The sequence below is a fragment of the Adiantum capillus-veneris genome, chromosome 10 (genome assembly GCF_014529385.1).
Source record: "Adiantum capillus-veneris isolate H3 chromosome 10, ASM1452938v2, whole genome shotgun sequence".
NCBI lineage: Eukaryota > Viridiplantae > Streptophyta > Polypodiopsida > Polypodiales > Pteridaceae > Adiantum > Adiantum capillus-veneris.
The window spans coordinates 15,332,437-15,404,525 of record NC_140940.1 but is presented as its reverse complement, the minus strand read 5'-3'; the positions used below and the strand labels follow the sequence as shown (position 1 = coordinate 15,404,525).

Below are 72,089 nucleotides of genomic sequence, written 5' to 3'. Positions count from 1 at the left end.
GGTGTATACCCCAAGGATGTTTTAAAGGATGTTCTGTAGGCCCAAAGTGCTGCATCTAGGTGTTTGTCCCATGCCTTAGGATGTAAATGCACTTGCTTAGTGATGATTTTACATATAAGACCATTTATCTTTTCCACAAGACCATTGCACTGAGGGTAGTATGGTGTAGAGTGCCTGCGCTTGATTTTTAACTTGCTCATCAATTGCCCGACTAAATTAGCTCGAAATCCCGGTCCCCTATTCGAGAGAATCTCCAAAGGTGTGCCAAAACGGCAACAAAGGCATTCAAAAATGAAATCACTCACGTCCTTGGCTGTGATGCGCTTTGTGGGACGAGCTTCTGTCCATCTGGTCATGTACTCCACCCCCATAATGATGTATTCCTTCCCTGATTGAGTGCAAGGTAGTGGCCCTATTGCATCTATCCCCCATTTTTCAAATGGCCCATAGGTTTTGATTGGATGCTGATTTTCATGGGTAAGACGCCTTGGTCCAGCTTTTTGGCAAACCTCACATGTGCGGCACCAATGTTGTACATCTCGATGGAGACTTGGCCACGTGAACCTTGCTTGTAAAATCTTTCTGGTAGTAATCTCTTGTGCAATGTGTCCACCACACACACCTTCATGACAACTAAACAAAATATCCTTTATCTCTTGGGATGCAGGAACTCTCCTTAAGACAGCATCTTTCCCTCTACAATACAAGTCCTCATTCACTAAGCTATAGCTGGTAGCCTTTTTTGCCAACCACCTACGTTCACTTTTACTCATACCAGAGGGTGCTTCACAATGCTCAAGAAAGTAAAGTAAATCATGCAGCTCCTCCTTTCCCTGGTATAAAGGACTTTTCACAAGGATAGCACCTACTATGAGAGTTTGTAGTTCTTCACCTGCTAAGGCATCTGCTTCTCGATTTTGATCTCTAGGTACAAAGTGCACTCGAACTTCTTTAAAACCCTTCAACAAGGCCTTTGCTTCCCTCATCTTAACAGACAATTTGTCATTTTTATAGGCCCATACACCAACCATTTGCTTAACAATCAACATGGAGTCACCAAAAACATTTAGCTTTGTGATGCCCTGAGAAAGACAACATTGCAACCCTAAAACAAGGGCATGGTACTCTGCTTCATTGTTAGAATGAACCTCTTTTAGATGAAACCCTTTTGCAAAGATCTTCTCCTTCTCTGGACCTAATATTACTATGCCTGCTGATGCCTTGTCTTTGGTCCTCTTGTAAGCCCCATCAAAATACAGACTGTGTGCTCCCAGTAGAACTTCAGGCTCCGGGATAGGCGGTACCTTACTAGGTGCCTCTTTCTTGGCCTTCTCATAACACCTTTGTGTGAGGACATCTGCCAAACAAGCACGGGTGGAATCCTCTACTTGTAGTGTGTAGTCAAACTCTTGAAGCTGCACCACCCACTTTGCTATTCTTTGAGACAATTCCATGTGTTGTAGGGCATATGGAAAAACCTCCTCAGTTGTGATCACCACAAATTGTCTCGGAAGTAAGTAAGCCCGAAACTTCTCCACTGCAAACTTAAGAGCTAGCACCAATTGCTCAGTTGCGTTGAAACCCTTTTCAGCAGCTGTCATCACTCTACTAGAGAAGTAGACTGGTCTCATGAGAGATGTCTTTGGGTCTTTTTGCATCAAGACAGCTCCTAGAGCTTCTGGACCTACACTAAGATTTACATAGAATAATTCACCCCATGTGGGTTGTAGGACGACAGGCAATGAGCTCAAAATGGTTTTAACTTCTTGAAAACACCTTTCACCCTCCTCACTCCATGTCAATGTAGTGTGTTTAGTGAGCTGCTGCAAAGGATAGATTGCCTGAGAAAGGAGATGTATGAATCGTCCCATGTAGCAAACCTTTTGAATGAAGGAGACCAGTTGCTTCACGTTTGAAGGAGTAGGTAAAGCTAACAATGTCTTTACCTTTTCAGGGTCAGCCTCAATACCATCTTGAGACACAACATGGCCTAGTAGAGTGACCTTGCTCTCACCTATGTGGCACTTGTCTTTATTCAATTGCCCACCCAATTGGGCCAGACGGGTGAAACATTCATCAACCTTGGACAGATGTACTTCCCTAGAGCTGTAAATGCAAAAATCATCAATGAAGACTCGTATGGACTTACCAAAGTAAGGTTGAAACACCAAGTTCATAAACGCCTGGAAAGTAGCTGGGGCATTAGTTAAACCAAAAGGCATAACTCTATAAGCAAAACACCCCCAAGGTGTTATGAAGGTAGTCTTTCTTTGGTCTTCATCTGCAATTCTAATTTGGAAGTAGCCTGAGTACCCATCACACACTGTGTACCTTTCATGACCAGCCACTTCATTTAGTATTTCATCTTGAAAAGGCAAAGGAAAATGGTCCCTTTTTGTGGCTGCGTTTAGAGGCTTGTAATCCACACATACCCTCCACTTCCCATTTTTCTTTGGTGCTACCACAACTGGAGACACCCACTCAGAATCTTCCACTGGGTAGATAAATCCTGCCTTGAGTAATCTTTTTACTTCTTTTAAGAGTGCATCTTGTTGCACTAGCCCTAATCTCCTTAGCCTTTGCACCACTGGTTTGGCACCTTCCTTTAATTGGATATGGTGTTGGGTTACCGTCACTCCTTTAATGTGCTCGTAATCAGTTATAAAGAGGCCAGCATGCTTCTCTAGTACCTGCAAATAGGGTTCTCTCTCTTCTTCTAGTAGGTCCTTAGCTAGCATCTCCTCTAAGCTTGTGGCTTCTTCCTTGTTTAGAGAGTCTTGACCACCTTCTCCTTCTAGGTTTCGCAGTATTATACCCATGACTTCCAAAGAGCTAGCATCCTCCTCAGATGAAGAGCAGCTGCTTGTGCTCCATTCATCCATAGAAGTCTCCATCTCTAGGTCTTGTTGTCTACCCTGCTTCATGTCATACACAATTTTTTGTTGCTTGCCACCTACCTTATGATTTGGTCGCAACTCAAGGGAACCTGTCTCCCAATCTTGCCTAGCTTTCATAGCCATAAGCCAAGGTCTTCCAAGGATTAGCGGATAGCCCTCCCCCTTAGTTGGGATCACATAAGCATCAATTGAGATTGCCACACCAAAAGCTGAAACCTTCACTCCATTAACCTTTCCCACACAAGCCACCCTTACATTATTTGCCATCTTAGCTTGTAAGGAAGTTTGCTCGTTTACTTCCAAACCCAACCTGTGCATTAATTTCTCTGTCATAACACAAATCTCGACTCCACCATCTACGTACACATTGGAGACTCGCTGACTCTTAATCTCTGCATCAATGACTGGCACGATATCCTTCATGCCTCTTGCACTAATAGACCCAACTAACTTTGCCTTAGCCCTCCTGGTGCTGACCATCTTAGACCAGGTTCTACGCATCTTTGGGGAAAGGTGGAGGAGTTGCTGCCATGAAATCTTTGGTCCTTGCTTACTCGCATCTGCTACCAGGTCGTAAGGAATGGATCCTACCCCAAGTGGAAAGTCTTCTACTCCTATGTGCCTCCTTGACCTACTCTTCCTTTTCTTGTCTCCTATCACTTGGGAGGAACCCTCATTCCCTTTATCCGGCTCTGAAGCTTCCATTTCATCAGTTCTTTGTCTCCTAACTCTCTTTATTGGCATGGCAACAGCTTCCTCCATTTTTTCTTTCCCTTTATCCTTACTATTGTCAAGACTTATGACAGAGACAGCCCTGTCCTCCCCTCCCGATGGTAGTGGAGGGATCTCTGTTGGTGCTTGTGGTGGTGGAGGAGGGGGTCTCAATATTTGGATTGGTGGAGCCACGTGTGCATTTTGTCCATTTAGTGGCCTAGCTCGAGGAAGAGTGACTTGCTGGCGAGGAGGCCGTCTTTGATTACCATTTCCTTGATAGCGTCGTGGATGGGGGCAATAATACATGCCGTGACCTACCTCTCCACAGTTGTAGCAAATGTACTCACGTGCTTGCCTTTGTCCTTCTTGTCTATTTCGTTCATTTCCTGGCTGGGGAGCCCTTACACCTTGAACCAGATCGATGGATAGGCTCTCTAGTTGATTGGTGATTTGTTGAAGTAATTCTTGTTGAGAGGACTCTTGGTCTGTTGCTCCTGTCCCTGCTACTACCCTTGCCGTAGGTTGAGCTAGCGGTGGAGGCTCCATTCCCCCTTGTAGTTGAGCTTGGAATTTTAACTTCCTATCCTTCTCCCTTGCATAAGTCATAGCTTTATCAAAGGTATCTGGGAATTTACCTTTTACCTTTTCTCGAAGGATGGGGTAAAGCCCTGCCAGGAAACAGTCCTTCTTTAGGCATTCTGGCGCCCTTTCTCCTTCACCTAGTGATGCACACCATTTCTCCCACAGGTTGGAAAACTTTCCTTCATAGCTTCTATAGTCATTGGGTGATGTTTGGCGTAGCTCTAAGAGCTGTCTCCATATCTCCTCTGGAGGCTCATGGCGGCGAAATTCTTCGATGAAGGCCATCTTTAAGGACTCCCAGTCTCTTCTTTCTTCAGGTGCCAAAGTTTGATACCATAATTTTGCACCTTCCCTCAAGACCAAAGGAAAGGCCCTTAACTTAGTAGCTTCGTCATCCCTTCCCGATACCATAAAGGCCATTTCCAAATTATCCAAAAAGTCTGGAGCAACCTCCCCAAGCTTACCATAAAAATTAGGGAAGGCCATAAGTGAGAGAGTAAACAATTACACAAACAGCTCCAATTTATTTTAAGATAGAGTATGGTAATTACAATTTGGAGCTTTAGCACAACTTAGCTCAAAATAGGATGAAGATCGACACATCAAAGGAATGGTAATAGTCTAGTAAGGGTAGAATGACAAGATGAGGAGAGCGCAAGATTTCCCCAAGTCCATCGGCTCCAAACAATAGGGCTATTCTTTGCTGATAAAAGATTTTTCTATCAATACAAATATTCACACGGATATGACGCACAAAATGGAAAGGAAACATGCGGGGATCATCATTCTCATTATTGGCATCCATACTTACACACAAGAGCCTAGCTTAGTTGCACCACCTTGGGACCAATGAGCCTGATTAGCCACAGAAGGTCAGCACCTCGGATCACTTCGACTCTTCCTGATGCATCTGTGAAGACGTAAGGCGTGATGGCAACACTTTGTACAATGCTGAGCCTTTTAGCAAGCAACAATTGGATGCTATTACCATAATCAGCATGACGAATGAAAGTGACACCATTAATGTGCAGCACATCATCAACTAAGATAGTTTCCTTAGATTGAGATAACTTCTTGAAAATTAGCAGCAAAGGTAGGGCAGGGAGGCTTTTCACTCGGTCTCCAAAGCACTTTGGACAATATCCAAAGTGATCTTCACGCGGACAGGAGGTTGGCTTGGGATTGGTGGTGTCTGGATTCACAAAGTGCACTGGGAGCACTCGCAGACGGGCGGCAATCTTGTAGGCAAGCCTTCGCCTCTTTGCTTCAGGAGGATTTAGGGGTGAGAGTCGTGGTTGCAAGTTGGAGGTTGAAGTTGGTTGCTCACTAGCCTTTTTCTTGCCTGTAGTGGTCATGTAATCCCTTATTAATGAGATTAAGCCAAATGTTACCTTACGCTTGAGCACGCGCTGCGGCCTTGGGCCACTTAGGTGTAGAGGTGATCTTCCTCCTCTTAGTCGGCTCCTCAGGAAAGAGAGGTCTGGTGATGCTTTCTCTTCCCTTAATGTTTGTCACAGTACCTTCATGTATGTTGATGTAGAATATTTCAAGCTCGTGTGCGTTGGAGGTTTCTGGAGCACTCATAGGTTGAGAGGAGAGGTATATCAAGCTCTTCTTCTTACTCTCCTTCGTTGGCGACGATCACGAACAAGGCATGTAGAAGAACTTACTTCTTGAATTTCAATGACACTGCAACCTGGTAACAAGACCTCGATGAAAGCTTTTAAGGCCTCTAAAGCCTCCTCCTCTTTTGTTCTCCAATTTGCAAACTCCTCACGCCATTCGTCCATGTTGTAGATTGCACATCTTCATTGCTTGTGGACTGAAGGTCTGTGTAGGCCTCCTCTGTGGGGGCACCAAAATGATAGCGGGAAAAAGAGCAGTGCAATCAGGTGGCCTCTGTACTCGTGCACACTCCACAAACCACGCCTCATGCAAACAAGCAAAGAACAAAACAAAGGGGGCACCACCCTAAATTAAGAGGTTTAGGGACCTCACACATAGTGCACATAGGCAAGTGAGACTTCTGGCATTATGATGGCATCAAAACATATGGCAAAAAACATAGAAACGAAGCTTAGGGACCTTATGTAGCATATATATACACAAGACATCAGCTTAACAATACAACGGCATCTGATCATACATAACAAGGATATAGAGAAGCAAGCCAAGGATGGCATAATCCCTTGTCAAAAACAATCAACCCAGCAAGTAGGTATGATCCTACTAGCAACACATCAATACCTTAGAGAATGATGGCAAGGATGGTGGCCATGGAGCATGAGAGAAGACTCCTTATTTAGGTTTTAGGGCTAGTAATGTAGCATACTAGAGGGAGAGAGAGAGAGGGAGAGAGAGTAAAGCTCCATCCATAGCTCCTCGTTGTGAGCAATGTCGTCATAGCTTCATTGCTTGGTGAAGGGGGTGAAGTGTTGGTTTTGAGTGAGAGAAGGCCTCCTTATATAGGTTTCTGAGAGGGTTTAGGATTAGGGATAAACATGCTTAAATCCGCTGATTGGGGTTACTTTTTGCTTAGGGTGGTCAACAGATTGAGGTCACCTGATATGTCACCATTAAGATATTCTCTAGAGTGATGTGAGAGGGGAGGGTAAATGCTGATTTTTCTGATTGTGACACATGGGGATAAGGCCTTGACCAGCATTTAAGAGCAGGTAAGGTGGCTGTTGAAACTGGAGGTTCTGCACATGTCAGGGGGGGACCTGCTGGGTCCTCCTGAATATCAAATTCTCAAAAAATCCTCAACCATGGCTTCTTTTGACATGTGTTCTTTGAAAAAATCAGCATGTCTCTTTTCAACTCAAAAGTCTTTATCCCTGTTGACTCACCTTTACCATAAGATTTTCCCCTTTTCTCTTCCTGTAACTGCATTCAATCCTGCTTCTAGTAACAGTGAATTGTTACCTACCAAATACTTATGGTGCAGTAAAAAATATTTACCATGGGTAAAAAAAAGTTACTGTAGGTAAAAAGTGATTTGTATTTACCATGCAGGTGAAAAATATTTACTGTAGGTAAAAAATATTTACTGTCGGTAAAAAAGTGAAAACGGAGTATGCTGTGTTGTGAGGCCACACGAACATCCTCATGTAAATTTCACTAGAAATTCACACCTAGAATGGGCTATTCTGTAAGATATGGGTTGTAGGCATGCATAAGAGCTCGTTCCCACGTATCTTCTGTCCATGGCACTTTTTACTCTTTGGTGCTTGTGAAGTAGATTTTTCTTCTCTTTCGAGATCCCTTGGACTAGAGTATCCTCATCTCCCCAACAACTGACTGTGCCTTTATTGCATCTTCAGAAGGGGTCCTAAAAACCATGCATCATCATCCACTCCTGCCTTGGGTGAGAGGTACCCTTGTTACTTTTCACAAATGTTCCACATGGTCTTTCTGGTGCTTGCATGTGAATGGGATTTGGTAGGTACGCTAGCATGTGAGAGGAATTTCTAGGAGTTAGAATGACTGATACGTCTCTTGACCACGACTGACCCATACTTAGTAGAGAGCGTTTCTCCCATTGCACAAGCCTACCCTTTTGACCAAGATGACTATAGGCGTCTAGTGACCTTCTTAGTAAATAATGGGTACCTATGACGAAGAAGAAGATTTACATGACTACACGGATGGCACATATGGTCTCATGGATGATGACTTTGTTTATCTCGACGACGAGGATAGGGGTTTAGCCTTAGGGTTTTCCCCCAATCTCTACAATATACTATTCCCTTGACTCTCTAGGGGGAGTGCAAATAATTAGGTTAGAGTTGCTTATGTTTTTTTTTGTTGTGCTTAATAAGTGTTGGTACCTTTTCCCACTAATGTGCCTCCTAGAGGTATTCCTTGTGTTTCCTAGTGTGTACAGGAGCATGTTGCTGTTGTTCGGATTTGGACCTTCATGGAATCTTTATCTCGACTCACTCTTCAAATCAAGTGCGACCATCAACACAAACAGGTGTTTCTTGTCTATTAGCATTGTCCCTTATCTTTTTTGCATCTATGTTTGTCTGCTTTAATTGTGATTGGTAGCATAATATTCAGCACATTTGCTTAGTACCAAACATTAAATTCAATGTAATTTTTTGTCATAAGCACTTGTCTAGGTTTAAAAAGAAAGCAATCCGACTAAGCTAGTTTGACCAAGCTAGGTGTTAGAAATCTTCTTTTAATACCATGGGGAATGCCTTCCTAATAACCAATGGTTACTTAGGTTCTTAATCCAATTTAAGCAGCATTGTGTGAAATGTACTAGGGCTTTCTAGGGGGCTTAGTCCCTATTGACCTTTAGCTTAAGTATTATAAAGGGAGTTTACTAGTGTGATGAGCTTGGGGAGGGTAACAGTGTTATATGACTCCCCAAAGTTACAAAATTAAAATGCTAAAAACGAACAAACAAAAAATCAAGTGCCACAATGTAAAATCTTAAGCTGGAAGAGAAATCTCAGCTTGATTTGGTACTTCACTCACATGTATCGCCTATGGTACTAGAGCCCTAGAGGTTCCCAGTGTGGGCGCTTTTCCTTGAAAGGCAAAAAACCCAAGGCATACAAAATAAGCACACACATCAAAATTGAATCACTGTGAAAAGACTTTGGGGGGTCAAAGAAAAAGTAATCAGTCAGGCTACGATCTCATGAGAAATTTCTTTTATCGTAGCTTAACTATAAGGTCTTCTAGGTATAGCCTCTAGTCAGCCCTCGGACATGAAATACTTGGCTCTCGTGATTAAACAACTTAATTGACCAGAGAAAATTAAGAAGTTTACCCATGGTATTAATAGTCGATCTTTAGTGCCTTTCGATAGTTAAATTAGCGACCCCATACTTGTTTAATTTTTTACCTTTACAACTGTTTATACGTTTGATTATATTGCAATTTAATGTTTATTGCTGACAAATGGTTTAGAATCATGCTACCAATCAATTTGTCTGCCTAAAATTGCATATGCTTTTTAATTGTATATGAGAATGCAATTACTGTGCCAATGTTCTTTGATTTTTCAGTGACTGAAGAAGGCTAAGGACATTCATCTCAAATGCTCTTCCACCTCGACGAACAAGCTTCAACTCAATAGCTTCCGAGGACGGAATCTACATCAGGAAGGGGGGCATGTTAAGGGCCTCACGGCTCACGGACACCCTATCACCTACGATAGACGTTGTACTATTTACTTGGTAGAGTCAGGTACCGGGCTTGTCGGTCCAATACGAATGGTTAAGAGTGATCGCCGATGAGAGGCGCACTCTAAAACCAGAACGTATAACGTTTGGGTAAGATTGGCTAAGTGTGGGCGCCCAAATGTGAACGGGCGAACCCATATAAAAGTCAATCTAAACCTAAAAAACCTCATTCTCTCATTTGTGCAATTGAAGAGTGCTCTTGCTCCATCTCCATCTTCTTCTACTTCATCTCCTTGTGTGTGTGTGTGTGTGTGTGTGTGTGTGTGTGTGTGTGTGTGTGTGTGTGTGTGCGAGAGAGAGAGAGAGAGAGAGAGTGTGTATGCGATCGAGCATTGCAGCGGCACGACGGCGGCGAGGAGGTTGATCGCGGCATAGCAGCGTCTCCCTCTTCTTCGCGGCGAGGAATCCTCCACGAAGCAAGCGTAGAGCGGTGAGTGACACACCATCGTCATCTTTGAGCTTACTAGTTTAGGCTTGTTGTGTGCTTGGAGCCATTTGTGGCTCACATGCGGTGTATCGGCAAGCTCCTTGCATTGACACATGCAACATACGCACACAAGTAGGGAAGAAGCTAGTCTTTTACGGAGAAGGAGATGGTGGTCACAGTGGCATTCTCTCTGTTGTAGACAAGGAGTTAGAGCCAAGGGTAGTTTTCAATCATCCCTCTAAGAGATCTCTAGGAGTGAAGATAAAGTGGACAGATCAACATATTACCATCATCAACATTTATGGACCGGGCTCAATCAGCAAAGGAAAGAGCAAAGCTTTGGTAATACCTGAAAGACATTCAGGTGGGCTCTTGGTGGGAGACTTTAACATGGTAGAGAAGAGAAAGGATAGAACATTATCATCAAACATGTTATGGGATCGAAAAGATCCAAATGGCTAGGCTTGTGTGAGAAGTGGGTGTTGGTGGACATGTGGGAGGTGGGCCCATGGAATAGCTCGCCAGGGTACACGTACACCAGCCTGCAATATGCCGGCGTAGCATCTCAATTATTATTGATGATATTGTTCTCATCAAGCTGATTGGTTACCTTTCAAGGCTTGAAATGAATGTGGTGATCTCATAGTGCCTAACGGATCACCTCCCATTAAGCAGGAAATTTAGAAAACCTAAAGGAACATATCTTTGTCCCCAAGGTCTAAGAAGTTACTTACGACATGGGCCCACGTATTTAAAGACCCTCTTTTCAAAAGTCTGGCCTTGAAAGCTATGAGCAAGCTTTGGAAAGATGTGGATGTGGTAAGTCCTAGGGCCTATGATATCTTCACCAAGAATATTCAAAAAGCCATCAAGGCTACAAAGCCGAGAAGGAAGTAATACAGCGAGGAGCGCTTTAAGTGGCTCGCTGAAGAAGTATAGCTATTAAGCTTTAAAAAACAAGAAGGGTCGGCCTCAAAAGCTGAGCACAGAAGGTGGATTGAAGCTAAATGCAACTAGCTTAACAACATCTTGAGGAAGTAAGGAAGGCTAGATTATTATCCACAGAAATCTACCTCCAAGCTGAGGCAGCTAATCAAACTCACTTCTTTAGGGAACTCGAGGCATTGTCCACACTCACTCACCGATGGGGAAGGAAATGATGTTAAGGACCCTGAAAAAATGGCTCAATTGATGCTTGATGACTTACTCAGATTATAAGGTAGCTTGAAGCTCAATCCTAGAGGTGGATGAGGCCAGGGTTGCTATGCTTGGGAGTGTAAAAAAAATAGTTTCCCAATCAGATGCCAACCACCTAGAGAAGGCATTCATTAAGGAGGAATGCTCCCACGTGCTGCATGCTTTAGGTAAAGAGAAGTCTCCTGGTTGGGACGGTTTGACTGTTCAAATAATTCTGGGATGATCTTAAGGTCTCAATCACGAGAATGGCTAACCAAGCTCTGGTTAATGGTGTCATGGACTTAAGCATCAAAAGGGGCCTCCCCCAAGAAAATGTGTTGTTCTTCGCTGAAACATTGGTATCACATCATCATGATGACAGTGGCCTATAAAATTATTTCCAAACCCATGGTCCTTAGGCTTTATCCACTGCTAGATAAGTCCATTACTCCTCACCAACATGGGTTTATCAAGGGAAGGTCAATTTATGATAACATTGTGGTGGCAATGGTTGGTATAGAGTATGCAACAGTCACTAAGCAGGAGTGTATTCTACTGCAACTCAATCTAGATAAACCTTATGATAGGATAACATGGTCTTTCATCAAAGATGTCATGAAATCATTGGGGTTTGGGATGTGGATGTGTTGTTTGGTCAACGCCCTTGGGTCTGGTAGCCAATTCGAGCTCCTGCTCAATGAAAGGATTGTTGGTGCCTTCAAAGACAAAAGATCGATCAAGCAGGGTTTCCCACTAGCCCTCTAATGTTCATCATTGGATCGTATCCATTGGTGACACTAACTGAAGACAACACGGAAGGGGGGAGATTCAAGGGCTAGGTCTACCCAAAAACTACCAACTTCTTGCAAAGTAGATAGAACTTTTTGGCTTGCGAAAAGCAAGGCATAGAGGCAAACTAGTTTGTCGAAAGGTCCCTTCATTTTATAGCCCTACATAGGTGGACTAAGTATTTGTATTTTAAGGGTTTCCTATTCTTCCAAAAGGTAGACACTAGTGCAAGAAAAATACTTTTCTTCAAAATTGCATATATTAAAAATATTTTACATTAAATTTCTCTAAAAGATAGACACTAGAGCAAGAAAAATATATTTCTTCAAAAATTGAATATATCTAAAGTATTTTAAATTAATTTCTCTAAAAAATTTAGTCTTTCTTACGTTCAAATTTCAACTTTAACTAGTATGTGACCCACACGTTGCTGTTGCGGTCAAGGAAACATGGCATGTATTCTCATACGGATATCTTATGTTCCGATTAGAACACTATCAATACTCTCTTTCTACATGTATAATCTATTGTATTCTAAAAGTGATGCATGACACAATCTCTTGATAGATTTTAACAAACATGAATAAATAAGATGCTACAAATTAAGCATTCTTTTAAAACCAAGCTTGGGAGATTCTCATAAACATTATCTTTCATGAGGTGCTAGCCTTTGTTCAACAAATTTAGGAATGCTCTCCTTCTATTGGGGTGGGGAGAGAGAGAGAGAGAGAGAGAGAGAGAGTCCTCCTTTTGGTCTATATGTAAGATGATGCAAAGCATACTTTAAAACCAAGCTTGGGAGCTTCTCATTAACATTATCTTTCATGAGGTGCTAGCCTTTGTTCAACAAACTTAGGATTTCTCTCCTTCTATTGGGGTGGGTAGAGAGAGAGAGAGAGAGAGAGAGAGAGAGAGAGAGAGAGTCCTCCTTTTGGTCTATCTTGATCTAGCAATGCTACCAAACTTGATGATAGAGATTAGATAAGTTAGCATGGTGTGAAGAGATGAATGCTAAGAGAAGTCAATGTGAATAATTTTTTTTTGAAAACAGAGTGGGTTCTAGAATTGGTTTCAATGATAGGAACACAATTGGATTCAATGTCTCTACTCCACTCTCTTACTTGCTTCTATCCTTGCGTCTTTCTTATGAGCAAGACATGGTAGTAGTGCACATCATAACAACCTATATAATAAGAAGGATGTCTTTTCCTTGGTCTACCTAGGGTTGACAAAAGTGCTACCAAATCAAGAAGTACAAACTCGATAAGCTAGCAAGTTGTTAAAGATGAGGACCAAAGACTGCTACATTGTGTAAGAAAAGATTAGGGATCATAGTTTCCAATGTACCAAGAAAGTTTCAAGTTTCAAAGAGATGTTTTGGCTTTTTATTAATGTTAAGAATGTGATTGATCCTTCCATCTATGTTTCTCTCTAGATGACTCGCTTGCATCTCTATCTATGTTTTCTGCACAATCATAGTAATGTTTGAAATCAACGCGTAATCACAATAATGCATAAGTAGCTTAATACAATAAGGTTCACACTATTTGTTCATTTACACTTTCATGTCATTTGCATCTGTAAATGTGATAGAACTAAAAATAGAACAATGTTGCTTAGTTGTTTATTTTTGTAAGAGTTTTGGCCATTATGTTAAACTGAAGCATGCGGTGCAAAATGAAGTCGATGACTTGAAATCATGCATGCCATTGATCTTTCTCTCCCTCTCTCCCCGAATCACAAAAGCATGTTCCTCTTTGTGAGAGCGTATTGTATTCAAGCATCTACATGCTTGAGACTATTCCCTTGTGCACCATCTATATCATACCAACCATTTGGCTCTCCTTAGCTCCTGCTCCCTTACATGTGAGACCAAACATTGAGGCAATGTAGGAGAGCATCTTTTTGTATGCACATTATATCCTTTGAAAATTTAAGATATGAATATCATACCCTACTATAGTGTTCAGCTTTTGATCATGTCAATTTTATTTTCTTACATTTTAGCATGCATCAAGACCTACATTTCTTTCTCTCCTAGAACTTCATGGACTCAATTTGTTAGTTGCCACCATTATATCCATGTAGAGGAGCATCTTATTTATGGAAACTTTAAAGATGCCACCAATAAAGAAGATGCCACCAATAAAGAAGATGCCACCATTGACATCAATAAAGAAGTTACAGAATATTCTAATATCATAGAAAAAACCTCAAATTATTTCAAAGATTTAAAGCATCTAATAAAATTTGAATGATACACATTACTCTTTCTCTCTCTCTCTCTCTCTCTCTCTCTCTCTCTCTCTCTCTCTCTCTCACACACACACACACACACACACACACACACACACACACACACACACACACACAGAGGATTTCCAATCAATGAGCAAAGAAAATCGAGCAAAGACAAATTCCGAGCAAATATGAGCAATAGCATTGACAAATTGATGTGAGAGCAAGGTACATTGAAGAAAATAGTCATGTCATGCTAGATTCTAACAACATCTCAACCCAAAAGTGTTGTACATCTAAAATTTCCACAAAGCATTGGAAGCTTCAAAATCTCAAACCTCCTTACATGTTGAGGCCCTAGCAAAAGGCCAAGTTACAGAAGTACATGTAAATTAGTTAATTATGGATGTTTCAAAAACCCAAAAAAAAAGGTTAGGACTAATAAATTTTCAGCGCGTCTATGAGGCCACTCGGGTATATCAAGGCTTGAAACAACTCTACCTTTGTGAGTGCAATTTGATGCAAAAACTTCAAGAATACCCATCAAATGGTTGTTCCATACCATACATTCTTGAGTTATCACATTCATGAAAAGCCATCTCATACTGTAATGGAAGCTCATGAACTTGCAATACTTTAATTTCGAGCTTGAGTAAGCATAACAATAATGTTGATATGAAATGCGAGGCATCTAATGATATCAACAACAACAACGCTTTGCTCAGTGATTGATATTGTCTCAATGTTCCTCTTTGATAAATACTGGTCAAATCTTGGAACCGACGTTGCTTGTAATGGAGAAGTAGATAGAACAACCTTGATGTAGATATGAGAAACCTCCTGATCAATAGCATTACATCGTATTCCATATTATTTTCTCCATGCTCAAGCTATACATTCTCTCTTGACAAAGTGAGAGGACGTCGCATGTTTAGTTGTGTCCAAAAATGCTCCTCTAGTGTTTGGCCCAATGAAATAGTGCCCCCTAGATAGCTAAGGCGTTCTGTCCTGTCATCTAAAATCCCTTTCCTCATCAACCAAAGCTTGGGTGCTCTTACAATTATTGCCTTGCACTAAATGGGCAACAAAATGCGCATACGGACCAACAAAAAGCATTGCATGTTAGAATCTCATTCAAGTGCAAAGGCTTTACGTGTTGACATGATGGGCATGTTCTTTTTCATGGGACATGCAAGCCAAGTTCTTTTTCCTGCGGACTGGCGACAACAGTCGACGTCGAGGGAGCCTAGATGAGTATCGAGCTTCCTTTAACTCTTTCTGGGCTGGCAAGCTGCAATTTCAATGTACTTGTAGTACATGTAGGCACACTCACACACACACACACATAGAGAGAGAGAGAGAGAGAGAGATGACTTTAGTATCACCTCAACAAAGCACTTGCAAAGACCCTCTTGGGTAGCTAGAGATGGTGGGTTTGCTCGCGTTATGCATGGAGGCCCTGCCATTGGCTTGCCTCTGCAAGAAAATCGGAGCTGCCTTGCATGATAATTGTATCTAGATTGTCCACGTTTCCCCCAGCCACACCTCCTCATCGTGCAGTTCAGCCACGCGCAGCCCCGTACGCCAGCCATCCTCCTGTCGGTGTCATCCCGAATACTGAGTGACTTTGGTTGCAGATACGCGATGAACAGAACTCGTGCCCTCAACACGAGGCAGGCCCTGTACAATATAAAACAGGTCCTTGCACAAGAAGGCATGCAGAAGCTGATATTGAGCGGAAGATATTGCACTAACTAGTTCTATTTCATTGCTGCGTTTTTAGTACTTAGAAGCTACAGTTCCTACTCGCTCCAGGGAGTTTCATAGAGCAAGGAAGGCGCTGCTTTTCCCTTTCTGCTTTCTGCAACAGCCTCCAACGTTTTGGTTGTGGTGGTGAGGGTGCTATGGAGCTAGGCACTGTTGAGGCGCATACAGATCAGAGACTTCAAAGCCCCATTGAAACCTGTCAAAACCAGTCCGCGCCGGCGCGGACTGGTTCCAACAGGTTTCACAAGCTCATCATCATGCAATACAAAGTAGTTTATTTTGTTTTTTTAAAAGGAAAATTACCAAGTATCCCTCTAATTTGTGGAAACTCTCAAAATACCCCTCAAATTTCAAGAAATCCCAAAATTCCTCCAATATTTTGTCATAAATTCCCAAATTGCCCTTCAAAATTTTCAAAACTCCCAAATTACCCCTGGTTGAAAATTTCAATTTCTACAAAGATAATTTTTTTGTATCTTTTCATAAGAAGCATGGTTGTCTATCAATACAAGATGCGTAAACTAGAATTTGAGTTGGTTATGTAGGCTTTGGAGATGAATTGCTTTATTGCTTTTAGACATAATTGCCCTTTTCTGTGAGGTAATTTGTGGCAAAATTACATGCTAAGCACTCAAAAACGGATCTTAGCTACCAAAAAGCAATAAATATTATAAAATCTTGAACAATCCAACCAAAATAGATACAAGGGTTTTTTGGGAATTTTTGAATTTTAGGGGTATTTTGGTAATTTCTCCGTTTTTTTAATCAAATCGGCTCCAGCAAGCGCATTTGGCCTTGGTCAAACTAGTCCAAACCAATCCGTGTTGGCGCAAACCGGTTTCAAGACGGAGCGTGTATCGTTGCCGGCAATGATGGATCCAAGCAATGTTGCGGGGGGCCAGAGGACGATGCTACGAAAGATTTTTGGTGTTGTTTTACAAAATCATATTCTTTGTCAAATTGGATCACATTGATCATATGAAAATTAAAACACCCTCGATCATGTTGAAGAATCTGAAACTATGGGTTGCAGTAGATTCAAAATGCCCTCTTGTGACCTTCGTTCAAAACAATCCAAAACTTCCTTGGTCACTCCTTGTTAGAACTTTGATCCTAAAAGTGAAATCGATGATGCAGTATATTAGCATAAAAGAATATCCAATTCAACCAAACCACAAAGTTGGACCAACACTGCACAATGTTGATCCAGCAGATGTGGATTCTGCAATCCCTGTTATAAAGGTGGTTTTTCAAGGTAGTCTATTTGAGGAAGTATTGTTGGATGGAGGATCTGGAGTCAAAATTTAATTTGACTTAGTATATCACAAAATGAAATTGGGCAAATTAGAACCATCACCATTTCAAGTGAATATGGTAGATCATGGATTCTGAGGACAGTCCATTGAGATTCCAGGTATAAACTTTCTAGTGAACTTTGTTTGTGTGTGTGTGTGTGTGTGTGTGTGTGTGTGTGTGTGTGTGTGTGTGTGTTTCTTTGCTTGGAATAGTCGCTTGCTCAGAAATTGTCGCTCGCCTTCAGGTAAGACTCCACACACACACACACACACACACACACACACACACACAATGTTGAGTTCAAGACTCTATGAATAGATATTTCATTGAAATTATGGTTGTTTTTAAGCGCGCACACACATACATATATAGATATGCATGTGTCTATGTATATAAATAAATAAATAAAATTGGAATGATATAGAAATGATACACATAAGTCTCTCTCTCTCTCTCTCTCTCTCTCTCTCTCTCTCTCTCTCTCACTCACACACACACACACACACACACACACACACACACACACACACACTATGTGCTTGAGTTCAAGACTCTATGAATAGATATTTCATTGAAATTATGGTTGTTTTTAAGATGTAAAGCTCTCTCTATATGTGTGTGTGTGTGTGTGCACGCGCGCGCATATGTACATACATATGTATACATATACCTATTATGTTTAAAAACCTACATAACCAACTCAAATTCTACTTTTAGCTTCTTATATTCAAAGATAATCGGTCTTCTTATGAAAAGCTACAAAGTTTTTTATTGTTAGAGAAACTTAATCTCACAGCCAAGGGTATTTTGGGAATTTTGAACAATTTGAAGGGAATTTTGAAAATTTATGACAAAATATTTGGGGTATTTTTGGTATTTTAAAAATTGAGGGATATTTTGGAATTTTCATAAATTAGAGAGGTATTTTGGTAGTTTTTTCTATATATACACACACACACACACACATATACATATGCATGTCGGTGTGTGTGTGTGTGTGTGTGTGTGTGTATGTGTATGTATTTCATCCATTTTCTATCGATAAAAAGCATTAGCTATCTTTTTAAAATTACACTATAATGCAAAGAAAACCATAATATTTTGGAAATTAGAAGGACTTGAAGGATGCCCTTGGTGAGATATAGTGTATATGAGCTCAACGATAAAATCTCTCTCTCTCTCTCTCTCTCTCTCTCTCTCTCTCTCTCTCTCTCATAGCCAATAACGTGGATAGACCTCTTTATTTGCATGCATGTCCTCAAAGCAAAACATCACCAAGTCGACATGAGGTGAGCTTTTTTCTTTCTCGATCTCTTCAAAAATGACAAACTTTTAGAAATCTCTAAAAAATATCAATATTGGTCTTGAAAAAAATCCCTTGAAAAGATAAAGCCAAATATATATATTCAAAAGTTAAATTCTTTTTAAATAATAAAATCTTCACTAAAATTATCTGTTTTTGTTATGTGCATTTAAACTGAAACATTTATTCTATGTAAAGAGAAAGTAGAAAGTCTATTGACTTTACATTCTGAAAAGAGCCTCTCACTTCTTACAATGTTACCCTTTACTTTTGCATTTTAAATCTAACCTTTCACTTTTGTTTTGAAAGGTTTTCTCGTAAGTGAAGCAGTGAGTAACACATGGAGGGTCTCTCCTTCCTTGAAAAATTCAAGCTGCTTCATATATAGTATAGAAGTATAGAAGGTAAATCCCAAATTTTGTAGGTGGGATTTCACTAAGATTGAGAGACACTCAAAAGTAGTACCCTTCCCTATGGAAGAACATATTTTCATTTTTTTCTTCTAATATATAAATATTTACAAAATTATGAGTCAAAAGTAGTACCCTTCCATAGTACCCTTCCCTATGGAAGAACATATTTTCATTTTTCCTTCTAATATACATATATCTAAAAAATTATGAGTCAATTTTTGGCTTTCTAAAAGAAACCTTAGTGTTGTGCTGGGTTAGGGAGAGTTTCATTTTTTCAATGCACGATGGAGACTTACCTTTCATTTCACACCCTGACATGCCTTTACTTTTCTTGCATTCTATTGTTTTAGAATGCTAAAGTGAAGCTTCACCTTGCATAATTTTAGTAAATTTTACACACACACACACATATGTTTTTTTTGGCATTCTATTGTTTTAGAATGCTAAAGCTAAGCTTCACCTTGCATAATTCTAATAAATAAGATACACACACACATGTATTAATACTGGGTCTATACTACATCTCATTAATTAACTAGTCAGCAAGATTCCATTTGAAACGAATCTGCCATTGCAAGGGAAAAACGTCCTGACTCTACCGCAAGGTTCACACACGTGTGCATATCTTGCATAACCTGCCTTGCATGGCGACCTCTGCAGTCGAACCCCCATTAGCGCCCTCCACAAATCCCTGCTCGCACCTTGTTGAGCCGTAGCTCCTAGGTCGGACAGCCAAATGGGAGCTTCTTTACATGGTTGCGGGTACTTGGTCCGCCTCTTGTGCTCTGTCTGTTTCCCCAACACCGCCGTACCCTCACACGCTCTTTCCTTGCATTGGCAGTGAGAGAGAGAGGGAGAGAGATATCTGCGTTATCTTACCACTGCTCACTACGATCGCCCCCTGCTGCGAATCTACGTCGTGCTCCAGCCTGTTGTCCGACTCTATTTCATTTTTGATATTGTGTTTCGCCACTTGTAACCACGCTCTCTCCTCCATGTGCCCTCCTCCCCCTTTTTTATTCAAAAGCCTTCCTTTCGAGTTTCAAATGGCATCTTCTTATGATTCCCTCACAACTAATGAATCCAAAATCGTTGTGACATACTTAGTTCTTTTTATTTCACCTTTCATTTCAGAACTTCACATGGCTTTCCATTTCTTGCATTCTATAGCTTGATTTGATTCAATGTTGTTAATGTTCAAGAAAGTCTCTTTTATTAAGCGGCTGCTAGTCGATTTTCCTCCTCACAAAGAAGAAGATCGGAAACACTAGTAAATTTTTTGGATTTTGCAAAATTTTTGGACATTTTCTCACATATTTCATCGGTTTTTCTTCCGTTTACCATGGTTTGCAACTAGCTAGTCTCGATTTTCAATCGGCTGAAGACTAAGCTGAGGCAATCCTTTCCCAAACATTGATACCAGTTTAATTCAACCTAACAATTTTATCAGTTTCTTATTGTTTTTGAAAGCCATCGTGACTCTTTCACTTGTTATAACTTAGCAACATGTGCAGTGAAGAATAAAAGAAGGTAGCATGCTTAGTGTATAGCATATCATTAGGATTTCTGTTTACAAGCCTTAGAGTAGGTCAAAACATTCTCCATGACCATTTTGGAAATATATGGATGTTAGAAGAAACCCCTATTTTTACATGCTACTTTCTCATTTTCAATGATACAGCATGCCCACTTTTTTTTATTTAAATGGGTATCTTTTTTTTTTTTAAACTCACAATTTGATTTAGATGGGTATCTTAATGCACTCCACTTCCATTAGTGGATACCCTATTTTATTCCCCTTTCTTGTAGAAGGTAAGTTTTTCACAAGCCCCTCTAATGATAGCAGACTCATGAAACTTTTGGCCTTCATAAGACGTAAAAAATGCCCTAAGAAGAGGAGATGGGCATCAAATCCTACCGTCAAAATTTACTAGACTTCCTTTCATTTAAGTTTTAGAATACCAATGTGAACCTTCCTTATTTTCTAGGCCTCAATATATTTACCTAAGTATACATACCTATTCTTACCAATATCACATGCAATTTTGTGAGAGAATCTTTATCATGACAAGCTAAAAAGTACGAGGAGACAATTTATTTCTTTATCATGACAAGCTAAAAAGTACGAGGAGATAATTCTACAAACACTACAAATTGTTTAGAAAAGGCCCTCAAAAGTAATTTTAGAGATATTTTTTTAATGCACATGATATTTTGTTCAAGTTCTAGAAAAAAAAGGCCTAGATCCTATGTTGGTATAAGACTAGTATCAATGAAATGGACCCATACTAGTCTCCTAAGTGAAAGGACTCTTTAACCAACTAAAATATCAAAGAAAATTTTGATCATCTATGTACCTCACATCAAAAGTATGCCTAAATCTCTTCTTTTTGACATGCTAAAGGCCGTAGTATCCATATGGGTGAAGGTCATTCAATTTTAAGTATTTGACATGTGTCTCTCAAAAGAGCTTCAAAAGTTTTGAACAAAAAGAAGTCGGTCCTTTCAAATGCTATTTCCCAAAGGTATATTCATTTTTACACCATGTTGAAAAAGACTTTAGAGAACAAAGGAGTAAAGATTTGTATTCATAGAAGTTTGATCATGATGTAAAGTACTGTTCAATAATATTTTTTTATATTTTGATTTATATAGAGTCCTTTTGTTTAAAGACTTCATAAAAGATTCATTTTATTAAATTGTTTTATTATTCTCTATGCTTATTAAATATATCTTTTTTTAATAAACATATTAAAATATTCTTTTGTTTTAGTTTTTCAATGTGTCATTTTATTTTATTGTTTTTATTTTATTTTATTATCAAATAATAATGTGCAATATGCACTTTTAACTTTATTGCCATGCTAAAGGCCTTAGTGCTTTATGAGAGAAGGTTGTTCGATTTTCATTGCTTGACAAATGTCTCACTAGGAGGCTTAAAAGTCTTGTGAGTGAAAAGAAATCATGGCCTTTTAAATGCTATTTTCTAAAGTTGCATTCACCTTTTTGGATTAAAAAGTGTATTCATAAGAGTTTTATCCCATGATGTAAAGTTGATAAAGGGTCCTTTCATTTATAGACTTCATAAATATTTATTTAACTAATTTGTTTTATTTTTTTATGTTTATGAAATAAATCTTTTTTAATTAAAAAAACTAAAATATTTTTTTATACTACGAGTTGTTTTAAGATACCCTTTTATTTTAATGCCATTCGGATTGTAGCTTGTAAATTTTGAGCAACGTCTTTTTTTTTTATAGCAAAACTCACAACTGTGAGTGAACTATATTGAGCAGCCTAAAAAATTACAAGGTTTTGTCATGCTCATGTTGAGCCATGACAACCTCCCGGGATCATAATTACATCGGATATCAGGGCAGCCACCCCTACAAACCCGCCTCCACATCCTTGATACACAAGGTCCATACTCTTGTCATTCTGAGATCTTTTATTTACTGATGGCCAAGATTTGCCCCCATCCTAGGCATTCCATCTGCTGACAACAAGGCACAAGTAGTCCTAGACCATCTTCCAAGTGATGCTTACATCCGAGTGCCCGTATTAGCACTTTGCTTTCTTGTATAATTTCTGCGAAGCTTGCCACCTCAAAACCTCCTTCAAACACACGACGGTTTCTTGTCTGCCATATATTATGAAAGAAGAAGTATCTGACGATCTGTGTGCTGACAAGGAGTGCAGGACTACCTGAATTTTTACCTCTAAGGAACAGGTCAGTCTTGAAAAAACTAATTTTCCATGTTCTCTGGACCCACTTGCATACTTTCCCTGTGAGGCCTTTGATAGCTGGGCAGTCCATGAATAGGTGGGCCATATCTTAACTAGCTACACTGCACCCCAAGCATCGATCTGACCCAATCCCTCTCTCTTGAATCTTCACCCCCGTCGGTAGAGCACCCCAAATAAACTTCCATAAGAAAACCTTCATGTACTGCGGAACCTTTGGCTTCCTTATGTTCTCCATTACATGCTCCCACCTTTCCTCCCACCATTGCTTTTTCCATATCTTGTTAAGGGGGCTAGACCAATTGTTCTTTTGCATCATTGTCTGATAGATGATTTTAGTATGGGGTTTCCAAAAGAGACTGCTTTCGGGCCATTTCCAGGCATTCGAGTCCAAATCCGAATCACAGATTCGCATCACTAGATTGTCAAGATTTTTCATCACTTTGTGGAAAGCAAGACCTCCAACCTATTAAGTTGGTACTGGGTAACCATAAGTTCAATGGTTTTCCAGCTCTTGTTGCCATTGTCCTACAAGTGCTCGAGTCGGTTCAGACCCTTATTATTCAGCTTCCTCGCTGTCTCAATCCAATAGGGAGTTTGTGGCGGATCTACAACTTGGGAGAGCCAGGGGGACCAATGTAGGATGGAGTTCTTGAAGTATCGGGCTTCTTCCCCCCACCTTAAGACTCCTGCTGCTCTATTGCATTTTCTTACCAATTCTCCTGAGCTGCCCCCCAGTCTCAAAGTAGACCACGCTGGAGCTAACAGTTTGTCATGAACCTCCACCCCTCTCCACTTTCCACCCTTTGAGCCAAGATTAGTTGCTTCTATCATATATCTGATCATGACAACCCAAACTTGATCCTATTTAGCCAAGGAAACCACAAATTTGGCGCAACAAGCTTCTGATGGGCCACAGGGTTGAGAATTCCGAGGCCTCCTTGATTCCCCGACCGAGCAACTAATTCCCAACGGGCCCATTGCCATGGCCTAGAAGATTTCGTGTTATTTTTCCATAAAAATCTTTTTACTGGTTTTACGAACTCTTTCCAATGACACTTAGCCATCTTGAGAAACGGGCTAGTGAAGGCAATCTAAGGAATCATAAAGGCATTCAACACTTTTATCCGACTTGGGAATGGGAGAAGAGCATACTCCCACCTACTCATTTTTGTTTTGATTTTTTTAAGCACCCACTCGAATCTTTGCTTGTGAGTTACGTCCACCCCCAAGGGGGCTCCTGTTACCATATACTTGTGGTAGTGATGTGTGTGAACACACTAGGACCGCCGAGGCATTTTTTCCCTCTTTAAGAGGTTTTTTCCCCCGTGCATTGTATATATGCCCATCACTCTAGGGCTATCTATCTTTCCATTGCACACTAAGTAATACACTCTCATTTGTGTGCCTTGAGCTTCCTTCGTCTTCTCCGAGCTGTGTGTGTCTCTCTGCAACCCTAATTCCAACAATTGGTATCAGAGCAAGTTGCGTCCTCCCGGGCTTAGTCGCCAGCTGCTCCAGTACACGCCTGCTCACTTTCTCCGATTTCAGTGAGCTTTGGCGAGCGTTTGTAGGTTGACAAATACTTCGGGATAACTCGTAGAGCTTGGTCTGCTCAGATTTTCGATTTTGGCTCATTTCGGCCTCCAATTCCACTACAGGCAGTACTGCACAAGCTATTTCGTCATTTTGTGCATAATTCCTGTCAGTGCCGTTTTCTGCATAATAGGTGCCTTATAGTCTTCTACGGTTTGTGCTATATAGCATGTGTTCCTACCGCTCCGTTTCTCCTATTTTCGGGAAGTTTTCACATCAGGTGCAGCATTTACCATGGCTGACAACAACAACACAGATGTGTTCAAGATGTTTGTTGTTGAGGACATGTTGGATGGGGACAACTATCCTATGTGGGTTTATATGATGCAACATGTTCTTGTGTCAAAGGGCATCTGGAACATTGTGCAGGGCATTGATGTACGTCCTGGTTCTGAGGATGTAGGCGATGTTGAGGATGTTGCAGGTCTTGCTGCAAGGATTGCTGCTGTTAGAGTTGTTTTGCCTACGGCAGAACAAGCTCGTTAGGATGTAAAGGATGCGCAGGCTCATGCATTGATTGCATTGTCTGTGAAGCTCACCATTGTTCCTCACATCCGTTCAGCAAAATCTGCAAAACAGGCTTGGGATATTCTAGCAGGTCTTTATGCAAGTCGCAATGAGGCTAAAATTGCTTTACTGCATAAAGGGCTGGAGTCCAAGATTATGCATGAGGAAGATGATATGGGTAGTGTCAAGGATATCAATGAGCAGCTTATTTCTGCAAGTGAAGTCATTTCAGACAGCTCCCTTGTGCAGACTGTTCTTGATGCCTTACCAGATTCTTACCAGACTTTTGTTAGTACTTGGAGACTTATGACCCAAGGAAATCCAGAAGTTGTCAAGTTTGATGCATTGTGCACATTGCTGTTGCAAGAGTCACTTTCCAGGAAAAAATGCCCCGACGATCCTAGTGTGTTCACACACATCACTACCACAAGTATATGGTAACAAATCCCCCCTGGAGTGATGCGGTGAACGAGAGCTGGCACATGAGTAAAGGGAAGTGCCATGCCCTGAGGACATGATCAGTCCACAAAGGGGAGTAAGCCCAAAGCTTTGCGAAAAGCTTCAAGATTCTCACGAGACAATGCCTCTGTGAAAAGATTTGCAAGGTTGTCATGTGTTGGCACATAAGCCAAGTTGATCTCTCCTGCTAAGAGACTCTCCCTGACATAGTGGTAATGCACCTCAATGTGCTTTGTGCGAGCATGAAAAACTGGGTTCCTCACAATTGCCAATGTGCTTTGACTGTCAGTGTAGATAGTGTTGGCAATGTCTTGTCCAACACCCAAATCAGCCATACGGAGTCTGAGCCATACACACTCAACCGTAGCCGTGAAGACTACCCTGTTCTCAGCCTCACAACTTGAAGTGGCCACAGTAGGTTGCTTCTGGCTCACCCATGATATACATGAACTGCCAAGCATGAAACAAAAACCACTTGTGGACACTCGCGTGTCAAAACAACCAGCCCAATCTGAGTCCGAAAAAGCATGTAAGTCTGGCTTCAAACAATTTCTGGCTATGGCTGAAAATGTCTCAAAATGTACTATGGGCACCCTCCGTTCTGATCGAGGGGGGGAGTATATGTCTCATGAATTTAATGCATTTCTGGCTAGTCGTGGGATAAAACACCAATGTACAGTGCCTTATAAAATGGTGTTGCTGAGAGGAAAAACAGGTCACTGACGGAAATGGCACGATGTATGGTCAAAAGTCAAGCTTTGCCGCATTCTTTTTGGCTTGAGGCCATCATGTGTGCCACTTATGTACTTAACAGGTGTCCTATGAAAGCTTTGCAATCTATTACTCCATATGAAGCATGGCATGATAGAAAGCCTTCTATTGAGCACATGCGTGTTTTTGGCTGTTTGGCATATGCTTTGGTGCCACAAGTGCAGTGCAGAAAATTGGATGATAAGGCTGTCAAATGTATTTTTGTTGGTTATAGTGCTGAAAGCAAAGGTTACAGGTTGTAGTGTTTGTGGAAGATCTTGTTCAGCCCTTGCTGTCATGTACTAGAGACAGTAATGTAAGCTCACAAGACATTTATGACACTTTGTTGCCTCTTTTCAGTGGTGGAAATACGAATGTAAGTTCTAATGAGGCAAATGTACAGCCTATGGGGGTTTCTGAAAATGTTCTAGATCAGCCTATTACTGATGTAGATGTACATGATGTACTTGATGAGGAAAGGGCTGAAAATGAGTAGGCTAGAGGTATGCCAAAATGGCTGGTGCACACTTTGCGTGACAGTAAATTGGATGCACCTTTGTCTAGTCGTACTCGTTCAGGCTCTTGCCATGCATCTTATGCATCAGATTGTTATGCTTTGGCTGTGTCTAGCTTACATGATGTTGAGGAGCCTCTGTCTTTTGATGAAGCACATAATTCAGAAAATTGGATGGCTGCCATGCAATCAGAATATGATGCACTTATAGAAAATGACACATGGACTTTATGTGATTTGCCTCCTGGCAAAAAGGCCATTGGTACGAAGTGGGTTTACAAGTTGAAATGCAAGCCAGATGGTGAAATCGACCGCCATAAGGCTCGACTTGTTGCAAAGGGTTATGCACAGCAAAAAAGCATAGATTATGAAGAGACCTTTGCTCCCAGTTGTCGTATGACTACTGTGCGTTTTCTATGTGCATTGGCAGCTCATTTTGGTTGGGATGTACATCAATCAGACATTGTTACTGCTTTCTTGAATGGTGACATATTTGAGGAAGTTTATGTAACGCAGCCTCGCGGTTTTGTCATAAAAGGACAAGAGGACAAAGTGTGCAAATGTAAGAAGGCTTTGTATGGGTTGAAGAAATCTCCTCGTGCTTGGTATGAGAAAGCTGACACTCATTTGGTCAAACAAGGCTTTCGTAACAGTCCAACAGAAAGCACATTGTATGTAAAGCATGAGGGTGATGTACTTCTCATTGTGGTTCTTTATGTTGATGACTTGATGATCACTGGACCAAATGAGAGACATATTGCTGAATTTAAGGCTGATTTGAATGCTACTTTCAAGATGAAAGATTTGGGGCTGTTGCATCATTACTTGGGTATACAGTTTAAGCAGTGTGATGGTGGTATTGCCTTGTGTCAGAAAAGTTACATAGAGACATTGCTATGTAAATTTGGACTTGAGGATTGCAAACCTATTGCCACTCCCATGGAAACAGGTTTGAAGTTGAGTTTACATGATGCTGGCAATCCTGCTAATGTCACTCTTTACCAAAATGCTGTTGGCTGCCTCATTTATGTATGCAACACGAGGCCAGATATTCAGTTTGCAGTCTCACAGGTCAGCAGATTCATGCATAGCCCAGGGTCTAAGCATTGGCAGGCTGTCAAGAGGATTTTCCACTACCTTAGTGACACTTTACATCTTGGCTTGTTTTATCCCAAGGGGGGATCATTGCCGCCAGACTTACATGCTTTTTCGGACTCAGATTGGGCTGGTTGTTTTGACACGCGAGTGTCCACAAGTGGTTTTTGTTTCATGCTTGGCAATTCATGTATATCATGGTTGCGGAAGAAGCAACCTACTGTGGCCACTTCGAGTTGTGAGGCTGAGAACAGGGCAATCTTCACAGCTACAGTTGAGTGTGTATGGCTCAGACGCCTTATGGCTGATTTGGGTGTTGGACAAGACACTGCCAACACTATCTACACTGACAGTCAGAGTGCATTGGCAGTTGCGAGGAACCCAGTTTTTCATGCTCGCACAAAGCACATTGAGGTGCATTACCACTATGTCAGGGAGAGGCTCTCAGCAGGAGAGATCAGCTTGGCTTATGTGCCAACACAAGACAACCTTGCAGATATTTTCACAAAGGCATTGTCTCGTGAGAAGCTTGAATCTTTTCGCAAAGCTTTGGGCTTACTCCCCTTTGTGGACTGATCATGTCCTCAGGGCATGGCACTTCCCTTTACTCATGTGCCAGCTCTCGTTCACTGCATCACTCCAGGGGGCATTTGTTACCATATACTTGTGGTAGTGATGTGTGTGAACACACTAGGACCGCCGGGGCATTTTTTCCCTCTTTAGGAGATTTTTTCTCCCGTGCATTGTATATACGCCCATCACTCTAGGGCTATCTATCTTTCCATTGCACACTAAGTAATACACTCTCAGTTGTGTGCCTTGAGCTTCCTTCGTCTTCTCCAAGCTGTGTGTGTCTCTCTGCAACCCTAATTCCAACAGCTCCCAGATGTCTAAAGATATTCCCTTTTGTGACAATCTCCCCCGACCAGACAGTAGGGTCAAATGAGTCATTTTTTGATAGGGAAATCGTCCTTGACTTCTCATATTACAATGAGACCCCGAAGCTACTGAGAATATTTGTACAATCTCCATAGCTTTTCTAATGACATGGGGGCACACCTTCAAGAAGAAGAGAGAATCGTCTGCAAAATGTTTTGCCAGGAGTTGGCTATTTCCTTGTAAGACAAGGCCTTGCACCTCCCCTCGTTCAACACTAGCTTCCAGCGTCATGATTAGAGGATGTGATCTGATGGCAAAGAGTAGGGGGGCCAGAGGGCATCCCTGTTTAATAGACCTTTTCACCTCACAAGAGCCCACAATTCTATCGTTGAATAGGAGCTCCGACTGGCTTCCAGCCCCCATTACACGTACCAGCCGACATAGGCACGGCCCAAAGCCCAGAGCTTCCATGATGGCTTCTATATATGTCCATGTTATTCTGTCATAAGCCTTGTGGGTCCAACTGTAGCAGAATGCACTCCTGCTTTGTGACAGTTGTGTAGTCTATGCCCACCATTGCTGCCAAGATGTTATCATAAATGGACCTTCCTTTGATGAAACCATGTTGATGGGGAGAGATGATCTTGGTTAGTAAGGGGGCTAGTCTGAGGGCCACTGCTTTAGCTATAATTCTGTAGGCCACCGACATCATCGTTATAGGGTGACAATGTTTCAGTTTAGAACAACAGATCTGTTTTGGGATGGGCTTGATAAGCCCTCTCTTCACACTTAACTCCAACGACCCTTCGACCATGGCTTTATTGGCCAATCTTGTGATTGGGGCCTTTAGATCCTCCCAAAATTCTCTATAGACTTCCACCATCATCCCATCCCAACCAGGGGTCTTTTCCTTGCCAAGGGCTTGCAACGCTAGTGAACATTCGTCTTCGGAGAATGCCCGTTCCAAGCCATTAGCTTATGAGTCGGGAATTTCCTTCTTGACACTCTGAAGTAAGGTCCCTCTTTCTTCTTCTACTTCTTGGGACTGGGTCTCCGGCTGTCCAATGATTTGATTGAGATAGCTCAACATCAGACCAGCCCTTTCATCCTATTTATGTGCTGCTGTCCCTTTTTCATCATCGAGCGAGCGGACGTAGCCCCGACTCTTCTTGATTTTTAAAGCCCTAAAAAACTGAGCTTGATTGGAGGCTTCAGGTTGCAGAAAAGTCTCCTTGGAGAGAAGCCTAGCCTTTTATATATCTTCTAACTGCTCATTGCCAAGGTTAGATTTTGCTTCGAGCCATCGTTTGTGTTCGTCCTTAGTAGCCTACCCATTGGCTTTTATAGAGGTAAGCAATTGTACCTCCGCTGTAAGATGCGAAAGGTGATCCTCCCTAGCTTTCTTGATTCGAGGGCCCGGGGTTTTGATTTCTTTCTGGATGCTCCAAGCAAAGAGGTCCCACGCATTGTGTTTGTTGAGTTCGACGTCTTTTTTTAGCTTACCCAGTGATTTCTTGGTTAGATTCCTGAAAAGAGGGTCTTTGAATAGGTGTGCCCCTGTTACCAACAGTTTTTTCGCACCTCTTGGGGTCTGCTCCTCCTCTTTATTCTTCTTAAACTGGATGTGTAGAGGAATGTGATCTGAAAGGGTTTTTGTTGGGACTACCTTCATCTCCACCAATGTCGGTATCCAGTCAGCTTGGTGCGAGCAATAGCATCTGTCCAGTTTGGAAGCAGTGCGGGCATACTGGAGGCTTGTGTAGGTGAACCCAAGCCTGCTGTTCCATGGGCCAACTTCCCATAAGTCGATCATTGCCCACTTTTCGCACAAACTTTTCCACTCCCCTTCAATAGGGGTATCTCTTAGATGCATCCATATTTTAGCTCTATCTTTTGCATTGCAAGGCCCGTACACATTCACAATGGTGAGGGGACGCCCTTCCCATCTGATTCTAATCCTCAGGATTTTGTCGGATGGGTGGTTAAGAACCAACTTCGGCTCCAATTCTCTGTCCACAATACTGAGGACGCTACTGAAGCCGTTATTTCCTTCTCCATAGAATACCAATTTCTTCCCTAGCACCTGCTTTCTCTTGCAATGGATATCTAGGTGGTGTTCCTAGATGGCCCAAAAATTGACTGTCTTCTCCTTTTTCATTTCCTGGCACCTACTTTCTCTTGCAATGGATATCTAGGTGGTGTTCCTGGATGGCCCAAAAATTGATTGTCTTCTCCTTTTTCATTTCCTCCCAGAATAGGGTACTCTTCTTACGGGTTTTCAACCCCTTTACGTTCCGAGATTGGATAGTGAGAGACTCCATCATTAATAAGGTCTCTTTGAAAATCTAGGTACAATATTGAATTTCTCTTCGGCCTATCACCTACAAACGGATGGCCAAAGTGAGATAGCCAATCTTACGATACTTGATCTACTAAAGGCTCATGTTACAGAAGTAGATCAATGCTCATAATGGGAAAAGTACTTACCTCTTGTAGAGTATGCGTACAATAATACTGTCCATACTTCTACGAGAAAAGCACCTTTTGAAATCATTGAGGTAAGACCTAAAAGTCCCTTGCTATTTAAAGTACATGGGAAGATCTTTGCTACTGATGAATATAGCTGTGACCTACATGAATCTTTTCAAAACTCAGCAAAGGCAAAAAGTTGTTGCTGATAAGCACGGAAGGGCCTTAACGTTCAAAGAAAACGATTGGATCTTACTTAAGTTTCCCAAGGCTCGATTGAGGCAAACGACAGGCAAAAATCCTACGGCCATCAAAAGTATTATGCTAAACTAGCAAAAAGATACTATGGTCCTTTTCAAATCTTGAAGCTAATCAACGAGATGGCTTATCAACTTAAGTTGCCCAACCATTGGCTCATACACAATGCTTTTCACGTGAGCCTACTTAAGCCCTACAAAGGAGAGCCACCAAGTGAACCAATTATTGAAGATCGTCCCGAAATCGAATACCGAGAACAACCCGAAGCTATCCTTCGCCATGAAGACAAGGGTACTATGACATGGTAAGAGTATCCGACAATATCTTATTAAGTTCAGAATTATCCTTTTGAAGATGCTAGATGGATGCAAGGAATACAGCTTAAGGATAATATGGACCTTGTCAATGCTTAAATGCTACATTAGAGTAAGCAAATGTACAAATTTCTTTTAAATGACCAATGTTTTTGTCTTATAAGACTAGTTCTCTTTTTATTGTGCACAAATTTAAGTAGTATGCATACTTAGAATCATGTTTGTGATGACGACGTCTTTCAAACACCAAGTAAAACTTGTCACTCTACTTGGGAGAATGAAATCGACTAAAGAGCAGACATGCTTGCGACAGCTATGTCTCCCAAGCACCAAATGGATTAGTCATCCATCTTGAAAAGATGTCGCAGCGTAAAAAGGGATCATCTACCCACTAAGAAACATTGACTAATGACTGAGGCTTTATCTCTTCTACCTCATAGTCAAGGACAACTATGATTTCAAGAGAGAGGTAATGTCATAAAATCTAATATCTAACCAACCCAAATGATTTCTCATATTAAACCGATCATTTAATGTGGGAGAATAGACGGGAACAAGGATTAGAATATAGACATGTACTTATGGGTCTATCTCAACATAGGGCCAATGGTAAAGGGGTCCAAATGAGGGATGATCTGTCAAAGAGCAATGCTAGTTAATGGAGCTTAAAGACCTTAGGGTTAGCTTCATTAAAGACCTCCAATGGTTAGTGTTAAGAGTCCATTGACCTTAGGTAAGCTAGGGCTGTGCTTGAGGTGGGAAGCTGACCCAAGCTTGAGGTGCTTGATGACTAAGGTGCTTGAGGTGCTTGCTGACTAAGATGCTTGAGGTGCTTGTCGTGCTTGTCGACTAGGGAGCTTGAAGTGCTTGTGGGAACACTACCCAAGCTTGAGGTGCTTTGTTGTGCTTTGCTGACTAAGGTGCTTGTGTCTCATAAGTCAAAGGCATCCCTACAAAGGAGGGGGCAAGCTCCAAACTAGGGAGACGAGAGAGAACACACACACACACACACACACACAAAGGTAAGCCCAAGCCTCAAGAGGTAGCAAGGACACATGTTTGCATTTATCAAGTCCTCTCTCTCAAGGGGGAAAGGAGGACACTTGTCCCAAGACTACCATTATTGCTTGATATGCCTCTTGTATGTGATTGGCTAGGCCTGGAAGAGTCCAATGAGCTTCAAACATGATCTACAAGGGGGGAGGGGGGGTCAACCAAAGCAAAAAGGGGGGTTGTTTGGGGGGTATACTCTCCCACACACACTATCACACACTCTCATTGTATGAAGTGCAAAGTGCAAGAGCTCCATCTCCGTCTCCAAGCTAGTAGAGAAGTTGATAGCCTACACCAACACTCTTGGCTATGGAATGCAAATCCAACCAAGAGCCATGCTTCAATGCTTAAGATTTACATCTTCTCTATCTTCATTACAATGCTATTATGTATGCTAACAAGAAGAGTGACGATAAGTGAGGAACTATTTCTTTCTCCTATGAATGTTTCTTCTTCCTCTTCCCTATCCTCATTCCCCGCTAGCTCTCTCCACCTTTGAAGGTGTTTGAGGCCTTGGGACTGAGGCTTGGGATAGTTAATGCTTTTCACAAAGTCTATGTTATGCTCCTGATGCATGAAGCTTCCCATCTTCATTGCATCACCTAGGTCACAAGGAACACAAAGATTGTATTGTACCAAGTCTCTCTTGATGGGAGAATCTATAATTTACAAATGCCTATTGAAGGGGGTATCGGCTCCACATAAATCCGGTCCTCAACTGTTGTCAAGTTCTCTAAACTCTCTCTCTTGCAAAAGTATTATGTTGCTACCGTCAATTAAGTTCACCATATATGCTTTCAAAGTAGTCTCACAAATGTTCTCTCTAATTCCGCTATTCTCAAAGTTCATAGGCCATTTCCATTACATTATTTTTCCTCCATTTTGATTCTTGAAAGGTGTTGAATTTTCCACTTCTCCGGGTTGTAGTTTCTACCTTCTCTTGGCTTTCAGATTTTACAAGAGAATTTTAGGATAAATAAGAGAGCCAACTCCAAAATTCCAAAAAATAAAACAATTAACCTTTTATGTAAATAAACTTGCTTTTAAAACTTTTTCTATTTTTAAAGGTTTTTAAATAAAGATTCCAATATCCCTAACTAAAACATTTGTCTCTATCTAAAACATAAACTGCTAGTTACTCATAAAAAACCATAAAAACATAAAAGCAAACTAAGAAAAACAAAGTCAAATTTTAAAATCCAACTCAAAATTACTCTAAAATCTTCTCGTGGTTGTTTTGCAATGTGCTCTCTTTTTGAATGCTGAAAGTTGTTTTGCAATGTGCTCTCTTTTTGAATGCTGAAAAGCAATGCTCACAAAGTACCAAACATGTTATTGGGTCAAAAGGCAAAAAGCAAGTTTGATAAAATGTGTCTCTATCTTTCTCTCTCTCTCTCTCTCTCTCTCTCTCTCACTCACACACACACACACACACACACACACACACACACACACACCCCGTACACACATGCAACAACATTAGAAATTAAAATGTCTAAACATGAGAAAACAAATCATCTTAGGGTAAAACCCCCAACTTAAGGCCACCTAAGGGGCATTGCAAATTGTTGCCAGCATACTCCACCGTTTTTAGGTTGGATGTGTGCAACTGGAAGAGCTCATCAATGTCTACCTACAGTAAAAATCTCGCCCACAAACGGTGCTTCGACGACGCCGCGCAATAACGTCGAAGATTTTATGTGTAACAAAAATGGACGTGAGTTAAAAGCCACACCAAGGGGGTATTATGAGACATGGCAGCCAACAAGGCATGAACCTGGATCCAACAGATATGATTTAAAGTTGAGCTGAGCTAACCACCTCGCCACAAGGCCACTTGTGTCCCAATATTGGACCTTTACAATTTTAAACTTGGGGGTCCAGGGTCCCATTAGAGGGGGCCGGTTTTTTATTGGCCCCTTTACCCTAAATATGAACACATCCCACATACAAATTTTGAGATTTCCATCTAAATTTTAAATTTGAAGGTGAGAAAACCTACAAAATTAAAAAAAAATTAATCAGTATATAGCTTTTGGAAAAAAGTTTTTTTTTTTTTTGAGCACATGTTTTAGAGCAAAACAGAGTTTTCGACATTGAAATGATACAACCACAAGATAACACACCCATTCCTATCACAAATGGTTGGCCAAACAAGTCTCGATTGAGCTTGTTTGGTTGCCTCATTGTCACACGTGGTGGAAACATTGGCATACAGAACATTTTCTATCATTTTTGGACGATGGAGCTTGTTGGATCAATTCAACATTATATTTTTGAGAGGGCAACAACACATGGCTTGTCATTGATGCCCATGTGAAGAATCTTTTGTATGGTTGGGAAATGATGAAGCTGAGTGAGACGTTCACGTTGGGCAGTTTTGCAAAAGTATGGATGTTGCAAATTGCCGACAAACCCATGCTCCAGGTAGACGTGTGCGATAGAAACCTTAGGTAGACGTTGGTTATGGTAGCATTTTGTTATCGTCATACTTCTTTGTCTTCATGCAGCAATGAAGCTCTCACTTCACCCAATTTTGGCAAAGTTGGGCTAACTCTGCCCACTACCTCTTATCCTTTTTGCCAACTCTCTCTCATTTGCTCGCTGGGTTGCGCCCTAGGCTAACAGAGTTGGGGGGGGGGGGGGGGGGGGGGGAGGACAAGACACCCCAATTGCAGAGATAGCATTGTAGAAATATAGCTGAAAGGTAACGATTGGACAGGGGCTGGAGAAAAAGACGGTATGTTCTTCCCCTCCTGAATAAAAGCGTAATCACTTCAAAAATGAAGGGATTAGTGGCGCAATAGTAGAGCTTCAAAAGATCAGTAAATGTGTGCCCAATATAGCAGATTCTTTCTTCCAATAACCCTGCTAAAATAGAGCGTGACCCTGCTCTAAGAACATCCGCCAAGACAACTCCCGTCATAAAAAACGCCAATGTAGCAATGTGCGAATGTGCTCTTGTACAAACAACACAAGCACATAAATGGTAAATTTTCACACGAGCATGCAAGGTCAAGGTCGGGACTCGAGTGATATCGAGACAAGATATGATACTTTTTGAAAGGCCAAGTGTAGGCGTATATCTTTGCATCAGTGTTCGGGAAAAATGTGTCTCAACTTACAACAGGGTCGCACCAGGGAAGAGTGGGAGGAGTGGGGAGAGAGTATACACTACTTTCAACAAAAGTGAGGGACAAAACAGGAAAGTCAAAGAACATAATTAATCCTGCTAGCGCTCGGAGAAATGAGGGGTTTAGGCTATATTTGAGAGAGACATCTCCCATCCTCATTTGTAGGGTAGCGTCTCTCAATCAGTAGAGCGAGCACGTCTGCCTCCTTCCCTGGAAAAACTCTTCCATTACTCTGCAGCTGAGGTGCGACCTAATACGTTTCCATCCTCCCACTACCCCCCCTTGGTACTGGTGCGACTCAGCTCTTAATATCGTGCCGTTTTCAATTTCAAAAATACTAGTTGAGGGCGAGGGGAAAAGAAAAAATCCTACCTCAAAATAGTGTAAAACTTAAAAAAATAAACTTCATTTTCTAAAACTTCCTCTCGGCTTATTCGAAGAAAGGAAGTTCGTATGTTTGGAAAAATGATTTTTCGGTTTTGTTTTTGGGACCAAGAAAATATTGAGTTTTTTGGGTTTTTCTACAGTGTCTTTTTTGCATGCATGCAATGGAGCATGCGTGGGGATGAGCTCTAAATCGTGCATAGTGCACAGAAAGAGAGATGAATGGCATGGGTGAACGTGAGACTTGTAGCGATTTGTACGACCGTTCCTGCACACCACGCATTGCCCGAAAACCACTCTAGTCCCAAACCTACATTTGAGAAATTTCAAAGGTTAATTAATTAATTGACTAAATTTGAAGGTTTTTACACTAAATTATATTAAAATTCCTCTAATAACTGTTGCCCGAAAACCACTGTTTTTTCAAACCTACATTTGAGAAATTTTGAAGGTTAATTGATTGACTAAATTTGAAGGTTTTTACATTAAATTATATTAAATTTGAAGTTTTTACACTAAATTATATTAAATTTCTCTCGAGCACTGGCACTGCCACCACCATTGAACAAATATCTATGTTCTCTTTCTTTCTTTTTCTTTTAACAGCATGTAGCGGCGAAGATTCGCTCCTTAAGCGGCCTCACACACGCTTTCGCGAAGATACGGGAGAGGAGCGAAGGTGGTGGCTGCGGTGGTGGTGGTGCTGCTGCTGGTGGGCTTGGTGCCCGTGTGTAAACCGGAGAAGGGCGCCGTAGCCAGACACTGGCAGACAAACCTCATTTCCTCCTCTTCTTCTTCCTCCTCCTCCCCCTCCTTCTTCTTCCTTTCCTTAAAGAGTAAGAGTCAGTCGTAGTACACGCGGTTGGACGAAGCGAAAAGAGCGGAGCGAAGGTGGTGGTGCTGGCGCACGAGGTGCATGGGTAGATCACAGAAGGTTTGCTAAGCGCCATAGCCAGACGATTATCTCCTCCTCCGTTTAATCTTTCTTCTTCCTCCTCCGCCTTTTAGCCATGCCTCCCCACTCCCTCCTGGAGCCCTCTTTGGATCTCCTCCCGTCCTCTTCCCCGACCTCCAAGCCTCGTACGTTCTCCGTGCCTGAGATTCGCTCCCATGACTCCCCCGACAGCTGCTGGCTCGTAATCAGAAACAGCGTCTACGATGTCACCTCCTGGTAAGTCTACGATCTATGCCTTTTGATGCCTTGATTCCACATAATTTGCCTGGCAGGTGCATCCAGAGAATGTAGGTTCGTCTCATGCTTCAGTTCTTCTGCTCTGACTCAAGCTGCATGTTTTTGGCCGCTTGAATTTACTTCATCCTCTTGCATTCTGCTTCAAGTGCAGGTTTCTTGCACCTGCATTTCAGAAATTCCAGCTCGTCATTTCAATTTTGTTTCCTCTGTTTTCTCCTCCGTGTGTTATTTGCCAGTTGCACCCTTGCGTAAAACCTGTCTGCTTGCATGTTTCAAATCAGACCCATTTTGTGTTCTATGTTTTCGATTCAGGCTCTTTCAAAGTTCTGAGCGATTATTTCTTGCAGGATTCCTTATCATCCTGGAGGCAGCCTCATTTATGTCAATGCCGGGAGAGACTGTACGCAGCTTTTTGATGCCTACCACCCGCTGTGTGTAAGGTAAGCTGCAATGCCCTTTTCTCAGATCAACATTCTAGTGAAGCTTTCTTCTAGTGTGCATTTCCAGTTCTACGTGACAGTGGGTTCCTAAGGAAGATAGCCAGCCAAATTGCACGACGCTAGCTTTCTGCCTGAGCAAGAAGATCTCATGCATCCTTTTGACAACCCTTAATTAAAAGTCTTCCCGTTTCGCAAATTAAATTTTAAGAGTGCTGAGAGAATAGAAAAGGCTAATTTGGATAAAGGCGCCTAGCACTCAGCAATCTTACTCCTGTTAGGGCTTCAATGCAGATCAGGAGTAAGGACTAGGGTATAGATGTGCATAACCTTCTTCTGTTTACTTTTGTCGAATTTTCAGGGGATTAGATATTTTCCTGGGTGGAAGATCTCCATCTGGATGTGAATTTTAGCGTGGTCGAAGCTTCCTACAAACTTTTATGTGAGAGGCTGTCAAGGAGGGTAAGGAGTTATGTTTCTTCCGGGGGAACTAGTTTCTTATTGAAAATAATTATTCCGTGCATATATTTCTCTACAAATTAGAGAGATTGTTGGGGAGGGGTTCAGTGCAGTCTGCGTTGATTCGTGAGCCTGCTTACTGAATTTATGCACCATTGTCCAGATGCCATCATGCCCACCCTGAGTTGTTGGAAGATCCAAGGCAAAATCCATAGCAACCCTCTTCTATCATGCGCAGTGCGCACCCTGAGTTGTTGGGAGATCCAAGATTATTCTGGACTGATGCTTTGTGCCTGTCATACTCCATCTTTTGACATACCGTACAAGTCTGTTAGGCCTCGTTCAGACTGCTCAATCCATCTCCGACCCTTTTCCACCCGTTCAGACTGTGCAATCCATCTTCAATCCTCGTTCACAGCCAACTTTTCGACTGTCTGCCGCTCCGTTCACACACAGAAGCGGTAAAGAAAGCAGCTGCAGGGGGCTGTGGCTTTTGATTGGCTGGAGCAGTGCAGCACAAGCTACGGGCGGGGTGGGCAGCCGGAACATGGAGCTGCCCCCTTGGGGCATGAGTCAGCATTCCAACTTAGCAGGGCTAGCCAAGTCGAGTGTGCAGTCTGGACCGCCTCCAGTGAGGCGTGCATTTTCATTGGTCCACCTTTGAGAATAGTCTCTTGCGCGCGGCGGTCTGAACCTAGCCTTAAAAACATCCACATCTAACCTGAGCTGAGGCCTCTCCATTGTCTTGAGTGTGATTTAATGCCTCTCCCAATACTTTTTGCTGCAAAGCACTCGCTGATTTTTGAGAAAATTCAGAGAGCTTGAGTCTCATATGATACTTTAGACAAAGCTTAGAGAAGTTCAGCCCAATTACATTAAAATTTTGTTGTTTTGTACTGATTTTTATACTGGTTTTTTTGTTGATTCTGTTAAAGTTGCAATAATAATACTGATTCTAGACAAAAAAACACATATGCAAATTCTTGTTAATAGAGTTTTGCAAAAAACCAAATGATTTATTAACATTGAATTTGTGTTACCTGAATTTCCTCGCTTAACTCTTGTAAAAATGAATGAGAGAGAGAGAGAGAGAGAGAGAGAGAGAGAGAGAGAGAGAGAGAGAGAGAGAGAGAGAGAGAGAGAGAGAGAGAGAGAGAGAGAGAGAGAGAGAGAGAGAGAGACCTTGCCATATGTATAGCAACCTTAACTTGAGGATCGTAGACATCTATCAAGGATGAGTGGACGGTCTGGTTTACTACGTCCTGCTTGGTCTTGCTTGACGTGGTAGCCGGTATGGATTTTCGTGATTTGCGACGCAAATTGCAGAGCAGCTTGCTGACGTGGCATCGTGTACGAACAGCCCTCTGGGTGCTTGCCATTGGAGACAGCCCGCTTTTAAACTTACAGCTTTTCATTGTAACTACTTCTGGACAGGCTAGGGGCCGTGCCTAGGGTCTCACTCTTGGTAGATTAGCTTGGGAGCATGGCCAGAGAGGAGATCCTTGGACATTGTAATTTGCGAAGCTTAATAATAAAAAAATACCAAGAAGGGGCGCCAGTCTTTGGGGCCATTGTGTCTAGAGACGGAACAACTGAAGACGGAACTCCGTTGTTCCGTGTCGACTCTCCTCTCTCTCTCTCTCTCTCTCTCTCTCTCTCTCTCTCTCTTTTCAAGTTTACTTCAGTTGTTTGCAGTTTTCTCACGTGTTGCTGTAGATCTTCTGCTTGGGGTGTCCAAGTCTATTACAATGGTATCAGAGCTTAGAGTATTCTTGTGCTACGGAGGATCCAATCCCTTTTCTGCAACACGTGGATCTTGACAATGAAACCGGCAAGGAGCAAATTGCTCCAGCTACTTGCACGAGTGAGGAGATCAACGGAGGTTGTAAAGGGAGTCGGCCTCTTTTCGAGGAATCGGGAGCTGAGTGTGGCCCTCTTCTGTTGAGTTAGCTCAATAGAGTGGAATCCTAACGTCAACTACAGGTTGACATCTGCGAATCCTAGACGCTCAAGTACCCCAAGGATCCGCAATCTGGAAAGTTTCTGAAGAATTCGGTGGCAGACATCTTGTCTCGAAAGCCATAGATATGGCTAGTTCGGTGATATTGTCACAAACAGGTGACGTGGCAGGTCCTTGGACACACACATCCGGTTGATTGCTCGTGAAATGGGTTGACAGGCTGACGTGGCAATGCCGTACGGATCTCCGCAATTTCCGTCAATTGGTGACGTGGCAGATTTTTGCAAAACACGTGGACTTGTTGATGTGGCAGTACGTACGAATTTCCAAAACTCACGATGGCTGTTTTAGGAGGTTTTGGTTATAGCTGCTTTTGAGTTCGAGAAGCTTTGAACAAACTCGTGGATACCTGCTACATCTCAATAGGAGCACTATAGTGAATAGAACGCTGGCTCTCGCGAGAGAAGGTGAGCTCAAACTGGCTGATAGTTATATGCGCGGACACAACATTTGCTCGCTGTGCTTCCAATTAGAGGGTCGTTCGCTTTCGCATTTGCTGATGAACTGTTCGGTTGATGATTCTAGGGGGCGCTGGCTAAACCGATTCAACTCCACCTTCAACGCAATCGACCCTTCGTTGAACCCTGAAGAAAGGACCGTTATCCTCCTTGGTGGGGAGGCTCGCGAGAAGAGGATGCCCTTCTGGGTATGCCGTGATCCGCACTCAAGGGACGGAACCGCAGGGTACATGCCTGTGGCGAGGTTCCTCGGTGAAGTTGTACCTCAACACTTGGGTGCTTTGCATAGGCGGATGGGGAGATAATGCTTCCCTTCCTATGCTGTTATTTTGAATCCAATCCTTTCCGAGGGAAATGACGTAATTCTCCCCAAGCGAAGCCAAATGAGCTACAAGAGCGCCCAAGTGCCTTTCCCCCCCGGGGGGTCAACTTCACCTAAAAGGGGTTGGGAGGTGCAAAAGGGAGACACCACCAACCTCGGCGGACGCCACTTGTCACCCAATGCCCTTCCAAGCGGGTATGGCATTTCCTAGGGGGAAACCGTCAGGTTACGAAGGCAGTTTAGTGAGGTGAGTGATAAGTTACCTGGAGGAGGCAACTCCAAAGGAAAGACCGAAGCAAGTCTTGCAGTACCTGGGCCTCTGAACCATAGTAACAGGGAATGGCCGTTTTCAGGTCTCCGTTCCCCGTTCCCATTCCAAGTTCCCGTTCCGAATCCCCGTTCCGTGTTTCAAACGTGAGTACCCGTAACAGGGAATGGCATTTTGTTCCGCGTACCCGTTCCCCTTTCCCGTTCCGGTTTCCCGTTCCGGTTTCCCGTTCCGGTTTCCCGTTCCGGTTTCCCGTTCCTGGTAACTATGCTCTGAACAGAGGTACTTGGTCGTTGTCATGCCCATATCAAGTTAGCGAAATGGGTCTCTCAAGGGAATGGGTCATGGCCCTAAGAGTGTAGATAACTCTGGTCTCTTGTAGTCTAGAGGAAACTAGTGACAAAAGCGTTTGCCTTAGGATTCTGGGTGCATAGTCCTGGTCGTTCTTCTTGTACACTTTTCCGGTGCATAAGGAGAGCGGCTGGGAGAGCCCTACCCGACTCCTAAAACAAAACAAAAAAAAGCTTTTGAGTTTAACTTTTGGGCATCCCTTTGTAAGAGAAATTAGTCCTTTTGGGACTCACTTCTTAGAGCATCTGGACGCAGAGTCTGAGAGTGAGTACCCACGGACTCTCTTGTACTTTGCATGTTGACGAGTGCACGAAGCAGATGATTAAATTTGCGAAGGACCCTCAGTTTGCAAAATTTTTGTCTCAGCAATCCATCGTAGAAGTGCACTCTCCACAGAACCACCAATCAAACCGGCACTCAAGAAACCTCCTTCTCCGAGGATGTTTATAGAACAAGAACTGCAAGAGGTGGTTTAGACTCAGATTAGCCAGCTTTTGGACGCGAAAAATTAATCCAAAAAGCAAGTGAAAAAGCGGAAGAAGGGGACTGACTACCCTGGTTATTTGGGCCATCGATCTTCTTTTGCATATGCAAGAAAGCAGAAGCGTGTACGCTTTGAAGGACTACCCAGTTCTTCCTTTTCGACAGTTCTTCTAGCTCTGTTGACTCGAGCGAGGACAGAAAAGGCAAAAAGCGAAGCAAAAAGCAAAGCTTCGGAAAGGGAAAGAAAAAGGCGAAGAAACCCAAAAATTGTCTAGTTTCATAGAGTTCTATAGAGGAGTCACCCTCTGACAATTTGGACTCTGAGGACCATATGTTTTATGCTGAGAAGAAGCATTTTTACAGAGCCAACCAATATGACTTCCTCCAAGACAAAAGGAAGAAAGCAAAAGAATTCAAAGAAGGTGGACTGTCGATTAACTTTGAATCCTTTTTTGGGTTCCTAGATGCTACGAGGGCTTTGGCCTTCATCTAGTAGTTTGACATAGCCTTCTCTGGAGGGCATTACTCCGAGCACTCCAAGATTAGGAGGGCTGCATCTTTTTCTAAAGGAAATGCTCGAACATGGTGGTCCACTCTTCCTGTGAGGAAGGAAGCTCCAGTCAAGTGGTTGAAATTCAAAAGGCTCTTTATGTCTTCTTGGCTGACCCGGGAGTACGAGCGGGATATTTCGTACCGCTTGGAACCATCTTGGGATGACCAAGGGAGATTTTTTGGACGCTTATTGCGAGAGTTTTTAGGACTCTTTTCTACCAACCACTTCATTTAAGAAGGTCACTTTTAAGGAACAGATTGAGCGGTTTTGCTGCGGACTCCCTACAGAGATCCGAGACTAGTGCTTGGAATAAAAGTCAAATTTTATTCAAGAATTAACAGATTACACCTGTCATTGGCAAACTTCAGTTGCATTGTCAGGGGTATTTAGGGCACGCATTATGTGTCTGTGTGTTGATTATAAGGGTCTCAACAAACTAACTATTTAGATAAATATTTGATCCGTCATATGGATGATATGATAGACTGACCTCCATTGAGTTTTGGAGATAGACGCATGACCTGGCTATCATCAACACATCCGAACCAAGCTAGTCTTCCACATTTCAACATATGTCGTCTTGTACTATTGGCATATCAAATAAGCTACTCTGTGGTGGATACGAGATTTGAAGATAGACGTATGACCAGGCTATTATCAACAAATTCGAACCAAGCTAATCTTGCTACATTTCAACATATGCGTCCTGTACTATTGGCGCATCAAATAAGCCACTCTTTGGTGGGTGATCTTCAGGAAACCCTAGGCACCTGAAGTCAGCCTTGTCTTTTTTTTTTACTACATCAGGAATGAGGAACTTTTCTGGCTATCAGAAGTTATTCTCATCAGCCTAAAGGTCCTCTCTATGGTTATCTATGATTCTTTACCCAAGTTGGGGCAGCATTTAGGCTGACTGGTGACCGTCATGGGTGTTAGAAGTTACCAGACCTGTTGACCCAGCTATTCTCTGCGGGGGAGGCTAAAGAAGGAAGTGACAGTTTATTCAGGTAAGATATATATGAGGCTGTCAATTGCTAACAGTCTATGAGTTAAGTGGTGGAAAATAGTATCTTTAGGGAAACGATCTTTAGTATTTTTGATGCTGTTGTACGTGACTAGCTTAGCTCAAAAACGGCATCCAACCTGTCTGCATGATGTTTTAGGGTGATGCTAGCGCGGTTTTACATTGGAGAGGTGGAAAGGACTGCTGAGACAGAGTTCAAAGATTTCACATTGCTCGAGTATGATTCTACTGGGAAGGAGGATTTTTATCTTACATTAAAGACGAGGGTAGAGAGTTACTTTCATAAATTGCAGGTATGTGTTTACTGCTCGATTGTAGTTGACTTTGGAGTTATGTGTAGCAGTCTTATCAATGCTCGGCATGCTTTACAATTAATGCTTTTTCTATTTTGCAGATTAACCCAAGAATGCATCCTCACATGCTCATAAAATCCTTCCTCATTATTTTCTGCTTTGTAATTTCTTATTACATGACCTTCTTTGGGAGTCAAAGATTTGGACTTTCAGTATTCTTTGCAATAGTTGCTGGTCTAATGGCTGCCGAGATTGGCATGTCCATTCAACATGATGCCAACCATGGTATGTTTCAAAACCTATGGTGCTCTTGCCTTCTAGAGGGCCAAGCTCATTCCGTTTATTTGGACTTTCCACAACAGGTTCCTATACAAGATGGCGGAGGTTGGGTTACTTGATGAGTGTAACTATAGATTTGGTAGGAGTTAGCAGGTGGGCAGGACATCTTGTTCGTTGGGGTGTCGGCTTATATGTAGAGTTTTGTATTATTTTTCTCAACCTTGTGTTACTTGCAGCTTTATGTGGAGGCAACAACATGTAGTTGGCCATCATTCTTTTACAAATGTCAATGGCTATGATCCAGACATAAGTGAGGAACATTGTGATTGAAGCGAGAGTTAATTATTGCTGTGGGTTTGATTGGACTTACTTATTTCTCAAATGCCTTGCCTTAGGGGTGCTTAAACCCAATGTTTGGAGGTTAACACGTGAACATCCCAGGCGGACTTATCATAACTTTCAGGTAATGTGAATCTCTTTTCTTCACGTAACCCAAAATCTGTAGAGTAGACTTGTTTTTTCATGTCTAAAATTTTATTTGCTTTACTTTGCAGCACATTTACTTGCCTTTACTCTATGGAATTCTTGCTCTCAAAAGTGTGCTCTACGATGACTTTGCTTCATACTTTGCGGGATCAGTTGGATTGTACGTTCCTTTTGTGGAAGTTTTGAACTTCAGCAAGCATCTGGTGGCAACATGTTGTTGAGTCTTTACTTTGAATATTTTACTTGTGCAGGGTGAAGATTCCAAAGATGACGACCTTGGAGCTATCAATTTTCTGGGGAACTAAGTTGGCATATGCAGTTTACATGTTTCTTCTTCCTGGGCTCTTCAGCCACTACAGCGCTTGGGAGATCATCTGTTTGTATGTTGTCATCCAGGTAGCATCAAGTCTCTTGGCTTTAGTTTCTGTTTTATGCATGTTAGGATACCTTCCTTTTAAGTTTTCCTGCTCCTGAGTCATTCTTCGTATGCTAGCTTGTATTCGGCTGGGTGTTAGCCTTTCTCTTCCAAGTGGCCCACGTTGTTGAAGAGGCAGTTTTTCCTGTTGTAGACTCGAGTAACGGATATCCCAAGCTGCCTGGAGGATGGGCTGCTTCACAGGTAGTGTCTTGGTCATGCTTGCTTGTGAAAAACGATAAAGCTGGCTACCTCTCATATTGTGTCATCTAACTGTTCAAAGTCTGAAGTTCCCAAGCAGATTAACCTTCTTATGGTGGATGCAGCGTTTGTTAGGCACTGTTTGTCTGGATGTGTAACTATCTTTTCCAGTTGTCATGTGCCCTAACTGAAGTAACGCCATTAATTTTTGGCAGGTTAGCAGCACGGCTAACTTTAGTCCTGCGTCTACTTTCTGGATGCATATTACTGGCGGCCTCAACCATCAGGTAGTGCCAGGGTCACATTGTTACTTCCACGGTTCATGGTTTTTTGGCAACAACAATGTTTTTGAGGGGATTTTGCTATGATACCCACTCAATGGAAATGATGTGATGTGGGTTTTGCAGATTGAGCATCACTTGTTTCCTGGCATTTGCCACATCTACTATCCGGAGATCCATCCGATTGTCAAAATGACATGCAAAGAGTTCAATGTCCCATACCACTGCTTTCCAACGGTAATTTCTGAGATTATTTTGATTAATGTCACCAACATTGCTCTCCTTAAAACCTTTTTTATTCTTATCCAACCTGACTATGTCTAGGTGAACATTGATTAGCTTAGGTTGTCTTTGATCTGTTAGCTGTTCAAGTGAATGAGAAGGACCAAGTTTTATTGTTCCTTGTCAATCCTATCTCAAAACCCCTTAAGGGAGAGGTATGTGTGGACTAATGGTTGTTGATCACAGAACCGCCTGAATGGCAGGGCAGGCTTGAGTGCTTACTTGCTACTTTTCAACAATTACATGAAGTGGTGTTTCCTTTTCCCCCCAGGCGACTTTGAGTTTAATCTCTGCACCTGTTCTTTGGCAGTTTTGGGCTGCCTTGGCAGCTCATGTGAGGTATTTGAAGAAAGCTGGAGCCACAAACTTTGATTTTCGGTTGAATGGTTGAGTGTATAGCCGTAAGGTCATGGCTACTCTCAAGTTGGAAGGGTTGATGCTTTAGGAGCTAAAGAGCCAGGCTATCATGCACATGGAGCCATCTTGGAGGCATTCAATTACTACAATTTGTGGACTGGACCTTCTGTTGCAGACCATGGCAAAGTAGGGTATTGTGTGGATGATGTGACTGATGCTACGCTGCTGTTGCTGCGAGAAGCCCATTTGTTTCTCAAGAAAAACAAAATCGATTTTTTCATGCAGAGGAAATGAAGAATGTAAGACAACGAAATGAGTGTTTTCTTTTTTACCAGGAGTAGGGTTCCTCTGCGCTTTTGTGTATTTCATTGAAGTTTTTTCCCCACATGTGAAAAGACTTTCAAAGGAAAGGAAGAATGTAAGACATTGAAATGAGTTTTCTGCTTGCCAGGAGTAGGTTTCTCTGCATGGTTCTGTATGTCATTGTAGTTCCTTCACAACGTGTGAAGGAAAAGACTTTGGAAGTGAAAAGTACTATCATGTTTTAAAGCATCTGTTGCTGTCTGTTGATAAAATTTTGTTGGCAAGAGGTAGCATCTGTTGTTATATGTTTAGCTTCTTGTTGTAATCTGTTGGAACTGGATGGTCTATACAGTAATTGTTCTGTAGATGTATATCTTCAAAGTTCTTCTGCTTTGCAAGACAATTCAAAGATGCTTTGGAGCTTTAGACCTTGGCAATGTCTTGAACTTGATGTCTGCACAATGTACGAATATGGACAGGCTGGGTTTCAGATGCGTGCAACTTGTTATTTTGCTGCACAAAAAGCGACCACTGAAGCTGTCCAATGCCAATGCCTTTCTGCGGCTTCATGAGACCGGTCACTTGTCTTCCATGCTTTATGTAGAGGCCTGTTGAGAAGGTTACTTGTGTTACGCTGCATCAGCATTGTCACTAGGCTGCATCAGCAATGTGATATCTGGTACCGATCGTTGGGCTTTTTGGGAAAGCCCATCGACCCTAGTCAACTCTCTCTCTCTCTCTCTCTCTCTCTCTCTCTCTCTCTCAATCAATCAACAATGTTGCCTTGGTTCCCTGGCCTTGAATCCCCAACCTGTGCAGTCCTGTTAGCTGAGCACCACACACGTATCCACACCGGTATACAGTGGCTACACAGATGGAAGCCGGTATACAGTGGCTACATAGATGTCCGGTGAAGACAACAAGAAGGCCAAGAAAATTGAACCCACTCCTGGGACCTGGAATAGAAGGGAAGATCATATGGAAGAAGCTTTGCCACAAGGAAGACAAGGGAAGACCCAAAGCGACCAGAAGAGGTGATGAGAGGCATTGTGCTACTCATCGAGATGCATGAGAGATTGTAGTACGTTGAATGAGTGGGTGTTTTTGTCTTGATGTGACAATTGTGAAGGGATAGGCGAGGGAGCGGAAATGAAAACTTAAGAATGAAAACCTTCAACATGGTTGTAAAGCAAGCATACAACAAGTGGACTCCATAAAGAGTGTCATAAAGAGGTCTCCATAGGTGCAGTTTATATGCAATGTGAGTTTCTGGCGAGTCCCCCCTCGCACCCCCCAACCAAGTTGCCACCAACTTCCAGCTCCTCGAATTGCGTTGTCGACAACCTTCCTTGGTTGCCACCCCAACCCGTGATTGGCTGTGCTGGTCACCTGCACTTAAGGGGGGCAAGCACCCTGATGCTTAACCATACATAGTGTCTTCCCTCTTACTCAATCATCACTGTGGTGAAAATCTGTGACAACAAGCAAAGAACAAAGCCCGTTTAGTCCCTCTTTGCTGCTGATGTGTTCGCTCAATACTTGCACGCATATAATCTCCTCTCGAGATGGGTCTCGCATGTGGATGCAGACGACCAGTATTTTGTTGTAATGAAGTGCGAGGTGGAGCTTGGAAGGTTGCATGGTCTATTCGTCATCAACACCACAAGCTCTCAATGCCTTGGGCTGCTTGTTACTTGTCATCGTCCTCATCTTAGTCCGGTTCCTGAGACCCCATGGAGCTTGAAGCTTTCAGATAATGGGCTTGCATTTGGAGCCGGGACCCTCAATTGGCTGACTGGGCGTTGTCCAATATGGTAACGTGCAGGTGCGAGGCTAGCAACCAACACCAAAGGCATATTTGCGACCGCTTGAAGAGTTCAACAAGGGCTCATGTCTCAACCCTATGCAAGTTGCATTGCGGTTTGTATTATCAGTGTGCCAAACACAACTGTGGGCTGGTGCAAATTGTGAGCGCAACAATGCGCACCAGTTGAAACTGTCATCAAGGTACAAACAAGTCATAAAGAGTTCACAATGTAGGCATTAATCTCATGTGGAGTTATAATCGTGCATTGACAAGAGCTTCGTGCTCAGTAGACTTTTGGAGGGGGTCTCAGATTTACGTAAAAAATTGCAAAAGAAGGGCCTTGATCTCTTTGTTGAATATTTAGAAAACCAGAGAAAGGTCTGCCAAGACTAGTGGCAGCACTGAAACACATGGTTGTGGGGGAGTACACAAGTTTCAACGGGGCAGCTCGGCACTGCTATGGTGCTAGCATGTCATGTATGTATGTTCAAAAAAGCTATGTATCCAGATATGAGGAAAGAATTGGACAAAGAGATGCTTAGTAAGTGTGAGGATATGTACACATCATTGAAGGCTGAAATGTAGATGATTGTGAGGGCAGAAGTGAATGTAATGGCTAGTGTTAAATATCGGCATGGTTGACTACATGTAGATGGGGGTTGCGGGCAAAGCCGGTCGCACCTTTTTTTTGGGCACGAGGCCGCAACTCTACAGCAAGCACGACCACGTAGTGGAGAGGCAAGGCAAGTGTTTCGAGCACCAGAAGTCTCGGGTTCGAGATGGGTGTGGAAATCGTGTTGAATATTTTGTCAAATTCTGTAAATCGGATGTAGTTGATTGGCAATCCGCTCTGGCTTTTGCCATGAGGCCAACCAGACCGATATTGAACTAAAACCAAATGTAATGGAATGTATGATGCAAAAAAGATTATAGGATGTACTTGTTGCGTTTGAATCCTGGAAATACAAAAAATGGAAGAATGCATGAATGAAAAGGATGCATTGATTGAAGCGTTAAGGGAGATATCGTAGCTTGCAAAAATACCCCCGCAAAGGAGGGACAAAACTAACCCTCAATGATATAGGAGCTTGAAAGCATTCAGGGGCAGGTGAAAACTCTACGAGAAGAGGAAGAGCAGAAGGTACGAACAACCTCTTCATGGGCAGAGCATCTATTCAAAACTCAAGAGAAGGTTTACAGAGCTGAAAAGTGGATCGATGACGCAAAGAAAGGAAAGAGAAGATGCATGAAGCCACACTGACATCCACTATCATCAATATGACAATTGAGCAAAAGAGAAAGACTAGAGCCCTTCATGTGCGTGTTATAGGTCTCAAAGACACTGAAAAAGTATAACAAGAAGTGTAACAGCTCTTGAAGTGCATGGGTATTTTTGAACTCACACACAGAGATGCTTGGAGAGTTGGCAAGAAGGGAAGTGATGAGAAAGGAAGGCCCAAGGAAAGAGCACTCATTATACGCTTCCCTACGCTGGAAACTAGGAAGGAATTCTTGAAGAAGAGACCAACATTGAAGCAAACTAGGATATTTTTGGGTGATGATCTCACTCTAACACAAGTAGCACATATGCAAGAGCTGATGCAAGAGATCAAGGCGGCGAGGGAGAAAGGAAAAATTGCTTTCTACAAGGGACGAAGAGTAGTGGTGTTGGAAAAATGCACTGTATGACTGTGCAAGACCTATGGGACCAACTTGAAAATGACAGCATGGAATTGTAATGGTTCAATGAAGTTAGATGTGTACGCGCATTTGAGGATAGCTTTAAGGGAAGAGACATTATTTTTTACTCAGAAACACATTAGACTCTTGGCGGCACATTACCTACAGTGACGGGATACCATTGGGAGACTACTTGTAGGCAGGATATGAGATCAATGCATAGAGGACGAGGGTCAGGAGGTGTGGCAGCTCTATTGAAGAAGGAGCTTCAACCCCCCATTTGTATTGTTCAGAGAGATGAGAAGGTGGCAGGCGAGATATATGTGGGTCAGAGTGAGACCGGAGACAAGGGGGACACTCTACATTGCAGTATGCTATATTGCCCCCAGCACACCTCATTATGCATCACCTAGGGCGCAGTCACCCAACATGATATAGGATGAGGACATACAAGAGTTCTCAAGGAATGGAGATGTCATTCTTCTAGGAGACTTCATTGCCAAGACGGGCTAGTCTTATACAACTTTCTCTATATCTCAGAGGAAATGTTGAGAGAATTGAATGTCATTGATATGGGATTGGCCAGGTGTTCGCAAGATGAAGAGCACACTGGATATTGTTGGGTTCAAGCCCTTGTCGGTGTCATCTACGTGTGGAAATATGACGAGTGAAGTCTAGCATGGAGTTTGCATGTCAAAGAAGAGACACTATGTATTGTAAAGGTTTTTAACTAATACATGCATAGCGTTGTTCTATTTTTGCATTTAGTCAACCTACTCTCTCTCTCTCTCTCTCTCTCTCTCTCTCTTTCTCTCTCCTTTCTGCTGCACCACGCCATGGCTTCTCCTTGGCGACATTCACCATAGCCCCAACACCTACAAATGGTATCAGAGCACAGGCGGGGAGGAGTTCCTAGGCCTCTGCAGGCAGCATATCAAAATATTTCCATTTGGTGGCGTAGACAAGAAGGTAACGCAGGAAAAGAATTCTAAAACGTTGTGACTCCAAGGCGAAGGTAGCTTGTAGCCTCAAGCGAAGTAAGGCAAAAGACATCTCCAAAAGGCACCTCTTAAAACGCCATTCTACAAGGCACCTCTCAAAACATTGTCTTCTGCCAAATAGGAATCATGCAAGCCATTGGACTGCTGAATGCTCATTGGACCCTTGGTAGAGTGTCCAATAGTCTTCTAAGGAGCTTAAATTCTATTGGTTCCTTTTATCAAGCATTTTTAAATTGATTAAATTAAACTTACTCTAGCCTAATCCTCACTGGTCCACCTCTATGGCCATCCAATAGGATTTGAGGGGAGATTGGGGGCAACTGGCCCTAGGAGCCTGACATGTGTCCAATGAGGAGCCTGACATGTGTCCAGTGAGGAGTTTCACAAAGCAAGCAAGTTTTATCGAGCAATCTCATTTTTGACGAGTCCCACCAGGTATTGCTATCATTCAGCATTGAATTTAACAACTTTTCTTATACCAAGATCACTTAAAAGGCCAAGAAGAACTATTATCAAATCCATTCAATTGACACCAAAGAGAGTACATTAAAACTATGAATACAAAACAAAATGCAAACATGATTATGCCAAATAATAGAGTACCTTATAGCTATGAATAGGAAAAAAATTCAAACCTATAACGTGTCGATAACAGAAGACAATAAAACTATATCTAGGTAAGCATTTAAACAACACCATACTTTGTCAATGTTTTATGTGATTATAACACTATCATGACTAATTCTTGCACTGAGGGTTGTACAAAAGCGAATGTCATACCAAAAGAACCATGAAACTTATGGTGACTCGTGTAGGTACCTTATGTATGCTCACTTCTATAAATAGACACAAATTCTTCAAAGGTCCTAAAAAAAAAAGACATTCGTAAAAGGTGAAGATAGTATGCTGCACAAAATACTCAAACAACAAACAATTCAATCATCAATGCAAAGAGGGAAATTAGGACTATGTTAATAAAAACAATCATAGACATCAACATCTCAATAATTCCACATTTTGTCAATGTGATACATGATGATAAAAAATTTAATTGGTTAATGGCTTAACCTAAAGGTTTTTTTGAAGGAAGACTAAAAACAACACAAAACTCATGAAAACTTGGAAGATGATAAATTTGTGATTACTACCTAAATAACTCCATTTTAGTCAAGTCAATTTGAATCATAACTCATGGGCAATAGAAGGACAAGCTAAGAACGTGGAAGAGGTGGAAGAGGACATAATAAAGATATGTGAGCCACCATGACACACCTTTGCGAAACACCTAGTCAAAAATATTTAGGACATTGTAAAGACTTGTAATGCATCTAGGAGAAAATGGTACATAAGCGTGTTGGTGGGGGACGTCCAAAAAAGTGGAACATAGGAAAAAAAAGAAATATAGAAGAGATTTTATGGTTTTGATTTCATCATTGATCCTATTATGCTCAAAGGTCTAAAAACTACTATTCATACATATCATTTTGATATTTAGAGAGGAAAAAAAGAAGAAAATAATTGACCCAAAAATCCCCTAAAACTAATCCGTGGCAACATGGATCGATTTAACGGTGTTCAACATGTGAAGACAGAGAAAAATTCCATAAAATTGAACCAAAACCCTTGAAATCAATCCATGGTGACATGGCTTTATTTTTATTTTTACTTGCCGGGGGGGGGGGGGGGGGGGGGGGGAGGGGTTTACCATCCAAAGAGGGAGAAAAATTGTAAAAAACTCAAATTTATGGCAATGCGGATTGCTTTGAGTGGGCTCTAAAACTTGGCAAAAAATATCAAAAATTAGATCCAAAGATCCCTTAAAATCAACCCGTGGCGACACGGATTGATTTGGGGCGTTCCAACACCTAGAGACGGACAAAAAATACAAAGCACGAAATTAGACCCAAAATCCTCTAAAATAAATCCATGGTGACAAGGATTGAGTTTGAGGGTTTCCAACACCTAGAGAGGGAGAAAAAATGCAAAGCACAAAATTAGACCCAGAAACCCCTTGAAATCAATCCGTGGTGACACATATTGATTTTGGGGGGTTTCAACACCTAGAGAGGAAAAAAATTGTAAAGCACAAAATTAAACACAAAAATCCCCTAAAATCAATCTGTGTCAACACAGAATGATTTTGGGGGGTTCCAACCTAGAGAGCGAGAAGAAAACCAAAGCACAAAAGTAGACCCAAAATCCCCTTAAATCAATCCGTGGAGACACGGATTGATTTTGGGGGGTTTCAACACCTAGAGACGGAGAAAAATGTAAAGCACAAAATTAGACCCAAAATCCTCTTAAATCAATTCGTGGCTACATAGATTGATTTTGGGGGGTTCCAATACCTACAGATGAACAAAAAAAGCACAAAATTAAACTCAAAATTCCTTAAAATTAATCCGTGGTGACACGGATTGCTTTTAGGGGGTTCCAACACCTAGAGAAAGAAAAAAAAACAAAGCACAAAATTAGACCCAAAATCCCCTAAAATCAATCCGTGGCGAAACCCCCCAAAATCAATTTGTAGCGACATGGATTGATTTTGGGGGATTCCAACACCTAAAGAGAGACAAAAAAAGCAAAGCACAAAATTAAACCCAAAAATATTTTAAAATCAATCTGTGGCGACACGGATTGATTTTGGGGGGTTCCAACACATAGAGAGGGAGAAAAAATACAAAGCAAAAAATTAGACGCAAAAATCTGTTAGAATCAATCCGTGGTGACACGGATTGATTTTGGGGGGCTCCATTACCTATAGAGGGATGAAAAAAGCAAAGCACAAAATTAGACCCAAAATTCCCCTGAAATCAATCCGTGGCAACACGGATTGATTGTGGGGGGTTCCAACACCTAGAGAGGGAGAAAAAAAAATAAAGCACAAAATTAGATTAAAAAATCCCTTGAAATCAACATGTAGCGACATGTATTGATTTTTGGGGGTTCCAACACCTAGAGATGGAGAAAAGAAAGTTAAACACAAAATTGACTCAAAAGCCCCTTGAAATCAATATATGGTGATACGAGTTGATTTGGGGCTTGTCATAATGGATTATTTTTTTGGGTTTTTGGGGTGATGCTTTTGTGCTTTCTACCTCTTTGCGTGTTAGAAGCCCCTCAAATCAATCCGTGAGGTCAAAATCAACCCGTATCGCCATGGATTTTGACCATGCCACTCCTTTTGTGGAGTTTTGTATAGTGTACAATTAGTTAAATATATGTAAAAGTTTCAAATCTAATACAAGCAGTAGCGTGGTTTTATTTTTGGTGTCAAAGGTATCTCCTCTCTCTCTCTCTCTCTCTCTCTCATTTATCTTCTCCATGCTCTGCAAGCTCAAGCTGCCATGGCACAATTTTTTGCAAACTGCATCTCAAAACATTGTCAAGCAATACTCTCTCTTTGTAGAGCATTCTAAAATGTTGTCGGATGTAGTACCCAAGAGCTCAAAGCTTTCAACAATGCAGTGGGAATTCTAAACCACTATCCAAAGCAGCCATCAAGTAACCTTTTCAAAATGTTGTCAGGGGTGTTGATAAAAATCTCTTCAAGAGTTCCAAAACACTGTTGGTTGTGGAACTTGGCAACGATGCTAAAATAGCTTAAGTTGGTGAAGGTAGGGTGCTTCACAAGCTTGTCTAAGCATCTCCAAAGCTATTATAAATCAAGTTAGTTGGCGACAATCCTGTAAGGCACATCATCTCAAGATGCTTATGTGTACCACCTCAATTACCTAATACAACATCTCAAAACATTGCTATGGCATGGATGCATAGGAGGATTCGAGGATTCCAAATATCTGGCAAGACTTCACAGATTGGAAAAAAACATACCATATATTTGTTGAAGGTTGTTCCAAAAATTTATTGGTTTACATATGAGTTTCTGGAGGCACATAAAGAAGAGGAGATTGTGGAGCCATGTTGTTCTATATGAAGCATAGAGTGTCATGCACAAAGCCTTGCTTCAAGAACGTGGTATACAACTTCAACAATTTTTTTACCTGTTCAGTGTCATAGATTATGGGTTTTTTTGTTTTCAACACAATCATATATTTTTGTCAAAGCTTTGTTTTAGCCTATCAATTGTCAGTTACTACCATGTCAAAATTGTACTGGTTATAGACATTGCCACAAAACAAAAGTGGTAAGACCTCCCAAATTGTCAATTTCTAGTTCAAGTCCTTGTTGTAAACCACTTATCATGAGGTTATGAGGTAAATCTAAACCCAAGGTTTAGAAGTAAATCAAAAATTCCATATGATGGTAGCTACTTTTGACCTACATCCTATGTGTTTGAAGGGGGTTCATCGTCGTAGCACCAGCTTATGGGTATACCAAAAACCTTGGTTGTAAGAGAACCTAAAACTCACGGTTTATGAGTATACCACAAACTCATGGTTAAGAGTAAACCTAAAATTCTTTGTCATGAGAATGGTTAGTCTAGTTTGGGCTTGAGGGGAGGATTGTTGGGTTTTCAAGCCCATTACCCATGGGAACATGTCCTATAGCATGCAAGTACACTCAATTGTAATCCACTCCTTATGTGGAGTTTTTCATGGTAGCTATAGTTAGTTAAATTGTCTATATATGTAAAAACTTCAAATCTAGTGCAAGCAATAACGTGGTTTTATTTTTGATGTCAAAACTATCTTCTCTCTCTCTCTCTCTCTCTCTCTCTCTCTCTCTCTCTGCTCTGCATGCTCAAGCTGCCATGGTTCTCCAAGGCGTCAGCATACATAGCCTTTTCCCCTTCATGCCTTAGTAGTCTTTAAATGTTAGTGACTACTAGCCCATTACTAGTGTTATGCTTGTCTATGAGTGCTTGTGTCTCAAGATTGTTACAACCTTTCTAACAACAATGCCATGATTTGTAATGGCTACAAGTGTAATTAGGTTAATCTTGCAATTTATAAAGTAAATATTTCAAAAGTGAAAGCATCTTGGTCTTTATGTTAACATTGGCAATATGATTGCAAAAATACCACATATTGCCAAAATACCAGTCCTACATTTGAATTCTAATGACTTTCATAGTCACATTGTTATTCTTGATGCAGCAAAAACGTGTTCTAAAGGATAGATATAGACATATAATAAACTGGCGTCAAAACACTCTTTCCTTTTATCCACATGTGGACAAGTCAAGTTTTTAATCCTGTTTGCTCGGTTCTTTGTTTGCTCGAAAAAACTCGCTCGGACCTTGGTAACACTCTGTCCAGTATTCCCTTTGTGTAAAGGGGGAGCCTTGGAGTGTGTGTGTGTGTGTGTGTGTGTGTGTGTGTGTGTATTTCTCTCTCATCCCCTAAAATAAGGGCTCGCCCCCTCCATCCTAGGGATGTGGAAAAACTTTTTAGTCTTCCCATGACCATCCAATTTTCCCCTTGCTTTGGCCATTGGATAAATGAATTAATTTTTGGAACCTTAGCCTATGGAAGTCTTAATGGAGTTGAACCTTAGGTCTTTTAAGCCCCATTGAAGCACATTGCTCTTTTGTAGACTGTCCCCCTTTGGATCCCTGACAGAGACCAATCTGGCAGCCTTACCAATATTCTAGCTTTTACTCCCCTGGTACTTCCCCATATTAACTGATCATTTGGGAGTATTAGATATTAGTTTTTATGACATTACCTCTCTCTTGAAATAATAGTCTTCCTCAACTATGAGGTAGAGAAGATAAAGCCTAGTCATTAGTCCGTTTTCTAGCGGGTAGAGGATCCCTATTTTACTCTACGACACCATTCTAGAATGGATGACTAGTCCATTTGGTGCTTGAGAGCCTTAAATGCCACAAGGGTGTCTGCACATTAGTCCGTATCAATTTTCCATAGTAGAGTGACAAACTCTACTTGGTGTTCAGGAGACGTCGTCCCCACAAACATGATCCTAAGCATGCATACTTATTAACATGTGCGCACAATAAAGAAAAAGAAATTCTTATAAGACAAACTTTGTTCATTTAAACATATTTACATTTTCTTACTCTAGGGAATCATTGTAAGCATTGACAAGGTTTAGGTTATCCTTTAATTGTATGCCTTGCATCCATCTAGAATCTTCAAAAGGATAGTTTTTTAACTTGATAAGATATCATCGACGGATAGTCTTACCACCTCGTAATACCTTGTCTTCGTGTCGGAGAATGGACTCGAGCTGCAACACCTCTTCTTGGTCCTTGATCTCCGGTGGGTCTTCAGTAATTGCTTCTTGAAGTGGCTCTCCTTTGTAAGGCTTCAGTAGGCTCACATGGAAAGCATTGTGTATGAGCCAATGGCTGGGCAACTTGAGTTGATAGGCCATCTCATTGATTGGCCTAAGAATCTGGAAGGGACCATAGTACCTGTTTGCTAACTTAGCATAGTACTTTTGGTGTCCCATAGGATTCTTGCCTGTTGTGTGCCTTAATCGAGCCTTGGGAAACTTAAGCAAAACCCAATCATTTTGTTTAAAAGCTAGGGCTCTTCTGTGCTTATCAATAGTAGTCTTTTGTCTTTGCTGCGAGATGGATATAGCATCCTTAATATTTTGGAAAGATTCTTGCAGGTCTTGGCTATATTCATCTGCAGTGAAGATCTTCCCATGTACCTTGAGTAGCAGGGGCCTTTTTGATCTTCCCTCTATCACCTCAAAAGGTGATTTTCTTGTGGAAGTATGTGTTGGGGTGTAGGCCAGGTGGCCGTGGGAAACCACACTTGTACACTTGATTTCCCCTATTCAATATAGGGAGAGAAAGAGGAAGGGTTGACTCTCTCTTTCTTCTCCACTAACCCACACAGTGGCTGCCTGTGCATCTCCCCCTTCCCCATTTTCTCTTCTGCCCCTCTCTTGCACACACTCCGTACACGCACACGCGCACTCATCAATTGGTGTCAGAGCTCAGGGCATCTGTATCCGACCCCGAGCCCCGACATCTCCCGCCCTCCTAATTGTGTGTGTACCGATCCCGGGCTGGGGGAGCTTGGCAAGCTGTGCAGGAAGTCGAGAGCACTATGAGAGATAATTGGGCCTCATAGCTTGGCATAGTGAGCATGTCGGGCAGACAAAGGAGAAAACCTCGTAATTGGAGCATGGAGGTTCTTGCAAAAAGAACTCGAAACAGACTCAGTAGACAAAATAGAGCTTGGAATCGAAGCCAATCGAGCAAGTGCAATTCCCTTATACTCAACAAATCGGATCTGTCGGCAGCACAACGGGAGAATTGTACAAGCGGGCAATGTGCAGAAAATCGAGGCAAAGGAGGCATTTTCGGGCAGGACAAGCATGGCAGTAACGAGATTGACCAAAGGCTATTTTGAGCTTGGAAATCAAGAGCTTATAGTCGAAGGCAATCGAGAGGAGAAACAAAGCCTTGGAAGGCAAGATGAGAAGTAGATACAGGGGAAAGCACAACTTGTGTTGGCGAAGCTCATTCGCAATTGAGCGGCCCGGCAAAGAGAGCAGTTGCTTGGCAGCGGTGGAATCCACACACAGCTCGAGCATTGAAGAGCATTGCAATTTGAAAATATTGCAAGCTTGATATTGTGTATAGCCTTACAACAGTAGGGCCGAGAAGTACCGAGTAGCTTATCATAGAGAGAGAAGCTCATTGGGGAATTGATGCAGCAGATTCGGGTAGCATCGAATCACAGACTTGGGGGATTGCAGCCGGTGGGCATTCCGAGCATGGTATCACACACACACTGTGTGTGTGCTTGCCATTGAACGAGATGCAGCAGCAGACAAGAACGAGCACGAGCAAAGCCAGACCATACACACACACACACACACACACACACACACACACACACACACACACACACACACACACACACACACACACACACACACACACACACACACAGTCTCATCCTCTGGTTCGTCAGGGCTCGCACAGGAAATACTTAGTAAATTTTTTTAAATTTAAAGGCTTAAAACTCTTTTGTGTGCAAGGGCTCATTCCCACAGAGCCCTCGACAACCTCACTGCCAAAGAGCTTGAGAGAGAGAGAGAGAGAGAGAGAGAGAGAGAGAGAGAGAGAGAGAGAGAGAGAGAGAGAGAGAGAGAGAGAGAGAGAGAGAGAGAGAGAGCTTGAGATAGAGCGGACACATTGTGTTCGCTACAGGCGGCGACTAAGCCCGGACATCACCCGACATCGGCCCATTTCCTCGGCACCAGAGACTCTTGCCCGGCGGTGGGAGGCGACATCGGCATCAGTTTTTGACACTGACTTGACGATTTCCTAGCATTTCTCCTCCACGGCTTCGAGCACCAGCTATTGGCATCATTTTATGACACCATTTCTAGCGCATCGGCTCGGCATTACTTACTCATTGCGGCGGATCTCTGACATCTGACCCAGACACCAAGAATTTTCCTAGACGAGCGCGTTCCCACGATCAACGACTGTGCTTGCGACATGCACGGGTGAGGTACCTCTATCATAGAGGAGTGACACCCGGCATTGGCACCGAGCGCACCGATCGCCCTGTACGACACAGTTTACGGATACGACACCTTTGGCGGCTATTCGACTAGCATATTTTTGCCCGGCGATAGAAATCGGCACATAGCGACACCGACACGCAGGTTACAGGCCACAGGGGGGTTTCTCAGCCCATTCACTCACAGATTCTCCAGGTTACCAGACACAACGCTTTCATAGGAGATTTGGCAGTCATTTCGACAGCAGATTCTCTGCGGACACATGCATTGACAGATGCATTTTGTTGTGAGCAAACATAGTGCTACTGAGATCTTTTGAGAGCAGATATTCCCGCAGGGATCACTTTCACTGCATGCAGCAGTTGTTGGCGCCTGTTTGAGCGCGATTTTACTCATGTACGTTGAGTTGCAGACACTGCCCACTGTACTACGTGTGGAGCTATTTTTGGCTATTTTGGCAGTTTTTCCCGGCCGTTTCTGAGACTCGGACCGGAAGAGCCCTTTCTGAGAATGTGGCTAGTCCATTCGTGTCTGCATTAGCCTTTTGGAGGGTCGATAGTGTGAGGTTTTCTTTGAGCTGGGGTGTGCTCGAATGTTGAGACACTTTCGGTGATACAGGTAGCTGGAGTTCCCCTTTTTAGTACCCTCGCCATAGGATACATATCTGGACGGTTATTTATGCTTTTGACGCCGAGTTGGCACTTACATAGCAATTGTTTTGTGCAGCAGATGCCCAGTTAGTGTAGTTGGAACATTTATATGCATTTTGAGTTGACTTTTGACTCCTCATACAAAGGAGACTCTGCCGGATTTACTTCCCGCGAGTCGTACCTTCCATAGTTGGCACTTTTGAGTCTATTTCGGTTGAGATTTTACTCCCGATACAAAGGTTACTCTGCCCAAATTTCTACAGCGTCTCACCATAGTTTGGCACCTCTCAAACCCTCTTATCAACGATGGCTTCTTCTTCCGAAAAGGAGGAGTATTTCATTCGGAAGTTCGATGGCAGCAACTTCACCATGTGGAAAGGCATGAAAGATGTTTTGATAAACAAAGGCCTCTCAGAACCGTTGAAAGAGTGCGCAGAGGATGATGATTATACACAAGCTCAATGGGAGCTTTTGGATGCAAAAGCCATGGCTACGATACGTCTACATCTAGACGAATCAGTCTTCTTCACTATCATAGGGAAGAAATCAACCAAGGAACTTTGGGATAGCTTATGTTCAGCATGGGAGAGCAAAAGTGCATCCAACAAAGTTTTTCTCATGAAAAGGCTTATGAAGCTCAACATGAAGAAGGTAGCACAGTTTCCAGTCATTTAAATGAGTTCAACTCCTTGTTCAGTCAGCTGACATCTCAGGGATTTAAGGAGTTTGACGATGAACTCAAGTCTATCTTTTTATTATGCTCTCTACCTAGTTCATGGGATATCTTTTGCACAGCCATTAGCAATTCGGCTCCGAATGGCAAGTTAGAATTTAATGCTGTCATAGATGCGTTGCTCACTGAAGAGATTCGTCGTAAATCTCCCCATAATGCTAGTCATGGAGATGCATATATGGTTGGCAGTTCAACAAAGCCAAGAGGCCGTGACAGGAAAAAATACAAAAGCAAAAGTAGAGAGCGGAATCCTCGTAGTCCTAGCAGACACAGGAACCAAAGTAGAGACCGCAATGCCAAAAATGTCGAGTGTTACTATTTCCACAAGAAGGGTCATTACAAAAAGGATTGTCGCAGTTTCCTAAGAGATCAGAAAACCATGCAAAAGGATAATTCTGGCAAAGGAAAAAGTACAGTAAAAATTGAGGAGCTCAACATTGTTGAGTCTCCCATGCCTACCACTGCAGTAGAGGATGCTCCTCCTCCAGTGATGCTCATTATGCCCACACCGATTCATGCCGAGGTGACAACAGATGCCTCAGATGTTCTCATTGTCACTTCAGATCTCACTCCAGATACTTTGGTTGCGCAGTATGAGGGTTATGCACAGAATTGGATCCTTGATTCTGGTGCAAGTTTTCATGTCACACCGCATAGAGAGTGGTTTTCCTCTTATGCATCCATGCATGGAATTGTCAAGCTTGGTAATTCCTATGAGCTTGACATTATTGGCATTGGTGATGTGAAACTTCAGATGCATAATGGCACTACTTTTGTGCTGCAGAATGTCAGACATGTGCCCAAGCTTACGAAAAGCTTGCTTTCTATAGGACAATTGGATGATCTTGGCTACACTACAGTTTTTGGTAATCGTTCTTGGATGATCCTCAAGAACAACCTTATCATGATGAAAGGCAATAAAAACGGATCCTTGTACTCTTTGTTTGTTTTGAGTGTCGACGAACACTCTATCTATGTTGCCGAGCTGCCGTCTCCTGAGTTGTGGCATAGCCGGCTAGGGCATATTAGCCAAAAGGGAATGAAAACACTTCAGCGTTTTGGCTACTTACCTGTGTTAGATTACACGGAATTTCCATTGTGTGAGCATTGTCTGTATGGCAAACAGACTAGATTGACATCTTCGCCATTGAATAAGAAACTAGGCGAACCTCTAGACTTGGTGCACAGTGATTTGTGTGGTCCAATGCCACATAAAACTCTAGGGGGGGCGAACTACTTTCTCACGTTCATAGATGATTCTACCAGAAAGGTGTGGGTGTATCTCCTTAAGCGTAAGGAAGAAGTTTTCTCGACATTCCAAAAATTCCTCGCCATGGTTGAGAACCAATCAGGAACAAAGCTCAAAGCTTTTCGCACGGACAATGGTGGAGAATACGTCTCCACAGAGTTCAAGGATTTTTGCAATAGAAGAGGCATTCGGCGGCAGTTTACTGCTCCATACACACCTGCACAAAATGGGATAGCTGAAAGAATGAATCGTACGATTCAAGAGCGAGTTGTCTCTATGATGTCTATGGCGAAGCTTACTCCCGAATTCTGGGGGGAAGCTGTTCTGACAGCAGTGCACATCATCAACAGGTCACCTAGTTCTCCTTTGAATTTCAAAATTCCAGAGGAATTATGGACTGGCAAAAGGCCAAGCTATGAGCATTTACGTGTATTTGGATGTGAAGCATATGCACATGTGCCCAAAGAACTTCGTCGGAAGTTAGATCCCAGATCACACAAATGCATCTTTATTGGCTATGGTGCAAACGGAGAGATGGGATATCGTCTCTGGCACCCAGAATCAAACAAAGTCATTTGTAGCTCACATGTGATTTTCAATGAATCCAAAATGCACAAGAAGCCCATCACGGATGTTGAGTACAGACGTGTTCGTTTTGAGGATGTAGCCTCCGAACCAACTCAGTTCAGTAGTGTTGCACCCACTCCTCAAGTGCAAGATACTACTATTGCTCCGGAGAGAGCGGAGTCCAGCAGTCAGGCACTGAGACGCTCTGAGAGAGTATCACATGCACCCGAGCGGTTTGAGCCGGGTATACACCACATTTTGGTCACTGACAATGGAGAGCCAACCTGCTACAAAGAAGCTATACAAATGGAGGATAACGTTAAGTGGGAGCAGGCTATGCAATCAGAATACAATTCGATTGTGGCTAATGAAACATGGGATTTGGTTGAATTACCAAAAGGCAAAAATGCTTTACCTTGCAAGTGGGTATACAAGAAGAAGTATACAGCAGAAGATCCCGAGCCTAGATACAAGGCTCGTCTAGTTGCCAAGGGTTTCAAGCAGCAAAAAGGTGTGGATTTTGATGAGATTTTCTCTCCAGTAGTCAAGATGACTACACTTCGCACCGTGCTTGGCTTGGTTGCTATCCAGGACATGGAACTTGTCCAAATGGATGTGAACACATCATTTCTTCACGGGGATCTAGATGAAGATGTCTACATGAAACAACCAGAGGGCTTCGTATGTGAAACCAAAAAACCCGCGAGGACAGAATTGGTTTGTAGACTGAAAAAGGCACTCTATGGCCTCAAGCAAGGTTCAAGGCAATGGTATCAAAAATTTGCCAAATTCATGCAGTCTCAGGGTTACATTAGAAGTCAAGAGGATCATTGCTTATACACAAAAAGGTTGAAAGATGGTTCTTTAATCATCTTGATCTTGTATGTAGATGATATGCTTATCGCAGGCAAATCAATTGATGAAATCAATCAGTTGAAAAAGATGCTAAGCACTCAGTTTTCCATGAAGGATTTGGGAGATGCCAATCACTTTCTTGGTATGCACATCAAGAGAGACAGGCAACGTGGAATTCTTGAATTATCTCAAGAAAAGTACATTCACAAAGTCTTGCAACGTTTTAGTATGCAGGGGGGGAAGTCATTGAGTACCCCAATGCAAGCATACTCCAAACTTAGCAAGGAAGACTCTCCCAAGACAGTGGCTGAGAAAGAGGAAATGGTGAAAGTACCATATTCTTCAGCAGTTGGCAGTTTGATGTATGCTATGGTAGCCACAAGACCAGACATTGCACATGCAGTGGGAGTGGTTAGTAGGTACATGGCAAACCATGGCAAGAAGCATTGGGAAGCAGTGAAGAAAATCCTCAAATATTTGAAAGGTACATCTAGGAAGTGTTTACGCTTCGAAAACAGTGATGCATCTATTGTAGGTTACACGGATGCGGATTATGCGGGTTGCGTGGATCGTAGAAGATCCACATCTGGCTATGTGTTCATGTTTGTTGGAGCATCTATCTCTTGGAGATCATGTCTCCAAGATTTCACGTCTTCATCTACCACTGAGGCAGAATATGTTGCTGCGTCTGACGCCAGCAAGGAAGCCATATGGTTGGCTCATCTAGTGGGTGATTTGGGCATTCACGAGGTTCCAGTACTACAATGTGATAGTTAGAGTGCCATTGCTTTGGCAAAGAATCCAGTGTTTCACTCAAAGTCTAAACAGATAGAGGTCAGATATCATGTTATACGAGATGCATTGGCTGGCAAGCGTATCGAGCTTGTCAAGGTTCACACTGACGACAACCCCGCTGATGCTCTCACAAAGAGCCTAGCCTTGGAGCGATTTACACATTGTATAGAACTTATGGGTGTAGGATGAAGCCTCGGCAATGCTTCATCAATTTTGTATAGACTAACTATACTAATGCCACTATTGGCCACCATGACCTTCAAGTGGGAGGTTTTTGGGGTGTAGGCCAGGTGGCCGTGGGAAACTACCCTTGTACACTTGATTTCCCCTATTCAATATAGGGAGAGAAAGAGGAAGGGTTGACTCTCTCTTTCTTCTCCACTAACCCACACAGTGGCTGCCTGTGCATCTCCCCCTTCCCCATTTTCTCTTCTGCCCCTCTCTTGCACACACTCCGTACATGCACACGCACACTCATCAGTATGTACAATGTTATTGTAAGAATACTCCGCTAAGGGTAAGTACTTCTCCCATTGGGACTTTTGATCTACTTCTTTGACATAAGCTTTTAGTAGATCAATAAATTTCAGGTTAGCTATTTCACTTTGGCCATCCGTTTGGGGATGATAAGCCAAAGATAAGTTTCGCCTTGTACCTAAATTCTCAAAGAGACCCTTCGAGAAGTTACTAGTCATTCTAGGATCTCTATGGACATTGTCACAGAAAAATAATAAGAACTTCAATCCATAGACCTTCATTGAAACAATCTAGGAGAGCATCAGCAAAGGACCATGCTTGATTTCATCATAAAAGATCTGAATTGTCCTTGAGAAGATTCCATGCCAAAAACATGAGAGTGTCATCTTGCTCATGGACTTCATTGTGCAGGACACTGTGTATGATATGTTGGAATGGACAAATAATGCATTTGGTAAGGCACCCATTGGACAACCTTCTGGAGAGGAAAAACAAGGTACTATATTGATGTGTCACCATTGGAAATTGTATGAAAATGATACTCCATTGCTCTACTGGCCTGCACATAACACCTCCTCTCACTAGCCAAAAGATAAACTATGACTAGAGGCATTGGAGAGGATATCAATCGTTCACACTAAGTGCTCTTGCAAGATGCACATTGAAGGCAAACCGAGGCACACTAATATTCCTTCACAATACGAGTAGCTTATATCATGCTTTGCATAGAATCATGAGATGGACGATTTTTACTTGTTGCAATGTATGCTGCAAGAAGCATATACATTCACAGATGAGTAAAAATCCACCTCAAAAAAACTACAAGGTTCTTAATCTACATCCAAATCTCCATGCGTATGCGTTTTCTTGGAAAACACATTAAGATTATAGGGAAGGGCACGACTTTCGTTAATTTTTGGAGGGACACAATGTCGACTCTTCTACTCAGTATGCTCACAAACATCCCCCCTAGTTCCCTCTCCATCTCAACATTCTTAGTAGCTCCTCGTAAAACTTTGAGCTCCCTCACTTCCCCTGTTGACCACTTTGTGCTTCTCTCTCTTGCCCACGGGCCACAGTCTTGCCCCATCTGCAAGGTAGTGAGTGTGGCTCACTTATTATTAAATTATCACTAAACGTTGTCCATTTAAGCTTTCTTGCTAAGACCGACTTGAGGTTGCATCCATATGCCTTGTACAGCCATCTTATCACACGAATGTAGGGGCTACCTGCTCACCATCGTTGATTTGGCTTGCATTCCCCATGGACCTACTGGCAAGGTGATGATCAAGGTGTCTAGAAATGCAGTGTCCCTTGGTGATTCAAGGTAGTACCAGCCCGCCAACCACCTACATCTGTGTTGGTTGCCACCATTAAGGGTTTGATCATGCAATGGACTCTCAAGCCACAAATGTTCTCTCTCTCTCTCTCTCTCTAGCTGGTTTAAAATGTATCTAATGGTCGTCTCCTTATAAGTTTCAATCATATAGTTTGAAGAACCTGCTTACCTATAGCGAGGTATTATATCCTTCAAACTGCTCGAGCACAATAGAGAAGGAAGAGTAATGGGCAGAGAGCGAGAGAGAGAGAGAGAGAGAGAGAGAGAGAGAGAGAGAGAGAGAGAGAGAGAGAGAGAGAGAGAGAGAGAGAGAGAGAGAGAGAGAGAGAGAGAGAGAGAGAGAGAGAGAGAGAGAGAGAGAGAGAGAGAGAGAGAGAGAGAGAGCAATTTGTAGATGACATCGATAGTTGATTTCCTCATGTATTTCTTTGGAATTTAGCCTTCAGCTTGCAGTTTGTGACACGTGTAAAGGACATTCATTTTGCTATTATAAAATACATATAGATACATATAGATGAAGCTTTAGTTTTACAATTCTCCATGAGATGCTCTTGCTATTGCCTTCACACATTAGTGTTGATGACTCATTCCGCCTACCATGACAAAGAATCACAACCTGACAACCTTGAGAATAGCAGGACAGACCCCCTTGGATGCAAACATTTGGTGTGGAAGCCCATGCATGGCATGGGCAACCGACTCCTGATTATATAGATATAGATTTACAATGGAGGATTTCCGGGTCAACGTGTTCAAAGTCTGGTTGAGTGGAGCTGGATTAATACAGGACCACTGGCTCAACGTGTTTGAGATTTGGTCGATTGGATGTGGATGAGCTGAATAAAGTGGTGGGCAATTTGGTGCCTTGCCCAAAAAACTCTAGCCATGCTCAAATTATTAATATGGGCGACACACAAAGTGACGTTCTCCGCTGCTGCGTGTCGATTGCCCAATAGGGTGCTAAAACTGGCAATACTGGGATGGACACTGCTTATGACGGAGCATTGCAATTTTGTTGGACTAATCTTTGTAGAGCCTGGAAAATTCAAAAGTTTTCTTGGTATTGGATTCTACCCAATGACGTCCCTGAGACCCAACTCTGCTTGCAAGCCAAGCACATCTCAACATACCTCGACGACACGCTAAAGACTCTGCAATGCATCTTGTCGTGCAACATTGAAAGATACAGATATATAGATTATATATATTCTCCACCATCCAAAGAAAATGCTCAAATAGGACGACCTTACATGCCGGTATCGCAAGCCCGCCCCGTTGCTTCAGCCCAACCTCCTCCTCGGTCCGCTCCAAAAGCCCCTATAGTAGTGGGTGATTGATGTGCATTGTGCAAATTTTGAAGCATCTCCGCTTATGGCCAATGTAAATTCCCAAGAAGACCACATGTGGGTAATGAATATGTGCTTCATTGGGGCCACCATTGCCCTCACATGATGATGTTGATGATCTCCTGCATGAGCTCGAGCACTACAGGAGCTTGCAAAAGCACGACATAATAACCTATAGAGTCGATAAATTTTTCTTGCAGTCGGAAACACCATTAGAGAACCATCTTCCACATCTGCAACACCTAACGTAGGCCCATTTTCGACATCTTTGGAGATCAAGAAGCAAGGTCAACATGAGCATCAACATTCATGGGCATTGGGGACTACTGGCCATGGCCATTGTCTTCATATTTCATAGCTTGGTACCAATTAATGATTGAAAGTCAGAGTCTCGACTTCCCATGGTGAGCGGTAAGACAAATTGTGCACGTGTGTGTGTGTGTGTGACACACACACACACACACACACACACACACACACACACACACACACACACACACACACACACACACACACACACACACACACACACACACACACACACACACAGAGGGGGGGGGGGGAGAGAGAGAGAGAGAGAGAGAGAGAGAGAGAGAGAGAGAGAGAGAGAGAGAGAGAGAGAGAGAGAGAGAGAGAGAGTATTTTAGTGGAATTTAGCCTTCAACTTGTAGTTCACTACACATGTAAAGGATTCCTTAATGTGTTTATATAAATAGATTCATTTAAGAGCCGGGTCGCACCATTGGCTAGTGGGGCTCCCAAAGAAATAGGGAAGAATTATCCCCACCTCCACTGACCCTTGGTCGCACCCAATTCCAAGGCTTAATGGTAGAAAATCCATGTTTGTAGTCCACTGGCTGGCTGCATTTGACTCCCATATAATTACAAAAAGAAAATAATATCGACTTTCACCTAGAGCCAACTCCATCACCTGTAGTGCTCCCAACACAGGCTTCCATCACCTCCAACTTTGTTGTAGTGCTACTATATACATGTGGTAGTGATGTGTCTGAACACACTAGGACCACCGGGGCATTTTTTCCCTCTTTAGGACGTTTTTTCCCCCGTGCATTGTATATACGCCCAACACTCTAGGGCTATCAATTTTTCCATTGCACACTAAGTAACTGTTAACTGAGTCAACGTCAATTAATAGAAGCTACTAAAGATCAAACACGTACGGATGTACATCTAGGATGAATACAAAGAAGTAATAAAGACTGGAGTTACACATTTTTCACGTTTTCCCAAAATGGTCACGTATTGTAAATTCTCGATTTATTTCAAGCCATTGTAATATTTTAATGTGTTACGGGCTCAATGCGAGTTCCAAGATGTAAAGAGGAGGTCAGTAGTGTGCCTAGGTAGCAGATTCAGTAAGTGCTGGAGTCCTAAAGGCCTTGGGCACCCAGACATTGCATATTTGTACCCTAGGTACCTAAGGTAGTGTGTAAAAGAAATTAGGGTTTTGAAGCTCATTTTTTGAGAGCACTCTTTGGTGAGAGCTCTTGAGGTGTGTGGCTATGGAGTCCTTGAGCTTCTACTTGCTCATGAGACCTGATTAACACTAATCAACGAATCATTCTCTTTCACTATGCCTCTCTCATGCTTTTTATGATTGCTTATGATGCTTAGATTTGCTAGATCTTAACTAATTAGTGATTAATCCCTCTGTAATCTTGTGTGATTTCCCTCTTTTTCTTGTGTGTGCATGTAGGTTTGATTGGAGTGTGGTGCTCGATAGATCTATGTGTGTGTGCTTGCGATTAATGTGTGGCATGATAGGATTAGTGTTGTGTGCATCTTGCAATCGTAGTGTGTGTGATTGGGTTGATTAGAGGTGAAGATAAGTGGATATGGAGATTGCCTTTCATTGCGGCTTAGCTCCTCCAAAGGCCAAGAAGCTCACCTCATATAGTTAACCATTTGTGTTACCATGGTTAGCTCACTAACCGTGTGAGTGTTTCCATGCCCTAGCCAGGTAGCTCATCCCTCCGGATTGATAATTTTGTTGGTCATTGGAGCTATTGCAACGATGGAACACCCAACATTTGGCGCCGTTACTGGGGATGAGCTACCCGGCTAGGGCATGGAAACACTTACAAGGTTAGTGAGCTAATCCTAGCAACACAAATGGTTAACTCTATGAGGTGATCTTCTCGGCTTATGGAGGAGCTAAGCCGCAATGAAGGGCAATCTCCATATCCACTTCTCTTCATCTCTAATCAACCCAATTACACACACTACAATTGCAAGATGCACACAACACTAATCCTATCATGCCACACACTAATGGCAAGCACACACACATAGATCTATCGAGCACCACACTCCAATCAAAGCTACATGCACACACAAGTAAAAGAGGAGAATCACACAAGATTAGAGAGGGATTAACCACTAATTAGTTAAGATCTAGCTAATCTAAGCATCATAGGCAATCAAAAGAAGCATGAGAGAGGCATAGTGAAAGAGAATGAATCATTGATTAGTGTTAATCAAGTCTCATGAGCAAGGAGAAGCTCAAGGACTCCATAGCCACACACCTCAAGAGCTCTCACCAAAGGGTGCTCTCAACAAATGAGCTTGAGAACCCTAATTTATTTTACACACTGCCTTATGTACCTAGGGTAAAAATATGCAATGTGTGGGCACCCAAGGCCTTTAGGGCTCCACCACTTACTAAAATCTGCTACCTAGGCACACTACTGAGGTGTTCTTTACATCTTGGAACTCCCATTGAGCCTGTAACACATTAAAATATTACAATTTCTTGAAATAAATCGAGAATTTACAATTTGTGACCATTTTGGGAAAATGTGGAAAATGTGTAACTCCAATCTTTACTGCTTCTTTGTATTCATCCTCGATGTGCATCCCTACGTTTTTGGTCTTTAGTAGCTTCTATTAATTGACATTGACTCAGTTAACATTCCCCCCTTCCGATTTTAGTGCCCGTCCTGGAGCACTGTTGAAAAGTGTTCGTTGAGGCAAGGGAAGGTTTTTGATTGGTTTTTTATGGGTTGATCATCTTCATTTTGTCGTTGAGTTTTTTGATGAGGTTCATTTTGTTGTAGCATCTTCATTGGTCTGAATAGTCTGATGTGAGAGATGATGTTGATTTGTTTGTTGTAATAGCATAATGATGAGGCTTCTGTTTATGTATGAAAAGTATGTACAAGGGAAGTAGAACGATGAGGTTCTAAATTATGGTATAATATCTGGATGACCAAAGAGATACACGCATTATTGGGATACTTATTAGCATGGAAAATATTAATAAAGTACACAAGGGATTATTTGCCGATAGATATGGAATTAAAAAGGCAGCAAATATGAAAGGGTAGCATGATGGAACATTGGTTTTCCTATTGTATTCCACTCAAGGTGCATAGGTGGAAGCAAAAAAGAGTGTCTAATGCATATGTCCAATGGTGGGACATCCTGTTTATGCATACGTAGAAATGCATGGAAAACAATATGCTGTGCAAGAAAGATTTTGAGGGGTTCTTTAGAAATATGGTGTAGCTATAAAGCATATGACATGAATTTGCAAGCTGGCACCCCTTTGAAAATGTTTTTTGTTGACGAGGATATGTGCTCTCATCTTACTGTGCACTATGCGTGAGTGTTGGACTCCACGACACTCCACCAATTGTAATTTAATAGACTTTGACTCTTATGCTCACCTCATCCAGCATGAGCAACACAACTTAGATATGCTCAACTCTTCTAGCTTGAGCATAAGCCTAATAACTATGAATCTTAGCACAAAGTTTAATATGACTTGAAGCTTTGGGACTAATGCTTTGCTCATTTTATGGCTCAGCAGCCCGACTCTGACTATGCCAAAGAGTGTTTTTTTCACCCTGGCGACTTGAATTTTTACATTCTTCTGCTTACTACAAACATTTCTTCAGGTATAAGTAAGCTTGAATCCTCAAAAAGAGGATTAGTGAAGGACCAAGTTGGCATTGAAGGTTTCTTTTGCCATACTTGTTTTATCATCTTTGAATTTGCATCGTTGGTTGGGTTGTCCTTATTTGAATGTGATGATTCCATTATCCGTTCAATTCTCCAATTAGGCCGGTTGATAGGAGTCTTTGATGTTGATAGGAGTCTTTGAGTCTTTGATTAGGAGCATTGGAAGGCTTAGGAATCCAAATCTCTTGATGACCTTCGTATCTCCTTTGTTGACTTTGTTGAGCTCTAGGTCTTCTTGAGTTCTGGAGATCTTCATGCAGGTATGGTGTAGCTGCAGTTGGCTTGTGATTGACTGGTAGCCAAATCTTTGTATAACCTGTGTAGAATCCTTGTCCAAGAGGAACATTCTTTGAGATTTGTCATTTTTCTGTATCCTTTTGAGAGTTGTGGTTGACTTTAGCATCTTTCAATGTTGTTCTGTTATATACCCGCTTCTTAGGTATCCTAGGATATTATTGAGGTTGAGACCTTGTGGGCCTTCTTTCTTGGGAGGGACTTGAAGCTACTTTATATGCTCTAACCTGCGGTTTTGGCACCTATATTTTCTGGTACCTCTATAGTACTCTTGCTCCTTTAAGCTCCATTGTGATGATATCCATCCCATGTATTTGTTCTTTTGTGTTGATTTCCCGTCTTTAATCCAAACCGGATCATTGACTTTGACTAAACTGCTCGGAACAAAAATTTGCTTAAATTTTCTTTTCTTTCTTGAGTACTTTGGATGATATATCTTTGCTTTTGTGGGTGTCTCCTTAGAGATTT

General features: G+C 42.2%; 1 protein-coding gene and 1 long non-coding RNA gene across 2 annotated transcripts; both read left to right on the top strand.

Annotated features, from left to right (window-relative positions):
- Positions 1-36,562: 36,562 nt before the first annotated feature.
- On the top strand, positions 36,563-46,672 carry LOC147448493 (acyl-lipid (8-3)-desaturase-like). Its single transcript, XM_086521076.1, has 13 exons — positions 36,563-37,130; positions 37,499-37,591; positions 43,666-43,819; positions 43,921-44,104; positions 44,182-44,251; positions 44,335-44,408; positions 44,494-44,561; positions 44,653-44,744; positions 44,836-44,980; positions 45,078-45,203; positions 45,416-45,487; positions 45,608-45,718; positions 46,074-46,672. Exons 1-13 carry the CDS (start codon positions 36,970-36,972, stop codon positions 46,152-46,154), a joined length of 1,431 nt encoding a protein of 476 aa, XP_086377202.1. The 5' UTR covers positions 36,563-36,969; the 3' UTR covers positions 46,155-46,672.
- LOC147448494 (uncharacterized) lies at positions 37,598-38,947 on the top strand. Its single transcript, XR_015189358.1, has 2 exons — positions 37,598-38,050; positions 38,211-38,947. It is a non-coding gene; the product is annotated as an uncharacterized LOC147448494 (long non-coding RNA).
- Positions 46,673-72,089: the final 25,417 nt, after the last annotated feature.

Excerpts from the sequence above, each read along its gene's own strand:
- LOC147448493 (XM_086521076.1), top strand. The coding sequence starts at position 36,970 with ATGCCTCCCCACTCCCTCCTGGAGCCCTCTTTGGATCTCCTCCCGTCC. Across the intron at positions 43,820-43,920 it reads GTTACTTTCATAAATTGCAG|ATTAACCCAAGAATGCATCC; the intron begins GTATGTGTTTAC and ends TCTATTTTGCAG. Across the intron at positions 44,562-44,652 it reads GGACTTATCATAACTTTCAG|CACATTTACTTGCCTTTACT; the intron begins GTAATGTGAATC and ends TTTACTTTGCAG.